General features: G+C 44.8%; 2 protein-coding genes and 2 pseudogenes across 3 annotated transcripts; 2 read left to right on the top strand and 2 right to left on the bottom strand.

Annotated features, from left to right (window-relative positions):
- Nucleotides 1-10,247: 10,247 nt before the first annotated feature.
- PKDREJ (polycystin family receptor for egg jelly) lies at nucleotides 10,248-18,524 on the bottom strand. Its single transcript, XM_088537377.1, has 2 exons — nucleotides 18,464-18,524; nucleotides 10,248-18,118 (listed from the first exon to the last, which is right to left on the bottom strand). The coding sequence occupies exons 1-2, from the start codon at nucleotides 18,522-18,524 to the stop codon at nucleotides 10,248-10,250; spliced, it is 7,932 nt and encodes a 2,643-aa protein (XP_088393503.1).
- Nucleotides 17,104-39,155, top strand: TTC38 (tetratricopeptide repeat domain 38). Of its 2 annotated transcripts, none has more exons than XM_088537370.1 (14): nucleotides 17,104-17,209; nucleotides 20,823-20,900; nucleotides 21,526-21,607; nucleotides 21,796-21,967; nucleotides 23,002-23,175; nucleotides 24,237-24,312; nucleotides 25,587-25,706; nucleotides 28,182-28,241; nucleotides 32,568-32,606; nucleotides 33,329-33,410; nucleotides 34,280-34,445; nucleotides 37,455-37,614; nucleotides 37,890-37,963; nucleotides 38,783-39,155. In XM_088537370.1, the coding sequence occupies exons 4-14, from the start codon at nucleotides 21,798-21,800 to the stop codon at nucleotides 38,874-38,876; spliced, it is 1,215 nt and encodes a 404-aa protein (XP_088393496.1). In that variant the 5' UTR covers nucleotides 17,104-17,209; nucleotides 20,823-20,900; nucleotides 21,526-21,607; nucleotides 21,796-21,797; the 3' UTR covers nucleotides 38,877-39,155. The 2 variants fall into 2 exon arrangements, with proteins under 2 accessions (XP_088393496.1, XP_088393495.1); XM_088537369.1 differs by lacking the exon at nucleotides 17,104-17,209 and adding an exon at nucleotides 18,607-18,673.
- Nucleotides 39,156-43,507: 4,352 nt separating this feature from the next.
- On the bottom strand, nucleotides 43,508-44,394 carry LOC104566603 (endoplasmic reticulum lectin 1 pseudogene; annotated as a pseudogene).
- Nucleotides 44,393-68,959, top strand: LOC148591545 (uncharacterized; annotated as a pseudogene).
- Nucleotides 68,960-71,081: the final 2,122 nt, after the last annotated feature.

Consider the following 71,081-nt stretch of genomic DNA (forward strand, 5'->3'; position numbering starts at 1 on the left):
TGTGTGTATGGATGATCAACTCAAACATGATGCCCAAAATTCACACAGATCCATGAATGAAATGTGACTGAAAATGCAGTTTGCAAATTGTGCATCTTTGTTCACCTGTGACATTCTCTTGAATGGTTGCATTTTCCCTGCAGTTGGCTAGAAAATTCAAAATTTTAGCTAAACATCCTCAGACTTTCTATGGCATAGAGATTTCCATGAAAATGATGGCTTTGCAGTAGAGCTGGAATTAGGCTATCAGGAATGTGAAACATTAGGAATCACTGGAAACGCTGAACTAGTCTAGATTTGGTTGTGGTGCTCACAGATGAGCTGACACACAGCTCTTTGCTGCTAAAGAACTGTGGTCATCTCCCTCTTCTAGCCTTCCAGCCATACTTGTTCTCTACGGGGCTGATTCAGTTCAACAAGGCTGTGCCCCTACTAATGTTTTTGTTCAGGACATGAGTGTGCTTTGGGACCTAACCATCCAACTGTCCCCACCTACTACACTTTAGTTTACATCATGGAGTATCCTTAAAGCACGATGGACCAAACCGGGCCTTTTTCAACGAAACTAAACTGAAAGATGTACTTCAGTGGCACACATAGCACCCTCCAACCTGAACACCCAGCTAACAGGCATTTGTCCACAGGACCAGATTAAAAGCAGTCTGAAACACCCCCTGAAACACAGACAGAGTGGAATATCAGGTACTCAGCACCAGAGACTACAATCTACGATTTCAGTCACACCTCATCACACTACTTACCACTTACTGTCAAAAATAAGAGAGCTACCTTACTTTTGTTGTTTCTTCCACTGTGTCCCCCGCACCTCTTTGTAAATTAAGCTGGCTTGTGGAGCACCCTAACAACTGCTCATGGTAGCCCAAGGTAAGGGGCAAAACTTCACAGCCAGGAGAAGGGAAGGGCTGAGACGAGGGACTTGTATTTCCCTCTTTCAGTGACAGTAAGCTGCTATTTCTGCTCACCCTAGGTGGTGAAACTGAATCCTTAGAGACATATGCTGCTAAGGTGAATTAGGGGCAAGGTGAAGCAGAGCTGTGACTACTTGTTATCTTCAACAGAGAGCCCCAAGATCTTCAGAGGTTACAGAGGTTTCATAATGGACCTTTAGCTCATAAAGCCTCAGCCTATTAAATCCTTAAACTTAACTTTGCAAATAGTCTCTCTTAGCCTGTCAAACAAATTCCTTCACTCCCCACCCACCCCCTTTCCACTGCCATTCCTGGCATTTCAGTAGTACAGGGAGCTCTCCAAATCTAACCTTTATGTGTCCGTGTACTGGATTAATAAATACATCCAACCCTTGAATACCTTACGACACTTATTTTTTTGGAAAGTGATGTAAACCTTGGATATTATATATTTTGTTTATATCATAGGGATGCTAACAGACTTTAACTAAAGTGCTCTCAGATTTTTCAGTTAGAACGTTAGGCATGTATATGCTGTTTATTTTTCCTTGTACATTAAAATTTGGATGCTTCAAACTAGCTGTAGACTCAAAGGAGAAGTCTGTTTTCTGAACCTTAAATTTTAGCATTAACAGAGAAATTTCCCAAACGTATTCAAAGTTGCTTTTTCTGTAGGCAGCCGGTAGCCATATCAGGACATCCACCAGTCTGAACGAGACTCAGTTCAGAGCAGTGCGATTTTTAGTGATTTTTTTTCTTTTAAGGGAAAATAATCAAGCCTGCAGAGGTAGAGTATGGAGGATCACTTTAATACAGAAGGCTGCCATGGTGATCTTTTCTTTTAAATAAACCAAAAAAAAATTAAGAACAACAACAACAACAAAGGAGTATTTATAGCAGCGGGAATCATAGACTTTGGAATGAACATGTCCTGATTCCAAGTCAAGAGAACAGCCCTGGGTTCAGAACTGAAGTACGTTAGATATAGAAACACCTGCTCTCCTATAGACGGCTGGCATGTAGAACAGAATCTGTTCAGTGACTACCACTGGGAAGGAATGACATCTATGTACAAACAGATTTTTGGCCATGCCAGTTGAAAAGCATATGATCCTGCCTGCAAGGCACAGATGAATTTATGATGCTTTCCATTTTACTCCAAGCTACAGGTCACTGGCATCAGCTGCACCAAGTTTTAGTTCATGGGAATAGCATTTGTCCTGAGAGCTTGTCTGCATAGCAGCAATTGGGAAAAATAAGGTTGCTAACTCAAGCTGTGAATTTAATGCACATATAGACTTCTGTGTGAATGCTCCATTTCAGAAAGAATTTTTCCTATATAACAACAACAATAGAAAGGCCATTTTCTTACCCGCCTCCTCCCCTGCTAAACCCCAAAATAGTAGATTTAGCATTTTTAAAAATTTATGTCCATGTGCTAAACCACAAAGTAGATGCATATTAACAAAGCTTTTAGTACTTACACTCTTTTGCAATTAAAAAAAACCCACCACCACCACCAACAAAAAACTTTTATGTCAGACAACTGATGTGCAGAAGCAGTTTGGGGCTAAAAGTGCAGTCAAGACAAGTATTCTGGTTTATCAGTAAATACACTCATTTGTTTGGCCCTATACCCAACCTTAGCAAAATGTTCAATATTATGACTCTGACAAGCTATTTGCCTCTCTTCCAAGCAAACATATGGAGAATGAATGAGAACTAGTTTCTCTCTAGCATACCAGCTATGCGATGACTGCTGTCTTGAGAAAGAAAAAAAGGCTACAAGGCTAATTCCTTTACATTCAAGACAGGCAACTTTGTGACCTCAAGTGCCTCAACCCATCACCAGTGCTGTCACTGGGTTTTCCCTCTTTTCTTTGGGTATTTTTGAAGTACCATGCCCCAGAAACATGTCAAATGTTGGCTAACTTGGATGCGATGAAGAAGTCTTTAAGAACAGCCTGTTTAGAACTAAATTCTGCCAAAGCATTTGGTATTTTGGCTGTAAGCCGCAAGGTACTTAAACACATACTTACTTTGAGCACATGTATAGCACTTCTGAAAAGAGCACAGCTACCCACACATGTTTGATAACAAATCAAACCCTGAACTGGCATGCTCAGCAGAAACCTGCCAAGTCAAGCCCAGAACACTGCAAGACATGTGTGAGGTTGGCCCATGTGGCATGCTGAAAGGTAAAGCACACGAATTTGAATACAGTACTATGTAAATAATTGTAGTAAAAGGAAGGTGCAACTTAGATAGCAGTGGTATAACAGTGCTTCTCCATGCTGCGCTTGATATATGATATGGAAGGGGGGAAATGGCTCTCAGTGCAGTTCTCTAGGGACTCCTAAAAACTTCAGGGCAGTTCTGCTTGGAGCACTCTGCTAACAGGCCTGAAGGGCATGCCAGAAATAATAAATCACCATTAAATTGCCAGGGTCAGTGACAAAGTAGTGGCACAGATAAGTAATCTGATTTTCTTTGCTTCAAACCTTATTAGCACAGGTCTTCACAATGCGAAGTTTAAGCCCCTGTTAATTCTCTACAGGAGACTCATGTATTTCCGAGTCACTGATAAACTAGAAAAACTATGCAAGAAACTGCTTACAAACACAGACTTTGATTTTAAAGGGTGGCAGATAAACCCAGCATTGACACACCTTTAATCCTATCAAATTAAAGCCTTGCTCTTCCTGCCAAATTTTTCCAGTACTATCCAGTGATGATGACAACCTATTAAAATATTCTCAGCTTGATCCTCTGTGGGACATACTGCTCTCAACTAGACTGCTCGGAGCCACTGAATTCACAGCCTGCTAAATGCCAAGTAATTCTGCAGTGTTTGGTGTGACATAAGATTAAATAGACTTCAACACCAGTAATTCTGCAATGTTTGGTGTGGCATAAGACAAATATACTTCAGCATCAAGAATGCACTCACCACCTTTAGAAAACTGATCTGTCACCTAATTGCTCCGGTAATAGATGAAACAGCAGGGCCTTCTTACTTGCTAGTTAATCCCTAGGTGTACAACTCTCTCCCTCCAGTGCCTTCATGCTATTGCCCTGAAGGTATGTTTAGGTCACTTGTTAGCTGCCTCCCTGCTCTTCCTTTGAGCCGACTTACCTTGGGTTCAGGGTTACTAATTATCCCAGGAATGCAAGTTCACTAAGTGTGGCCACTTCGAACTTGATGCCCATTGCGTATCGCAAAGATCGCTTGCCTGCACTGAACCTTACACTTGCTACAGCAATTTCTCCCTTCAGGCCAAGGGGGTATTGCTGGTATTTCTGTGCTCTGCCTGCTCTGAAGGAACTGAGATCCCTGCAGTGCACAGCTTCTCTCCAGGTAGGGTTCATGTAGCAGGCCTAAGACCTGGTTTTTCACTGCTGCCTGCACGGGATCTAGGACTCCCTACAGCATTAGGATATCCACTCTCCTAGGGGCTAAGAGGTGTAAGTGAGCATTTTATTTTTCTGAATGGTCATAGGGACCATTTGAATAGGGAGGTGTCAGAGGAGGGGAATAATATATATGAGCAAAACAAAACCTTTCCTTGGGTAAAAAAAGGCTTTATGAACAAGCAAGATGCATCCTAGCAAAGCAGTTCTTCCTAAAATATGTGATTTTTAAGAGCTGAGAAATCAACACAATGCTTGTACAAAAAAAACCCCAAAATCTAGCCCAAGTACTCCCTACTTAGCTACAGCAGCCAGCCAGCTCTGAATTAGACAGTATTTAGTATAGAAGAATCTCAGATTAGGTGAGAATTTAACAGCTTCACGCAGGAATGCTGCAGCAAGGTATGGATTAACTGGCATATACCACTGCCCCCCAGTGGACACATCAGAGCCATGACTGGCTGTATTTCTGCTCATAGCAGCTAAGGAATCTTGTTTCAGCAGCTGAGCTCAAGCTGGTGAGGACTGGCTCAGTTATAAAAACGTAACTAAGTGGATCACCACAGTGAGAATGAATCGCAGGACAAAACAGAATCAAATTGCCAACTGTACATAGCACAAGCCATACCTACATCTGGCTCAAGAGGCATGGTGAATGGTGGACTTCCTCACTGCATGACGGGACAAGCATGATTCCCAAGCAATACTAACAGAGGTGGGAGAACTATAGTACCATTAGTTTCTCCTCTCTCTAAATAAATAAATAACCTACCCACAGCCATACCTGTTTTTCCACTCAACTCTTGTCCTTCCTTTCTTCAATTCCAAAAGATTTTCCTGATCAGAGTACCAAGCTTATGATATCATCACCCATAATCCCATTCTAACATTTTGTATGTAAAATGGCTCAGAAATTAAAGGGGAGGCAAATTTGTCCCTCCTGTCACAGCACAGTTAAAGGGTTGCAGTGCATAGAAGGCAACATAGGAGATGCAAATGTTGAGATTTTATGAGATTATAACTATTCCTTGCTTAAACAGGGTATAGCAGCCCTGAGGTTTGATTTTGTTAAATCTCCCTTCTGATCTGATCATGCTATGGCCATAAGTCACCTCCTGTCCTGGACTGATTTTGGCTCCCCTTCAAACTGTAGCTCCCTATTATAGCTTTGTTAGATTAATATCCATAAGTGGGTAAAGAACACTATTAATACATAAGGGAGGATAGTTCCCTTTAGGTTGTCCTTTAAGAAAAAAATAGGGAGAGCTTCACACGTACCAGTTGAAAGTATCAGCATGGTTAAGCACAATCTAAACTTAGTGCAACACTTTCCAACATAGTCTAAAATTAGGAACAGCAAGATTTGGTGGAAATACACAAGGAGAGCATAACACAGTGTATTGGGAAATAAGACACTGCAAGTTAACATAATCCTGTAAGCAGTAAATATAGCTTCAGTGATTTATCTCCCTCGGGTAAGCAAATTTGTACCTGTAAGGAAATACTCAGCACCCTGACTTGGGGCTGTGTGGTACGATGGCCTTGCTGTGAGAGTCAGTGCTCACCCTCCTCTAGGACCAGCAAGAAGCCTAGGATTAACATACCAGGGAAAGTCAATGCTTTACAAGTGACTGATGCTCTCAGCTTGTTATGATTACACTCAAGATGAGGACATAGTAGAGTAGTGCAAAACCTTTAAAAGAGGAAACACAAAACTACTTGGGGTACAGGCTAAAGAGTGTCAGATTCAAAAGGATCAAGAACACAAAGTCCTGTATCTACTATGTACATAACCCTCCCATGCACATAGCCCCACTCACCTTCTTACAGGCACAGTTGCTTTCCCCTGCAAGGCATTTGGTTCACCCAGTTTTTTGCCTCAGCTATTGTGAACAGCAAGCTCTAAGGAAAAACGGAAGAGATGGATACTCTCAGTGTGTCTGAGGAAGCAAGAAGCCCCCTCCCAAACAGCTGTTAGAAAGTTCTCTTTTCCAGGGCACTTGGTGTTTTTGGCACACCAGCTTACAAATGGGTCTCTTCCCTCCACCCCTGCCCACCCCTCAGCTTCAAGGTTTTTTTTTTGCAGTTGATATTAATTCTCCAGGCATGGACTAGCGCCTTTCAGACTTCGCAAGTTATGCATAAAGAAAATCCTTGTTATCTAACCATAGAACAGTACTAATAATATGAATTCAACCATGCATCAAAGGCGTGAATTTTTGGCATGTTTTCAAATTAGTCTGTTCCTCTCAGAAAGACTTGGCTCCCCAATCATTATTTGAATTATTAAGCCTAAAAAATGTGCAGGAACTAAAGCTGAATTTGCTCCTTTCAACACTCTCATCAAATATTTTCCAGACACCCTAGCAACAACTGTTTCCATAGCTTCCTGTATGAGACAGGGCAATTATACTCGTTCTCAAACAGGCGGGGGTATCTTCTACCAGAGGCCACTGCACTTTTGGGCATGCTCTGTAGTCTGCACAGCCTGCTCTGCAGAATATGTGTGTTTATGTCCTCTTTCTCTGTAAGTTTTTGGACACATTTCATCACAGGTAAAAAAATAAAAAATAAAAAGATAAAATAAAAAAAAAAGGAATGCAGGATTTTTCATGTGACGTATTTCATCACAGGGAGAGATGATCAGATCTGAGAAGTCACTATAACCACACAGGTGAACGCTGGTACCAGCCATATGCCAGGGGTGCAGACGTGCAAAATCTTTGCAGCTCTGGCTGAACCTCCCAGGAGGTTCAACATCCAGTGAGAATTAGTAACATCCTCAAAAAATCACAGATACTTAAGTAACTTGCATTTGGCTTCAATTCTCTGTTAATCAAGGACGGACTGGTCTAAAATTACACTAAGGTCCATGCAAAGAGCATGGACTACAGAGTGGAGTTAAGTAGGTAGCAGAGCTGATAGGGTCTTCATAGAAATTTTATACCACACATGTTTATGATAAGAGTTGGTAGAAATTCTAGATACAGCTACAGACGGATAAAACTTAAGAACTTGGTGATGTGCTATGTTAGAGGTTTAAATGTATGTTTCCTTTTTGTACATATGCAGGCATCTAAGTGTGATTAATTGGTAATACATTAATTTAGCTTATGACAGGAAAACTATGACAAATTAAGACAACAGATGGGGAGCACGCAGTCTCCCAGAAAGTCACATAGACGGGGGAGACCGCGAGGAAGACGGCGTATTTGTGTGCCTGCAGGCCAGCGAAAACGGCAGCGGAAAGATCACACAGACGTGCCGTTTGTTTGGCAGGAACCGAGAAACACAACACTAAAAAGCGGCTCTTCCTCGCTTTATCCTCACCCCAAAAAATAAAGGCCAAACGTCAGAACTCCCCAGGACCCGAGGCCGCTCCCGGGATTTGCCGGGGCCCCCCGAGCTCCGCCCCTGCGCGGCCGCTGCGCGACGTTCCCGCAGGCCCCGCGCTCCCCGGCGGGCCGGGCCGGGCCGGGCCGCACCGCGAGGAGGGCGGCCCCGCTGCCCGCGTCACTCACGGCCTAGCGGCCCGCGCACTGCGGAGAGCCCCGCCAGGAAGCGGCGGCGGCGACGCCCGGAACCGCGGCCCAATTCCCGCCTTCCCGCCGCGCAGGCGGGGCCGCTGCGAGCTCCCCTTAAAGGGCCCGCGCGTCTCCCGGCAGCGGCGGGTTAGGAGTTAGGATTAGGTGTTACGGGTTGGGGGTTAGAGCTTAAGTCTGAGGTCTAGGGGTCTCTGCTGCTGCGAAATCTCGCGTTGCTCTGCATGAAACGCAGGCGTTTCGGTGGCCGGAGCGCGCACTCGTTACATTTTTACACGAGCCGTGACACATGGTTTCTCTATTTGTTTGGTAGTGATTTGCTTGCTGCGGAACGGAGTTGCTGGGTAGAAGTCAGTGTGCGAAAGGGTCACCTTAAAAGCAGTCTGCACTGAAGTTAGCCGCAGAAGTATAACCTTTTTTTTTTTTTTAATTGACAAACAAAACTAGATTTAGTTCAATTAGTATCACTTTTCAGGATATGAATGATTGGATTTTATGAGGAAGTATAAACCACCCATATAGATGCAATTCATCACTGAGTATAAACAAAATCTGTTCTGTAATGAGGCACTGCTAAGAAATCAGTCATTTTATTTTATTTTATTTTATTTAAACCTGGGATACTTTAGTTATCTATTAGCAGCAATGGGCCCACTTCTACACAAGTGCAAAATTTGGACTGATGGAGGTAGAAAACCTCCCAGTCTAGAATGGGCCAGAAGGAAAAACAGAAGTTTATATTGCCATCATTGCTCTGAATTACATCTCACAGGTTGTCATACTCGGCTTTTGAGAGTCAAATGAATAGTCTGGCAAAGAGTGCGGGAAATATCCTGAGGGACTATGTCTAGAGAGACCTTGTTAGATGTGGAAGAGAAAGAGGGGCAAGCTGGAAAGGCTGGTGCTGCAGACAGGGTCTGACTCACACTGCCTGGATAAGACAGCCCTGGTTTCTAGAAATCTGTGATGAAGCACGCTGTCGTAGCACCAAAAGTTTCCGCCACCTTTCTGATGAAATGCAGACCAAGATAGTATGGACAAATCTACATGTGGCTTGGCATCTCTGGGGTATGTGACAGCACTAAAAAGACATTGTGCTGGTGTGCCACTTAGCAATAGCTTTGCACTTTGTCTTCCTCAGGAAAAGAGCAGCAGGACAAGAAATCGGGTTTTGCACTTCTTTCTCCTGTGCTGGTTGATCCTAGTTGGAGAGTTCACTCCTTCACTAGGTAAGGGTGTGTTGCTGTGTGGTCTCCTTTTATGCTTTTTTCCTTTTCCTTGAGTCTCTGTATTTCCCCTCTGGGACCAGGGGCTTCCTTGGAGAAGGAGGCTGTGCACATTTATTTTGGAATAAATGTGTGGGCAGACCAAGGTAGAAGACAAGAATGGTACTGGGGAAGATGAGGCGGTTGCACTGCAGATGTGGCTGCTCCGAATGGCAGCAGTTAAGCTACTGCAGTTGGTTCATGAGCTGCTAGGTAAGAGAGGATGTTACAGTGTTACCGGATTCAAACATTTGTTCGCGTTCGGGGATACTCAAGTAATGGCCTTTTGTGCTTTTCAGGGTAAAACCCATCCCTCCATTAACGTGCCCTTAGAGCTTTCTTCAGCAACTGTTGATAAGCTGTCATCAAACCATGTCATGAACCATTTGCATTTCTTCTACAGTGATTCTGAATATGATACGGAAATGGAATTGTGCTGGAAAACTGAAATACAGCTAGGGAGAAAGGCCATCTCTGCAGAAATGGATACTTGGAATACTCCAGAGAGAGTAACATACCACCCAGTATCCAGAGAAAGTTGTAAAATGCAGCATTTTACAGAAAGACTATTTTATACTATTTATACTAGTGTCTAACAATGACTTGCAAAAGTTAAAACTATATGCAGGGTAATCTGCATACAAATGTAAATGCAGTGTTAAGAACTCCTATTTTCACCGTGCCAGGTCAAGGCACAATAAATCATCCTCTTGTCTTTTATGCCTTATGCTTGAGGAGCAAAGGCTTCATCAGCATTTTGAGAGCACTCACCTTTTTTAGTTCTCTCTCTGTGTAGATTAGCATAGATCCGCTCATACCCTCTTTGCCAGAGGCAAGATTACCCCTCATAGTCTTATTCTCTAGTCATTGTCTATGTAGAAAGAGGTATCAGCTCCCACAATAGGAAAGTACCACTGAGGTGGATACAAGACCAAAATTCAGGAGAAAACCAGAACATAGTGGCTGAGTGTTAGGAGTTCCTTAAAACTTGCTAACAAATTTAGGCAAGAACGACTAATTAAGTTAAACATGGAGGAGCATTTATTTGAAAAGTACATAGCACAGAGTAAAATTAGTGCTAAATACAATATCCTGCTTGCTCATATTACAAGATAAACCATTTTTTTCCCATTTATTTTTCTGTTCTTGATCCCCAAATGTCGGTGATGTCTCCTCTGTGGTTGCCCATAGAGTATACTGTGAAGAAGATCTGGGTCACCAGTTTTGGGTGTTTTATGAATCAAAAGGTACCATAAATTTCTGAGCTTTTTTATCAGAAAAGTAACTGCTTCTGCTTCATCGCATGGTTCTTCATATACAGGTTGTTTCATCTCTTCATAAGCTGATATAATAACAGCTTGGAATAAATTGATCAAGACACAAATCATCACCAACATGAAAGAGGCTAAGAAAAGACCACCCAGCAACCTGTTGGATGAAAATTCAGTGTCTCTGAAAGCTGAGACACAGTAAGAGAAAACAGTCTGAGCTGAGTGAATCATATTATTGTAATTCCATTCATGCTGTCCAAATACAAGGTAGCCAAAAGACATAAACACAAAGAAATACACAACAACCACAAAGGCCATGGAGGAGATTCCAGGAAGAGCTGCCAAGATCGATCTTTGTGCTAGGCGCACATCAAAAAAGAATCGTGAATACCTTAGCGTTTTCAAAACTGTAAGGAATGCTAAAAATCCCATAGTAATCCTTAAAATCTCATCTAAATGAGAAACTGCATGAAAATGAATAAAGTCATTTGGATGAAGTAAGTAAAATTTCACAATATCTGCTCCCATCTTAAACTTTATGACCTTTAAAACAACAAAAAGCAATAATGTCGATTTTAAACCTAAGTTGATTAGATTGGATATATTATTAATATAATCTTTCTTTTCTTGGCGTATGATATGAAGTTCATCTGCAATGTAAATGAATAGAAAGACAAGGACAATTACAAACACAACCATTTGAGCTGTAGTTTGCTGATGAAAAATAGGGAGAGCAAAAGAATGTACAGACAAGCTAGAATTTACTGTCCCAAAATAAGAAACTTCAAATATGACTGAGATGCAGCAAAATAGATCTACATCTGGATTAAATGTCGTTAGTTCAATGATCACAGCCCATGTCTTTTCATCGAGCCAATTACTCTTTTTTAAAATATCCAGCCTTGTTGTTGAATTTCGCCTGCCTTCTGCAGGGAAAAAGTAAAAGGGATATCCTGCTGGTCCATAAATATGCAAATCTCCAAAGGTGTAATACACCCATGGAGTCTTGTTTGGCTGGTAAGTAAATCCAGTATAACTGCTGGCATCCTTGGAAACATATTCCTTGGCAGTCCTTACCCAAGTGCCAGCATAGTCACCTTTCTCTTGGGTGTCACTGCCATAGTTGTGAAGACAGTGGCTTTTACTGATCACATATTTATTTACAAAACTGCCTGGACGGAAACATTTTTTCTCTGTATCTTTAGCCCGTACTTGCCTCATCCGAGGCAAACCAATGGTTTTGGAGCAGCTGTCAGAAAGAAAGGTTGGCTGAATGTCATTATGGAGCAAAGGCAAGAAGACACCATTCACCCACGTGAAAATATGTTCTAACTTATCTACACCAGAAAGTCTGTCAGAGAACTGATCATGAATAAATTGATTGTAGTAAAAACTATTGGTGTTCTCAGTGGAATAGGCAAGATTTAATATAAGTGTTAAAAATACAAGGTGACAGATGATATCCTTTAGAAAAACAAGAGCTTTCTTTTTAGTTTTTGCCTTTTTCAAAATTATTGCAATCTCTTCAGCTTCTAAAGGTTTATACTGCTTGCTGCCTCTGATTTTAACAAGTTTACAGTGCATTTCTCTCATCTCATCTGCAGTCTCCATTGCTTTATCCAACTTAATTTCTGAATAATTTTCCTGAGTTAACCATGTAATACTTTCACAGTATTTTGGAAGGATTGTACTCAGAGCTGACAAAAATATGATTTTTACGGTTTGGAGAAGGAACACATCCTCAAAAAAGGAGATTGCAGACGCTAAAAGCCACTCTAATGAGGTCTGATACCCATAAGACAAGCCATATAATACAATGAAAAATGATGATAGTCCTGTTACAGCTATAATTAATGCCCAGGAGAAATAGGCACACCACCAGCACAAAACTGTGTGTGATCTCTTGCGAAAGGTTGTGGAGGTATTGCTTAGTGTTTTCTTCTCAATCTGAAAGTTGTCCCCTTCTAATGCAGTATTATTATTAAAATTGGAATTTGATGCTTGTCTTTTTTGCCTAGCCTTAGCCTTTGTTCCTGTCTCCTCCTCTGCTACAATTACATTTGCATCCCGTTCAGAAATTGTGCAGTTACTCCATGTTTGAGGAGTTTCTTTGTTTTTTCTCTGTCTGTAATTCTGGGGACACAGTGAATTGCTAGCACCAGGCAAGTTCTCTGAGAGACTGGCATTCCTGGGCTGTGCTGAAGTTTCTGAAAGGCACCGTTTTAATAAGTGTTCCTTCCAGTTCTCAAGATTTTGAGAGGTGATGGATGGAATTTTCTTTGGGTGGTTCTGAGTTACAGCCCAGGAAGAAGGTTCCTTCGGGGAATACCGAAATAAGGCAATTATAAGCATTTGTAGAGGTATGGTAATCAAAGCACTTTCAACTCCTACTGCTATTGATCTCAAATATCTCAAGTGTAATGGGGATTCTTCACTTTTGTCAGCATTGAAGAACATAATGTTAACAAGCAGGTTTAATAGTAATATAGCTAAACAGCATGATAACCTTTGGAGCCTACCGAATGTGCCAGAGATGGTATGAGTAAAAATTGAGAACCATAGGTGACCATCTATTAGGTTTTCAGCAAGATTAATCAAAAAATAGTCAATTCTGGAGAGACGTGCTTTTGCATTCATGACAAAGAATGTCCTTTCGATTAAGTGGTCATCCTTGTGGAGAGCAAGCCACTTGCGGCAAATAAATAACCAGGTCTTCCTAGTGTACAGATTTTCAACTTTTGCTCTGCTTAAGAACCAGCTTGGAGAAGGCCCTTGGTTATTGTGCCAGACCCTCAAAGCAGAAATATCTCCTAAGTCTTTCTTTGTAGTTAACAAAAACGTATCTGTGCTTCCCTGATGGAAAGATGGAAAATGTGGATGTTGTAAGCAATGGACATCACTTGTGCCATCCTGGCCAACGAGTTGAAGAAAAACATCTGCACTGGTTCCAGCTCCCAAGCGACTGCCTGTGTATAACGTGACCACAAAGCACACTTTATCAAAAGGGTCATTGTCTGGCAGAACGATAATCTTGTCCTTGGTGACCCTGTCAGCCTTGTCTTTTTTCATGGCCCAAAGGGCCAAAACAAGGTAGGCTAGAAAAATTACCACAACCGTTAAAAGGGTCACAGGATTTTGAGGTATGTCTGCTATCAAAGATTTTTCCAGATCCACAGTGTTGGGAGTAACTATTACCTTGGCTGCCAGGAACCTGATGTTGAAAGTGGATATGTTTGACACCGCGTGTTTTACAAGTCTTTTGTGTCTCCACTTCATATTGCAGATGCAATGCACCCTTTGCCAACTGGTATATGAGCCAAGCCGGCAGGTGCTTTCTTTCCAGTGACTGCCAACACCATCCAGAAATAAGCACTGATCACTAAAAATGGATATGCTCACCAGTCTTGTGTTTTGATACCTTACGACATAGCGTGACAGCAAGATGATAGAGATATTATATTTACCAGTATTATCAGTACCACTTTCTTGGGCTGCAGCTCTCAACAGTGACTTTGGGAGACAGATAATGTAAGAAGCCTTAACGTTACAGTCAGTATGAGAGGTCTTAGTTTTGCTTGCAACAGTTGGCTTGTTGTGAAATGCAGAAAATGAGGCTATAGGAGAGGCATGAGTGACATTAGCACTTGCAAATACTAACACCTTGAAAGTTACTTTGAGTTTTGTAACAATCTGGATATACACCTCCCTTGTATTTCTCTCCACTTCAACTCTAAATCCTCCAGTTGTGTAACGCTGAGTTTTATCAGGCCCTATTGCTAACCGAAAAGTCGAAGATTTTGTATCTTTCCTAGCAATAATAATATCTGCCCCTTCTGGCATGATCCCTCCTAGCTCCCCATTAGCCTTGGCCTCTGTCATTTTGAACCCCAATACCGTTGTTGCAATTTCTGATGTAAAACCTAACCAAGGGAAAGGGTTCTCATCAAATTCATAAAGAGAAGTGGAAATCACAGCATCACTGGCCAGTTCAGAATAATTCTCTTTTTTCAGCTTTGGATAAAAGCAGTTCTGGCATTTTCTTATGGTAGGGAAAGCATCTGTAGCATTCCAATATTCCTTTTTGTTCAGAGTGATATTCCATTTTTTTGTTTCCATTACAGTTTCTATTTCTCCAGGGACTTTGCCCTCCAAAACTATGTCGGTTAAATTTTCCATGATAAAGAAAACTTGTTTAATTCCATCAACATTGACATTCTTCTGATGTAAAAGAGAAGCTCTCAGGATGTTGGATAAGCACCTTAGTATTCCACTGGTTTGAATTTCTGTTTGTTCAGACCAATGGCTCTCATTCCTTAGTATTTTCAGCACTTCAGTTACTTCTATCAGTTTTTGAATGGCAAGCTCTTGCAATTTAATATTTATTTCATCAGTTTCCTCTGTGACTTGAAAAATAGAAGCAACTACTTGATTCATCTCTATTATGCTATTCATTGAGATATTCATGGCTGCTTTAATAAGGTTTTCTCGAAATTGAACCTTAGATATTTGGAGAGTTGGTGCAGCTTTAATATAGTTCAAAACTGAGGCTGCAATATAAGTCAAATAGCCAGCATTAAAATAGTCTCCAGTTTGGAGATAAGATGTCATTGGTGCACTCAAACCACTTACTGAGGTAAGTAGCTCATGAAACACAAGAGCTACTGGTCGACTTTCAACTGGGTTCTGCACTTTTACGTATAAACTCACTTGTTTAAATGCCCCAAGAGAATTATAGACTTGAACATAGATTCCCAAAGTATACTTCTGAGAGGGTACTCCAACTGGGAGAAAAGAAGGAGGAGTTTCAGGCAAATAACCATAATACAGAATTGTACCAAATGTATTTTCCTCTAAAGAACTTATTTTGGTAGTTTTTGGTACCTCAGAAGCCACTATTACTTTATAGATCAAAGGTAAATTGATATCAGAAAATCCAGTGCATCGAACCACAAATTTTGTCACAAATGCAGTACCCCGGTGTGGCGTGATGGTACACTTCCCGGTACTTGGAGGAGAATTTAATTTAAATGAGTATCTGTAGATTGATGACCTACCGTCCCAAGTAGTTACTGTTAAGAGCAGAACATAGGATTGATACACAGTATTCAGAAAACTCAGAGCATGTATAGAAAGGTAAGGCCCAGATCTCCCTGTTGAGGTTCTGGACAACCAGTCAAATCTAATTTCTGTGGAATTTTTTTCTGCAGGAAAAAGGGACCAGTGATAGACTGTTTGGCTGCCTCTTCCACAGTTTAGGCATTTTCCAGATAACGTAAGTCTTTCTGTTGGGATTACAGTTTTACCACAGTTTTCAAGGCAAACCACACTCAGAACAGGTGGGGATCCAGACTTCACATGAACAGTTTGGTCAGCATAACTCTGTCTTGTATCTTTCTGTATCACTAGACGAAAGTAATTTATAGTGTTTCCGTGGATGGTTTCTGGTGCCACTGTCTGAACTGGACCTGAAGATGTTAACCATTTCAAATTTCTCTGAGCTGGATGACACTTCTTTCCTGCACTCAATTTCATGTTTGCATAGTCTGATAGCTTTCTAGTGCAGTACCAAGTAAAACTGATTCCCTTTAGTCCTTCTACTGAATCAGGGTCAGAGGATGAGGAGCCATCTAGAGTCCACCTGTCAGAAAAACCCACTGTCCGGAAAGTGCCTCCTGCAATATTTGCAATTAGATCAGTTCTGTCAATCTGAATATAAATGCTATCTGAGCCATTGAGATCTATTTTATTCCAATATGCCCTTATATTGATAGAGAAATGAAAAAGATAGAGCCCATAATCTAAAGCAGAACCTGGAACAGATATGCGTATGGTATCTACCCCCTGCATCATAGATGAGTCTATAGGTCTTGACCAGTCTGGGATAGCTTCTGTATCCTCAACAGGATAAATTCGCCACAAAGGCCTAATCATTAAACTGTCTTTGCAGCCTACCAGCACTCTGGTGAACAGGTAAAAACTTGCCCCCTTTTTATGACGTAAGAGAGAAATATGAACACTAGGTCTCTGAATCCAAACCTTTTCTAATCTACAGTGCTTTTCCTGACAAGCCACCAATGGACCTATGGTTTTTGAGGCATAATTACTCACTCTTACTCGTAAAAGAGCAGGTGTCAGTCCATTCCTCGTGCAGTTCACTTTTGCCACAAACCCTGCATACTTTTCTGGATCAAAAGGCAAAACAGAGCGACGGACAAACCGTGCGGCATTACTTACATGATCGTTGTATATATAACTGTTATTCTGAATAAGATGGGCTCTTTTTGTTCCAAATAACTGCAGATTGAAGGTCCACTCACATTGTAGCATGGGATGCTGTACAGGAATAAACCACACTAAATAAATAAAGTTCTCCAGAAATGAAGGACTGCTGTTGAAAATGTGGACTTCAATATCTCTGTCTACCAAAGATCTATTTTGATTGATATAAAGGTAAATATTGAATTTATACCAATGAAATTTCACAAACTCAATGGAGAATAAGTAGGAAAGCTCCTGGTGCTGGTAGAAAAGGTAGCGTGTGTTAGAGCCATCTGTAGAACTGATGTTTTCTTCAGTTGTATAAAGAGTTCCATGGCTATATCTGAAAATGTAAGTGCCTCTCCTGGTTTTGCCGGGGTGAAGGTTGACATAGGTTGGAGTTTCTCCAGTTGCAGTTATGCCCAGTGTCCCATTGACTAGATGTAATTCTCCTGTCAAGTTTTTGAAATTCTTTCCATCAACATGAAAGTAGAGGCTCGCCACCAGCATCTCACCAAGCTGTGGAAGCGCAGGTACAGCACAGAAGTTGCTCTGGAAAGTAAAAGAATTGTAGGAACTGAACCAACCTCCTATACCCTGTGTGTCCAGCAGCCTGTAGGCCACTGTCCTAAGTGCAAGAGGCTGAAGACTCCAGGAGAGGCTAAGGGGCTGGTGAGGAATGCTGAGGAGCTTGGAACTGATACTGAGAACATGCTGCAAGTTAGGCTCGATGTTGAGAGAGAGCTTGAGGCTAATGTGCGGCATCTGCTCAATGCTGACTGAAGCTAAATGGAGCCCATGGTGCCTGTAGCGTACAGTCAAACGGTAGTTGTAATATGTTGCACAGACCTGTTGCACCTCAGCTCCTGGGTAAGCATAGAGTGGTAGTGTCTCTTCATACTCATTGCTGGGAACGAGAAGGGCAGATGGGTTGCTTCCGTGGCTGCTAAAACGGTATTGCCACTTTGCGCTCTTGAGGCGTGCACACCAGCCCAGCTCTACCGGCTCCCCTGGGTGGATCAGGTGAACGTGTGGCCAAAGTACAAACAGCCGCATGTCCTGCCTGGACAACTCAATGCTTAAGTTGTGATGAAGGCATGCAGGAGCAGCGCATGAAGCTGATAAGCAGTGCATTGTAATGAAGCTGGAAGCTGTGGCTGGTGGCCTGCTTCCAGGCAGGAGGGCTGTCTGCAGCACAAGTTCCCCTGACCAATGAGATGTATTCTTCACCCAGGATGAGTTCAGGTACCATGAACAATGTGGTGGGGGCTGTGGCTGCAGCTTTGCTCTGGGGGCTGGCTGGTAACGCAGATTCATAGTTTTACTCCATAAGCAGGTGATCCAGTGCTCCTTGTTCTGTCGTTGTGAGACGTGTCCATGAGGGCCCAAGCAAGTGACCAGCAGGGGTGGTGGCTGCAGAAGGGGAGAAGCATCTGCCAAGGCTGGAGGGCAGCCGCCAGGAAGCCAGAGGAGCAGAAGGGCCAGCACTGGCGCCGCCACCGCTTGGCCGAGGGAGAGCCGTGGCCCGAGAGCCATTGGTGCTGCTGCTGCACGAAGCAGGCGCGCTGGGCTCCAGAGGTGCCCTCAGGGCCGCTTGCCCTGCGCTGGGCACCTTGGGTCCCGAGGGCATCAAGGAACCAGGTGGCCCCTGGCGACGACACCCAACAATGGGGCTTCCCATCCCCTCTGAGGCGTGGGGGGGGGCCGCCCGGCTCCTTCTATTGCCCCCCGCTCTGGAACAAACCTCCCCCTGAAACCTGCTTGCCCAAAGCTGCAGCTCTGCCCACATCCCAAACGCTGCAACCGAGGCGGGAATTGGGCAGCGCAAAGGAAAAGGGCCACAGCCATCGGGGGTGCGGGCCAGCGGCGCCTGACAGGAGGGAGGCAGGAGGCGGCCCCAGCGGTGGCTCCTCCTCCGCGGTCGGGAGGCGTCCGGCCCACTCGTGGGTCGACGGAGCTGGGAAAGCAGGGTAATGGCGCCGCTGCGGGATTGCAAGGTGAGGGCCGCTGTGGGGCGGGTGTGGGCGTCCCAGTAAGTTTATTTTTCCTCCCTGCCTGTCCTCCTCCCGCTAAGCGGGTCCTCACAGGGAGGCCGATGCGAGCCGAGGCTGCTGTGGCCATGTGCTGCGAGTGCCGAGGAGCCCCTGCCCGCTGCCCTCCGCAGAACGGGCGCTGGCGCGAGGGCGGCCCGTGTTGTGTGGCGGCTGCGAGCGGCCCTCACGCGGGTGGCCCCTGCCAGCCCCTCACCGGCCTCTCCCAGGCCGGGTGCCTTTGGGGCGAGCTCTGCGCTGCCTCCTGCTCTGGGTCCAGCTCTGCCTGCGCTCGCTGCTTGCTCCGCAGAGGCTCCTGGGCTCTGGTGCTCTGCTCCTTGTCAGCGCTCACTTTGCAGCCATGGTGCCTGCTGCAGCATCTTCTCCCCTTCCCACTCTGCTCTTTATGTGCTTGGGTACATGTACACGTATCTTCTTCTTGCCACTTCTTCCCTCCAAGCTGTGGCTAGCTCAAACCGTGGTATTTTCCAAATTTAACACTGCCCAAGAGGGTCCGTGTGAGTCTGAGTTAGTTGGCAAGAGCTGCGGCTTGCTGCAGGAGCCTCCTCTGCAGTGACTCAAAGTTTGCTGTCATGTTACCAGTTAAACAGACGTAAAAAAAAAAAAAAAGTGCTGGCAAACAAATCTAGCAAACAACCTAGAGAAATCAATTTGTTGGAAAAAGTTCTACTAATGATGGCCTTTCTCAGGATATACTAGGAACGTGCCAGCATGACACCTGCTGATGTACAAGGCCTGTTATACAAGGTAAGAAAAAGATAGATTGGCAGGTTTAAAGAAGTTCTGGAGACCTTTGGGGAGTATCAGAGGTGGTGGAGCTCCTGAGCTCTGGAAAACACCCTTGAGTGGTAGCAGGTGTGCAAAGAGCAACCTGGAAGAAGCAGAGGGTCCTGAGAGCCAGCAGGGGCTCCACAAGGGACACGGCTCTGAGTTAATAATCAGCAGACCCTGTTACTAAACTCTTGTCTTAAAGCAGGGCAAAAGCTCCAGGCTTTGGCCTTGGCCAGCAGCTGGATAAAGTGTCTGGGCAGTGTCTCTCCTCTGCAGGCGTCTCAAGAAATACAGCTTGTCAATGCTTGAGATACCTGCAGTGTAAAGGCAGTGATGGGCTCAGTGTGGGCCCACTGTATGGTGAGTGACGAGCTGGCATACACAGCAACTGGGTTAGAAGTGTATTAGTTAGCAAGTTTTGAAGGGAAGCACTGGCCATTGTGAAAGGAGAGTCCTTCTGTATGTGCTGCCACCTGTGTAAGAAAATGTGCAGGCTTTTAGTGCTGAAATGGCTTAGGCAGTCCTATGAGTAAGTTAAACATTAGGGAATAGTCTTTGGATTTTTCCATTGTTTCCTGAGATACTGCGGAGAGCACTCTTAAAGGCTTCCTGGAACTCCTTTGTCACAGCTAATTGCACTGTTGGGTAAAGAGTCCATCTAGCAGCCGCCACATTGTCCATGTTGCACCCACATCGTCAAATCTCTGCTTTTAATCTTGGAGCACTTTGAGAACAGCAGAGCGTGTGACATCTCAGCCAGTGTTTTGTAACTTCTTAAGAAGGTGGGTCAGCCTAATGCTATATTGCATTTTAGCTTGATGGGATGTGCATGTTCTTCCTTTACATAAGGACTGTGCACAGGTCCGTGGAGCAGTTAGTAGCTGGCTTAAATGCAGGCGCTTAGGGGGTTTATCTGTCAGATTATGGGGCCTGTGTGCTACCTGTGGTCTTGATTTCATCAGAAGCAAGGCACGCTTTTCTTTTGCTGTGTCACTACTTGCGAAGAGGTGACTAGCCCAACATTGCGTTGGATTGCATTCAGGATGGTTCTGGGCTTGCAAGGTTCATAACATGGGGAAATCTTCTACCTTCTGAAGTGTGTCTCCTCTTCCACCACTGCTAACTCTATTTAATTGATTCTCCTGTATGATTGTTACTCCATAAGGGTTTTAGATGGCTCTTCACATTTTCCTCCCAGCTTTTTCTTTCTCCTTTTTTTAACCATAGTTGAAGCACACCTAAAGGTATGATCACTTTTTAAGTTTTGTTGGCTTAATCTGGGTAATCAATGTGTGAAATGAGACATTTTGTATTTTTTGCACAGGCCTGGCAGGATGCTGGACTTATCCTTTCCACCACTAGCAACGAAGCCTGTAAACTATTTGATGCTGCCTTGACCCAGGTAGGACAGAAAAAAAATGAGAGATTGTGAATTGAAGAGCGTTGTGTATGAACAGCTGCATACATTCTTTAAATTTCTTATCAACCAAAAGATTAGAAACAAGCTATTTTTACTGGAGGTTCTTCAGGAAAGAAGGCTTCAGCAAGGCCTGTGCATGCATGCGTGCACAGGTGTCCCTTGTTCTTCCCAGCAATATGTGAGTCTTTTAAGCAATTTCATCAAAATGTAACCAGAAGCTTGTGGACTCCCAGATGTGACCTTCATGCAAGGCTTGTGCAAGGCTGCTAATGCCTGCCATTAGTAGAGAGCAATAAATAAATAATCTTCTTTCAGAGAGCTATGCTGAATACTCCAGCTGCAGGACAAACCTCCAGCCAGTCAGCTGTTTGTACTCAACACTGGAAAATCTACCACCAGACCTAAACTACATAAACCCCTAGATTGTTAGTTCTTCCACTTGCTGGCATGCCTTAAAGAAGCCAGCATCTCCATCATCCTACTAAGCTAACTCTTACCTGAAAATAAAGTTTCTCTTTTCATCTTTTGGCTTGCTTACTTTTGAGTTTGACTTGCTTGTGCCATCAAGCATCATCTGCTTTCTAGCAATTGTCTTTCTCTGTTACAGTATGCAACCTGGACCAATAATGAGACTCTAGGAGGTATTGAGGGCTGTCTCTCCAAGTTAAAAGCAGCAGATCCAAGTTTTAGTAAGTGTAACCTTTACTTCTTCAGCTGGATTCTACTGGATAATGTCTTAAAGCCTCGAATTACTTTCACCTATAAGGCAGTTCCTTTTTTAAACAAACAAACGAACAAGCAGACAAAACCCCCTTTCAGGAACTTATGTAGAGATAAATTCTCTACATTGCAACGTCTAATATGCTGGTTTCTGTAGCAATGGGACATGTCATCGCTAATGGATTGGAGCTGATTGGCACTGGAAGTTCAGTGCGGCTCAACAAAGAGCTGGACAGTGCAATGAGAACAATGATGACACTGGCAAAATCACAGGCACTGACTGAGCGGGAGAAGCTCCATGTATCTGCACTGGATATGTTTGCCAAGGGGTGAGTGACTGGCCATCTGGGGAAAGGGACGGGAGTTGGTTTGATTAGTGTGAATCTTTTTGCTGTCGCTGCGTACAAAGTCGGCATGTATGGCATGTGCTGTTGTGCTGGCACCTTTCGTGCTGTTGGAAAGTGTGGAGATTGTAGGAAGCACGGGTGGCAGTGCTGGGCGGTCGTGGTACGGCCTGAGATTATTGGGACGTAGCAAAGGGTCAAGATGACCTCTAGACAGTTGCTCTTGACTTCCTGTCAACTGTATGTACCATGGCTGGTGCCAGCAGCATCCCCGGGCAAGCAAATGGTGTGTTGCTGCCACGTCATGGGATCAGACATTCCTTTTTTTAAAATTTGTCATATGTCCATGAATGGAATAAGTTGTTTACAATTAAGAAACCAGTATAATACCACACAGACAAGACACCACAGATGCAGAGTCATAGACTCTGTTTCACTCTGTTGTCACCCTGTGGCAAAAGTTTGGTTTCCTGTGTAAAATGGGGAGCTAGCAGAGTGTCAGAAGCACAGTAGGCATCACTGTCTTGTTCACTAACATAGAGGTAGGTACTCTGTGGACACTAAGGCACACATTTCACTTTCATTGTTTGTCAAGTAAACAGGTGAGCACAGATTTATGAACTAAGGTAAGATATGAGGGACATGATGGAGGCCTTGTTCCTGTTGGCTTGACTGCACCTGGAGGGTGAAGAGAGTTGCTGTTTTCATGCCTGTGCAATTAGATGAAGCATGGCAGGTCTCTACGATATAACCCTAAAGTTGACCCATGAAGGAAGACCCTTCGGTTTATGACTTATGTCTGTGTGTGGCATGTAAGAAAAGGATTTTGTTTACATGGTTTCCTTCAAGGGACTTTGTGAAGTCCATGTCATGACAAACCTTAAAGAAACTAGGGAATTCCTTCAAGACAAAGTCTTCTGAAATTGTGTTTTGTATTTATCCAAGTAGCCTGAGGTGTTTAGTGACACTAGTGGTAGGTATGCGTGTCTTTCAGTGTTCACATTGTTCCCTGTTTCTAGCCATCTTCCAAAAGCTTGTGACCTATGGGAAGAGATTCTGCAGAGCCACCCCACGGACCTGCTAGCCCTCAAATTTTCCCAGGATACTTATTTCTACCTTGGATATCAAATACAGATGCGAGATTCTGTTGCCCGGGTGTATCCTTTCTGGACACCTGATGTTCCTCTCAGCAGGTAGGTCATGTGTTCTTTTCAAGATTGCCTTATATATGCTATATACATGTGCTATGTGTTTTTTTTTTTTTTGAGTTACATGGAAATAGCAGTATGTGTTTGGCAGCGACCTGTAGACCAAGAGGTGCTACTTTTATTCCTGAATTGAAACATATTTGGCCAAATATGAGCCTTTCTTTATTTCAGTCCTAGAAATTAATCATGCCCAGTGTACCACACGCAGAGCATTATTTCCATTAATTCAGGTGTTTAAAAAAAATGCAACAGATACTTTGAGAACAATGGACCTATACAATGATATTTTGCCATCTTGGAATGGGCAAATACAACAGAAGTTAAACATTCCTTAAAATTTACTGCAGGAGTTATGTGCATAAGGATTTACAGTATCCCCATTTTCCATTTAGCTTGAGCCTTTATTGCTTGGGGAGGGTGCTGTGTGAATCGACAATGACAATAAGCAGTTACAAAGAGCCACTTCCGATAAAAATGTTCGCCTGTAGTCTTGTGAGCACTCTCGAAAGTGCAGAAGGCTACAGTCATGCATCTGTGTGGCCTTTGCAACCATCAGCTAACTTTCAAAGTAGCACTGTTTAACTTTTGACCACCAATTCTTCACTTTGCTGTGACTCAGAGACAAGCAGATTTTTCTGTGCAGCCCTTTTAACTCTGGTCTATCCAAAGATCAAAATATCAACTCGCAAGAACCTGATGGTGTGCATGATGTCACTGCATGCACTGACCCGTGATTCACTTGGAGACACTTTTCTCCTTCTGTTGATAAAATTCTACAAAATGTTTTAAAGTTGGAAATTGATGAAGTGGTTTGGACTACATGTAGGAAAAGAGAACTTCAAACTAGCTATTCCAATTTGGTATTGCCAAAGTTATTTTTCTTGAAATGATGTGTTCGCAATTCCTCACGACACTCTGCCAGCTCAAGAAGGTTGGTTTGTTGGCTGTTATTTATTTTTTTCCTATTTTTTTTCTTTCATTTCTGTTTTAAGCCTAATTCTAAATGAATAAAATGGTGCTTTTGTTTCCTCCTTCCTTTTGTTTAGCTATGTGAAGGGCTACTATGCATTTGGACTGATGGAGACCAACTTTTTTGACCGTGCTGAAGAGCTTGCCTGTGAGGTAAAGTGGTTGCTCTTGGTATTGAAAGGATTTAGAGTTGTTAAAATACAGTGTGCATGGAGATCTTTATTTGAGAAATATGGTTAAAACACACTCCACTCAAAATGAACTAAATAAGAATAAGGAAGCGCTTTAAAAGTCCTTGATATATTTGTCATGCTGTTCTTTGGGTTATCTTGAAGGTCACTGACAGTCTTTTAGAGCTGAGAGTAGAAAATCGGTCACTTCCACAACTTCAGTCACTTTTATTATTTCAGACAGCAAGGCAAAAGAGAGTACCTAAGAGAGGAAATGGTGTCAGTTTACTAGGTAACATGCATTTTTGCATGTTAGAGACTAAGCCCATCCGTTCTTAGTTCTTGAGAAATAGTTTGGCAAGTGGATGAGAAACCCCCTGATTTCGGGGGGGATATGAGGGCGCCTACATCCCTTTTAACAAAGGGCTTTTGGAACTCCATCATCCTAGTCACTGCCCAAATGGAAACAGCTGAACTCCTCGGTAGGACGTTTTAGACAGCTAGGACTAGCAGCATCTTCAAGAGGATGCTGAAGCACTTCAGCCGCTCTGATTTGAGGCAATCTGCTCTTGACCCTCCATCCTTGGACCCCATCCATGGGGTTTTGCCTTGTTTTGTTTTTCCCTGACCCTTTTCTAATTGCTTGCCCCTTGATTATTGAACAAGTAAGTCCAGAATGTGTCTGGGTTCAAAAATCATCTGCCTGTTCTCTTTTCACGAAGATAGTCTGACACTGTAAAATGACGGACGTTTAAGACCTCAAATTTGTTGGAGGAGGAAAAAAGAAGTTGCTCATTGCTCAGAAGCGACTGTGTTCTTCCAGGAAGAACTGCAGCGAACATTGCTGCCGTTTGTTTGTTGGTTGGATTGTTTTAAACCAAATTATTTTGAACCAAGCTATTTGCTTGCCCTTTGTTGAGAAGGAGGATGTCTTTGCTTATGCGTGCTTATGCGTGTCTTTGCTTATGGTAGTTTTTTCATGTCTGTGAAGCAAAATGGCATTTAATAATCATCATTAAAGCCTGCATTTGAAAACTGTTTTGCAGCTGTCCATCTCTGTGCATTTGAAGCCAGGAAGTGAAGTCAGGGCAATAACTTTTTCTCTCTTTTCTGTTTCAATCAGTCTTCCAGGCCATGGTTAGCTGGAACAGGACAGTGGTATGCTTAATATACGCAACTGAGAAATAGCCTCAAGTTTCTACATCAGCAGTACTAAACAGGAGCTTCACCATGTTTTCCCTTTCTTTTCTCTATTAGGCCTTGGCTGTGAATAAGACAGATGCCTGGTCTGTTCATACTATAGCTCACATAATTGAAATGAAAGCGGAGGTGGAGAAGGGATTATCATTTATGGCAGAAACGGAAACCAACTGGCAGGTACACGTTTGTAGAATTTCCTTGTGACTTTAGAGGTCTTCTTTTTCTCCTATATCCAAATTCTGCGTCTTCTTGTTTGTTTCCTTTCTATCAACAGAGGTGTTACAAGCAACGCAAATTTTACAAATGAGAGGAAACCATGACTTCAGGTGGTGTTTCCATCCACACACTTTTGGAAGCAAGAGGCAGAAAAAAAGGCATTTTAAGAGGGTTATGTATTTTGCATGAATTTCCGCCATGCTTTCTAGGAATGTTACAGTTACCTAAATACTAAAGAAGTTAGAGCCACCCAGAGCCACCCAAAGCCTGTCCTTTCACACTCTCTACCCTTTCGGCTCGCTGACTGCACAGATAAGTTCTGACAGAGGGCGGTTTCTACTCCTGCAGAGGGCAGTTCCCCCTCACCCAAAGAGCAGGGCTGGATAACGAGGCTACAGTGACTTCTTTCTGTGTGTTTGCTTTCTAAGTTAGAGTATTCGGGTCTCAAGCTTGGCAGTGCAGGCACTTAAGTTTCAGACTCTCACTTGAGTTTCTGAGCTGCCATGTCTCGGAAGAAGTTTTGCCTGCGGCATCCCAGTTTTAGTAAAACAGTGATCCCAGGTCTGACAGCTTAGGTGGCACCTTCAAAATGACACTAACTGTTTTCACAATGAGTCCCTGACTCCTGCATGCCTTATGAGCTCCATTTCTTAAACCAGTTGCATATCCTTGCAATATATGCCCTTTATCCAAATCAAGCAAAGTGCAAGATCCGTAAGCAGAGCTTTGTAGCACATCTTCAAGTCTGACCCAGTATAATTAAGATTTATGACAGCTGACATTGTTGTACCTTCTGTGCAGTATATTTTATTTTGGCCTTTACGAAGGCAGGAGGATCAAATGGCAGCACATGCAAAGAATCCTGGAGCTCCAAGGGCATTAACGAAGTTGCTTGAGTTTGGCCCGTTGGTTTGGAATTGTTACTTCTTTGTCTTTAATGACTCAAATCATCTGTCCGCACTGCCACAGCATTCCTTCTATTGCTTTTAATTTGTTTTTCTCCTTTCCAGGATAATGATATTGATATTGGAGAGGTTTACTTTCCAAGGTGCCTTGATTTTTTGTGCTCACTGCAAAAAGAGCAGATGCCATTCATTTCATTACTGTGTTTCAGCAAAAATCAAAAGAATTTGCCAAGAATGTTGCCAAAGGGACCTGCGTACAAGAGCTGTTTATTATAAATGTTTCTTTTTTTCCCCAACCCTATTGCTGTGAGTTCTCATACCGAGCGCTCCTCTCTTGTCCTTGCCCTCACTACTTTTCACATAAATAACTAACGCACCCTGCCTTATTGTATTTATTTTAACCCCCCACTGGCTCCCTTTCCCATGGCTAATTCATCTCATACAGGACTCAAAATCAGCAGCAAATACTGGCCTCGTTTTATCCATGAGGAGGGAACCTCGTCATCTTGTTTTTATGACATTGGCACTAGTGTTTGGTGGTAAGCCGGATATCATCAGATGTGCACCAAGCACTTAACTACTGCAGTTGCTCAGGTTTGCTTTGTGTCTTAAGCAGTGTGGTAATCCTTACTTGTCTGATATTTTCTGAATGCTGCGAAATTCTGAGAATCACTGGGAACCTTTTTGCTTCTCAAAAGTGGCTGTTCAGTGGTCACCAATAAAACCAACCTGCGCTTTCTACTTGGGAGAAGATTAATTTTGAACTACAGTGCTAGGAAAGAATGAGAGAAGAGGGAAGAACCTCCCTCATATTTTAATTTTCACCAATGGCTTATGGAAGTATGCTCCTGTCTGTCTTGTCTTTGTGCACTCACAAAATGACATTTTCTTGAGGTGAGCTAGGGAAGAGTGTTGAACCAGTTGGAGAGAACAGTGCTGAGTTAGGCCAGTCCGCAAGGTATTTATGTTATTTTCATGTTGAACTGGATGAACTGCTGATGTGTTTGGTGTCTAATGTAGCTTCTGGACTCAGCAGTGAGAGTTGCATTTAAGAAGTGATTCCTCCCTCCCTCATATGGGTATGTGGAGAGTTGGACTGAATGGCCCTCATACAAGTGGTATCTTTCTCCACCAGCTCCCTGGGCAACTTTAGACTACACCTCTATATTTCAGAGACTATAGATGTATATTTCAGTGGAGACTGACCTTGCTGTCCTTACAGATAGGTCTCTTCTCTCGCTCTCCCCCGAAAAAGAAATGACCCAAAAGGATGAAATAATCTGATGCATCCAAATGCAGTCCCTCTCTGGAAAACGATGTGGGGAAAGTATTGTTTTTGAGATATCTCTTTAAATAGCCACAAAAAGCCAATGTATCATGGGAGAAGTTATCGTGGGCACCTGGTGTAAAATTTTGTCCCTTCTCTCTCATGAAGTATTTGCTTTTATTGACTGGAAAAAAAAAGGCTGACTGACTGGATAGATTTTAAAGAGAAATTATCTTGTAAATAATTATTTTTTTTTCCTCTCAGAACAGTGATATGCTTGCTTGTCATAATTACTGGCACTGGGCTCTGTATTTTATCGAAAAGGTAGGAGATGTCTTCATCTATTTGTTTTTCGGAATCTGAATAGATAATTCACTATTTAAAAGGCAGCTGTAGAGGGCAGAGGACTTCTAGCTATTTGAAGGGATATTTTGATAAAATAACACAATGCCATTTTTGTAGGATAGTCTGTGGTTATTCTGAGAAGTTCTGGTTACCTTGGAGAAAGTTTGAGTATTTTTATTAGTGTTGAGAGAAGATGAGTGAATCATAGAATCATAGAATCATAGAATGCTTAGGGTTGGAAGGGACCTCTAGAGATCATCTAGTCCAACCCCCCTGCATACGCAGGGACACCTAAAGCACGTGGCACAGGACTGCATCCAAGCGGGTTTTGAAGATCTCCAGAGAAGGAGACTCCACAACCTCTCTGGGCAGCCTGTTCCAGTGCTCTGTCACCCTCACTGTTAAGAAATTTTTCCTTAAGTTCCTATGGAATTTTTGATGTTTCAGTTTCCGGCCATTTCCTCTAGTCCTATCAGTGGCCACCACTGAAAAGAGACCATCCCCGTCCTCTGCACTCCCTCCCTTGAGGTATTTATATACACTGATTAGATCCCCTCTCAGCCTTCTCTTCTCCAGGCTGAACAGGCCCAGCTCCCTCAGCCTCTCCTCATAGGGCAGATGTTCCAGGCCCCTGATCATCCTTGTAGCCCTGCGCTGGACTCTCTCCAGCAGCTCCACATCCCTCTTGTAGTGTGGAGCCCAGAACTGGACACAGTACTCCAGATGCGGCCTCACCAGGGCTGAGTAGAGGGGCAGGATCACCTCCCTCGACCTGCTAGAGATGCTCTTCTTAATGCAGCCCAGGATCCCATTGGCCTTCTTGGCCACGAGGGCACACTGCTGCCTCATGGTCAACTTGTCGTCCACCATGACACCCAGGTCTTTCTCTGCAGAGCTGCTCTCCACAAGCTCGGTCCCCAGCCTGTACTGGTGTCTGGGGTTATTCCTCCCCAGGTGCAGGACCTTGCACTTGGCCTTGTTGAATTGCATGAGGTTTTTCACCGCCCAGTTGTCCAGTCTGTCCAGGTCCCTCTGGATGGTAGCGCAGCCCTCTGGGGTATCGGCTACTCCTCCCAGTTTGGTATCATCAGCAAACTTGCTGAGGGAGCACTCTGTGCCTTCATCCAGGTCATTGATGAATAAATTGAACAGGACTGGACCAAGGACTGACCCCTGGGGGACCCCACTAGCCACAGGCCTCCAACTAGACTCTGCACCGCTGATCACCACTCTCTGGGCCCTGCCATCCAGCCAGTTCCTAATCCATCTCACTGTCCACTCATCTATCCCACACTTCCGGAGCTTGCCCAGGAGGATGTTGTGAGGGACGGTGTCAAAAGCCTTGGTGAAGTCGAGATAGACGACATCCACCGCTCTCCCCTCGTCTATCCAGCCGGTCATTTCATCATAGAAGGCTATCAGGTTAGTCAGGCAAGATTTTCCCTTGGTGAATCCATGCTGACTACTCTTGAGCACCTTCTTGTCCTCCATGTGCCTGGAGACAACAGCCAGTATGAGCCGTTCCATCACTTTTCCGGGGACGGAGGTGAGGCTGACTGGCCTGTAGTTGCCTGGGTCCTCCTTCTTGCCTTTTTTGAAGACTGGCGTGACATTGGCCTTCTTCCAGTCTTCCGGCACCTCCCCCGTTCTCCAGGATCTTTCAAAGATGATGGAGAGCGGCTTAGCTATGGCATCTGCCAGCTCCCGCAGCACTCTGGGGTGCATCCCATCAGGGCCCATGGATTTGTGGGTATCGAGGTTCCTTAGGTGCTCTCTGACCCAGTCTTCCTCTACCCAGGGCAAGTCTTCCTCTCCACCAGCTTCTTCTCTTGCCTCTAGGGCCTGGGGCTCTAAAGGGCTGCCCTTGGTAAACACCGAAGCAAAGAAGGCATTGAGCAACTCTGCTTTTTCTGTGTTATTTGTAACCAAGGTGCCCATCCCGTCCTCCAGCGGACCCACGTTTTCCCTGATCTTCCTTTTGCTGTTAATGTATTTGAAGAATTTTTTTTTGTTATTTTTAACGTCCCTTGCCAGCTTGCCTTCCAGACGTGCCTTAGCTTTCCTTGTCGCATCTCTGCACTCCCTGACTACGTTCCTGCATTTCTCCCAGGGGGCCTGTCCTTTTTTCCACATTCTGTATACCGCTGCCTTCTGCTTGAGCATTGCCACAAGCTCCCGGCTCATCCACGCAGGTCGCCTGCCCCCTCTGCCTCCCTTCCTACACACAGGGATGCACTGTTGCTGGACGTGGAGAAAGTGCCGCTTGAAAACTAACCAGCTCTCTTGGGCCCCCCTGCCTTCTAGAGCACTAGCCCATGGGATTCTACCGAGGAGGTCTCTGAAGAGGCTAAAGTTGGCCCTCCTGAAGTCCATCGTCGCAAGGCTACTTACAGCCCTTCCTCCTCCTCGTTGAATCCTGAACTCCACCAACTCATGGTCACTGCAGCCGAGGCTACCCCCCACCTTCACATCTCCTACAAGTCCCTCCCTATTTGATAGCACGAGGTCCAGTAGCCCACCTCTCCTCGTCGGCTCCTCCACAACCTGCGTCAAAAAGTTATCGTCGACGCTCTGCAGGAACATCCAGGACTGCTTATGCCTGGCTGTGTTGTCCTCCCAGTTGATGTCGGGGTAGTTGAAGTCCCCCATGAGAACCAGGGCCTGTGACCGTGAGGCAACATCCAGCTGCCTATAGAAGGCCTCATCAACCTCCTCGTCTTGGTCAGGTGGCCGGTAGCAGACACCCACCACAGTGTCTCCCACATTAGCCTGCCCTCTAATCCTTACCCACAAGCTCTCAACTCGCTCATCCTCGACTCCCAGGTTGAGCTCCATGCATTCCAGTTGCTCTCTCACATAAAGAGCAACTCCACCACCTCGCCTTCCCAGCCTGTCCTTCCTAAAGAGCACATAGCCTTCCATGGCAGCGCTCCAGTCGTGCGAGCTATCCCACCACGTCTCTGTGATTCCGATGAGATCATGACGCTGGGACCGCACACAGATCTCCAGTTCATCCTGCTTATTCCCCATGCTTCGCGCATTGGTATACAGGCATTTCAGGGAAGCAACAGAGGCCACAGGTTTCCCAGGAGGGGTGAAAGAGGACACTCCGGGATCATTTCCTATCCTCACTTCCCCACTACCATACTCCCGCTGGGAGAGATTGCAACACATTTGAAGGTCAAATATTGTCATTACTTGCACTTGATGCAATTATTGGATAGGAAGAGGAAATCAATTCTTCCATCCTTAGACCAAAATGAAGCCATATTCTCTTAAAATTCCATCCTAATAGGCTGTCTCAAAGATTGTAAGGAAGAGGCAGTTGAACTAATCTGTTAAATCGAGTAGCTTGTGTGAGGGTGACAGAGCCCTGGAACAGGCTGCCCAGAGAGGTTGTAGAGTCTCCGTCTCTGGAGATCTTCCAAACCTGCCCGGATGCCACCCTGTGCCACGTGCTCTAGGTGTCCCTGCTGGAGCAGGGGGGTTGGACTAGATGATCCCTCGAGGTCCCTTCCAACCTCAACCATTCTGTGATTCGGTGATGCTGTGATTCTGTGATTAGTTCTTGTTTTTTGAGATTTTGAATTTCTTGAAGCACTTTATAGGAATGGTTACAATATACCCTACCTATGTGATTGCAAATGCAGAAATTCTCTGGATTTCCTAATGCTTAGCATTTAGGCCGACAAACAGGACATTGGCAAGGAGACAGTGTCATTTGCATGGAAAATACTGTGTAGTGTGCCTGTGTTCTGTAAGGGGAACAGAGGAGGAACGCAGTTGCAAGGATTAGTCTAATGGCTTGTTTATTTTGCCACCTTATGTCTATATATGTTTTTTGCGGCCTGCTTAAAATTATTTTCCTTCCTCCGTCATTGCAGAGCCTGTAGGATGCACTAGTTTGTGCAAAGATCACAGAAAGGGCCATGAGAGCCAGAGGCAGTATCTTGTCTTTCTCCCTCATGCATAGTTTAAAGTAATATTGTTACCCATCATAAAATTAAAACCTAATCTTACGGACTATTTGCCAGCCAAGCCGTGGTTTATCTTAGTTCTTCCGCTTAATACCTCTAGGTTTCTCTGACTTGCTTAGTTAAGTCCTGAGGCAACTGTGAAATAGGACTATGATATCCATTGCTTGTATGTATATTTTTGACTCTGCCAATCAGTTTTGGTTAGTGTGTACATTATTTATATACTGTGTGTATTGGTAATATTAGTATTGAGAATATTGGTAATATACTGTGTGTATTGGTAGTATTAGCCGCTCAGTCCTTTTTTTTTTAATTTTTGCTTTCCTAGGGTGAATATGAGGCTGCTCTGACAATTTATGACAATCATGTGAGTCGAGGGCTTTTTTCTTTACTGGGAAGAGACACACTAAAGGGCATGATATCTGCTTTCTCCTGTCTGTAGGAGATGGAAGATATTTGGAGAGGGCCATGCATCTTCCATTTACTTTTGTTGTTACAACATTATGGGGAAAAATTCTGAACGGGCAAAATGCCCAGAAGACACAGCATTGTATAGTTTATACGTGATTCTTATGTCTGTGCTTTAAGGAGATGCAGAGGCAGCGCTGGTAGTTTGCTAGCCTGTTGATATCTCCTATTTAGGCTGTGTTGATCCTGGAAAAAAATTTGAAGATATGATGTAAAATCTATTTTCTGTGAAGTGACATTACCTGCACAAAAGGTACATATCAGATGGTATAGTATATCTGTGACAAGACTGTCAAAGTGGTGTAGGTATTGAGACCTGCTGTGCAGACTGCAGCTCTTATCCCTGGCAAAATGAGATAATAGATATGACTCTCTCTTACAAAGAACAGAATAAGCTGGTGACTGTGATACTTACTGGATTTAATTTCAGGAGGGGCAAAACAACACAAAAAAGCCCCCAGATGTGCTGTCTTTTCAAACTGTGGTATTTGGGAATGGTGCAATTAGGGTTATTGCAAAGCAGATATTTCTTTGTGAATAAGAAGATAAAATAAGTTTGATTACCTGCTTACGTTCCCACTAGCCATTGGCAGGGTGGCTTACAAATGCCTGTGATTGCAGATTGCTCCCCGGTGTCTGTCAAGTGGCAGCATGCTGGATATTGTAGATAACTCTTCTATGCTGTACCGACTTCACTTGGAAGGTAAGGTTCCAGTCAAGGGAAACTTATTTTATCCTTGCACGTTGGGGATATTTTCAGATATTTTCAGAGAAGCTTGGTCAGTGTAACACAGAGACTCTTAAAATTCTCCTCTTGAGAAAAGGCATCATTTGGAGCTAATAATAATGTGCCTAACTTTTCTTCCTCCCACGAGATATGTTTGTTTTGTTTTTTGTTTTGTTTTGTTTTTCCTCCTCTGCCAGTACAGTATTGCATCAGTATTTCCTTCGGCACAAGCAACCCTGGGTTACAGGCTTCTCTGGCAGATTTCACTCCCATTGTTACTGGAGTTGTGAGCGGAAGGCTCAAATTGATAAGGCCCTAAAAAGCTGTAGAGTTTCCCTTGTAGGAATTTTCACATCAGCAAGAACGCTTATTTCATAGCTAGATACTGGTTGAAATAAATAATACCTATATAGAAAGTAAATGAGTATCGAGAGTGCACAGGGCCAGCAGCTTCCTCACTAACTTTTTGACATTGCACATTAAAGTTTTGGGGATGAGGAGAGAGAAGGGAGAATGAAATTATTTCTACAATCTTCTGCTAAAATACTAGTAATGAGTTTGTGTTCTTCTTACCAGTCTGTCGAATTTGTTTGCTATTGATTGCTATCTCATAGTAATGCCAGGACCTCATGTAACGCAATCTAGAGTGTTGCTGAAGAATTGCTGACAGTCAGCAAACTATTGGCCCAAATATGGCAGTCTGTAGCTGTGCATTAATCTATTATTTATGCCATATACCATGGACTGGTTTCTTAAGATGATGAGCAATGCTCTTTGTCCTGGGATAAAATGAAACTATATTGCACATGGCATTTCTACTGGAAAAGCATTTTTTTTCTTCATAGGTGTAAAACTTGGAAAGAGGTGGGACAATGTTCTCAAGATTACAAAGAAGCATGCTAAAGATCACGTCCTCCTGTTTAATGATGCACACATCTTGATGTCCTTCCTTGGAGCCAAAGACCACCAAACTACTGCTGAACTTTTAACAACTCTCCAGGAACTTGCCAAGTAAGAGGGGGAATTAAGATACTGTGTTGAAGAATCTTTGTTCTTATGACTACAGAGTGATAGTGTATGCCTTAATGTCTACAGGGGGTTCTAGTCTTGTTGTATAGAAATCTCCTGCATTTGTGGTCATGAACACTATCTGAGCCTTTGCTGTGTTTTTTCTTTCAGTGGGTTGATTCTAAGCTGTGTTACAGAGAAAGGAAGAAAATGTTGCACCTGTATAGAACTAAGGACACTCTATGTCTTGCTAGCTGTTTGTGGTGGTTGTTTTTGCTGAGATGTAAAAGGCTGTTCTTTAGTCGGAGTGCCTTAATTAGTAATGATATTCTAATAACTCCTATTTTGCATTCAAACACAAGAGTATTCAAGTATTTCAACTAAATACACAGTTTCTGTCATGTTTCCTTATAAATGAAATAAAAATGAATTACTTAGCTAAATTCTTTAGCCAACTTATAAATATATAATGGCGATATTGAGTCAGGGGATACAAAATTGAGAAGTAGGCTTGGTAGGGAAGGGAACTCATGACTTATTGCCAAAGAACACCTCCATTTCTCCTGCCCCATCCTGCAATCTCACCACCACCTTTCCTTCACAGCTTTCTGGCTGTAAATTTATTGAATTTTGGCTTTCCTTTATGCGTTTAAGCCCATAAAGGCTGGTGCTACTTTTCAGCTTGCCAGCTAATAATCGAAGTCACTCGTAGCTTCTTTCCCTCCTCTGCTCTGCTGTTTCCACATGATAAGACTGAAGGAGAACCTGAGCTTGACTGGTGTTATAGTCAGTGACAATCCAAACGGCATGGAAGTTGTGAGAATGCTTATCAAAATAAAATACTTGCCAGATCAAACCTGAGTATAGATTTGATTTGCTTAAAGTAAGAAATAATAAATGTCTTTCATAGCCTCACCACATGTGTCCGCAAGCTCAGGGAATATTTACAGAAAAGATGGTACTTCAGCCCAGAGCTGCCTTTTGTATATCTGCTCAGCCTTCTCCAAGTAAAGACAGCAGTACACTTTAGTTTGAAGTGGTTTAAAGCATGATAAGGCTTCTGTTTTTTTTTTTTTTTTCCCTTTTCTTGAGGAAAGAGACTATGATCAGACTAGGCCTTTTGAAAAGCTGCCTAATCAGGCTGAGTTAGGAATCTGTATGTTAAAAGCTCGAATAAGTCTAGTAAAAGACTGTATAGAGTAAAATATGAGCTATTGCTTATACATCAGGGTGTGTAGTTAAAAACATCTAAGCTGTGTTTGATATTTCATAAAGGGCAGAGGTAGAACTATTTCTTCTGCAAACTCACAGTCCTGCCTGGATTTTGGTGGCTGTTTTACCCCTGGCATTTGCCATGCGAGGTGGAATTGGAAGAACCAATCTATTCTGTGGCGCTCTCTGGTGGTTGAGATTGTGTGCTTGTTTTCAAGACTAGAAATGCTCCTTTGGTTTTAATTCCTAGGTCGGTGTAGTCCTTCCTGAATCACTATCTCAGAGAATTGCAAGAGAAAGTCGAGTCAGCCTTCCATGGATGTGCATTTTCTGGGAGTTGAAACGTATGCTTAAAGGAAGAATTCCTTCACTTTTAAGTGTCTGTCAGCAGTGTTTTAAAATGCACATGTATTGGGCAGCTTACAGCGTTCCAGAAGGCTCTATTTAGTGAGGATCAATAAATACAGAGGCAGGAGTCTGTGTGGTGCATCACACAGCCAAATTGGTGGAGGGTAGATCTCTAAAGAGTTTGATTTTTTTTTTTAAATACTGCTATGAGCTTTCTCAGAAAGGTGATGCGAATAGAAAGCATGCACTTGAATGTGCACCATTTTTTTTTGGAGTCAACTTCACTCTGTGTTATTTGGTGAGGTGCTGTGTAGCCTGCTTAAGGAGCATGAGTTGCTGTTATGAGCACTCGAAAGAGAAGCCTGAGACTAAGGTTAGTCCTCTGACTCCTTAGTGCTAAATGCTAGCTGGAAAAAGTGCCAAAAGAAATGAGAAATGTGCTCATTTGATACCTGCCATAGACCACTGCGCAGTGTGTTCTCAGAGATAGCTCTGTAGCCTGGGAGAGCAAGCCCTCCTCTGCCTCCAGTGCTGCTCCACCGCCTTTGGAAGCAAAGTGGCATTTTGGAGGCCTTGACACTGTCAGCTCCTGTTGCAGCTGTGAAAAGACACACTTTCCCATTGGCTGTGCAGGTAGTGCCTATGGACTAAAGAGCTGAAATTTGGTTACTTGGGTATTTTTTGTGTGTTTGTTTTGTTTGTGTTAGTGTTTTTAAAAAGGAGAAAGAGGGATCGCTTGTGTTGACATTGTCTTCTCCAGGCTTGTTGCGTTTTTGCTCCTCCGAGATGGGTGAGGATACAAACATTAAAAAGCAGAGGAAAAAAGAAAACAATAATTTAAGCCCTAGGTGAAATTACTTGGCTGTTTGTGGACCTCCGAGCACTCTGCCTGAGAGTAGTCATGTCTGGAAATGGAGCAGATTTGGAGAGCTGTAATTCATTGCACAGTTTAAAGCCGGAGTACAAGACTGACGTGTGTATGTGTGAGCAGAGATGTTTTGCGAGGTTCCTGCTCAGAGTTTTCTGCAAGAACTTGGCAGCCACTTTGAAGACAGATGCAGGCAGAGAACTAGCAAGAAGATGCTCTGGTGAGAAGCCTAGGATAGCAACCTGTGCAGAATTGCTGGCTAGAGAGAAGAACCTGTAGGCAGAGGCTAGACAGAAAGGGTTTCCACTTGTTGTAGCCCAAAGAGCATATTGTGAAGGCAGGAGGCCTTGGCCCTGTGCCTTTAGCAGTACAGAGAGAATGGGTGAGACTTCCTGATTGCTCACAAAAAGGATAAAATCACCCCAGAAAATTAGTTATGTCAGCAAAGTACTTGAAACCTCATCCGCTGTAGGCTAAAAGCGGTCCTCTCTGCAGACAGGGGCAGACTGGCACTGAAAGTACAGTTATTTATTTATTAATTTATTTATATTTAACTGGAGTTTAATCACATTCTTGTTCTGCAGAACCCATGGTGAAGAACACGAGCTTTCCCTGGCTCCAAGTTTGGGGCTGCCACTGTGCCAGGCTCTGGTGGAGTTTGAAAATGGAAATTGTGACAAAGCTGTAGATCTGCTGTACCCAATCCGTTACCAGCTAATCCAAATAGGAGGCAGTAATGCTCAGGTAAAGAGATCAGTGAAAGGCTTTTTAGCACAACTTAATCCTCCTCCGGTAGCCTGTGCTGTTAATAGCAATCATTTCTTGGAAAGGGAAAAATGAAGTGTGGTTGTGATCGCATTCTGTTTGCAAACATTGCTAGTAGTGTTAACAATTTAAGTTGTGGATGAGTTTCCTCTGGAGTCTTAAAAACTTGCAGAACAAGCCATTGTAATCAACAGTATTGACTTATTTTTATTATCATTATGTATTAACTTTCTTTCCCCTCCTTTTTTATCCAGAGAGATGTTTTCAGCCAGTTACTGATCCATGCTGCTTTAAATTGTAAATCACAAGCCAAGCAAAACCTTGCTAAGTGAGTATTCTTCCTGTGAAATACTTCTGCAAAATGGCATCGGTTTTAATTGCAAGAAGTGGCCAGTATACCTAGGCACTAAATTAAAGCAGAAATTATATGCACTCTTCCAATTTTTAACGTAACCAGGCTAAAAAGTATGGGAGCTCCCAGTATCTCAGAAACTGGACAAATGCTCTGTGTTTGTTCCACAGCACTTGATCTTTTTCAGTGGTTCTGGCTTCATTGTGCCTGTTGATCAATTTAACTAATGGATTGCTCAACTTGTGTGAACTGCTGAAAATGATGATAATGTGTCTGCCGTATTGGGAAATAGGTTCCTGAGTCAGGTGAGCTTGCACCAGGACAAATGAGAAGAGTTGCTCAGTGACCCATAATGAATTCTGAGAAAACGTGTCCTCTAAGTCTGCCTGTGTGCTTTAATGATTGGATGCTTAGGGCAACATGAGGCCTTGCTTGGTCTCTTGCTAAGGTCTCTGTGTAAAGATCAGGTGAAGGAACCAAAGTAAGTCTTTGGTGCTCTTTGTGCCCCAAGGGCTTGTCTTGAGTCTCAGTGCTGAAAAGGAAGCTCTTCTGCCTTTACTTAAGGCAAAGGCCAATGGCTTTTTCCTCCTGCTTCTCCTTCCTGCTGCTGCACTGCTCCCTTTCCTAAGCACGACCCATCCTGTCTCAGGTAAAGAAACTCTGCACCTCTAGCGGAGGTGCCAGGTGCTCTTCCCCTCCTCTTACAGTGAAAGAGCTGGGGATCTTCTGGAAAAAACGATGATGTGCTCATGACTGTCCTCTCTTTTCTCTCCTACCTTGTGTCTCTTTTCTCAGGTGCCTCCTGAGAGAACGTGATCTGATGAGAGCAAATTCACCAATGACGGAGCGACTCATCAGGAAGGCAGCAGCTGTTCATTCAGTGGCCTAGATCTTCCCAATATTCTTTAGTGAAGTGGCAGTGAGCTTTCCAATCAACATTTGGGTGTGGGGACAGGCTACCCCATAAAGCACACTGGAGCATTTTGGTAGGTAACAGCGTCCCAGGAGTTGGAGACCTCACAGTGATTTTATTTTGATTTTTGTTTTAATAGAATAAGAGCAGTTGGTCTTTGAGGAGGTTGTAATTTAGCTTCTTTCACAAGGGAATAAGCTCCTCAGCTGAGAATACACAGCTCTTGGAAGCATCCTGACTTAGTGCTTTTCCTGGTAATTTTTCTTGCAAGCTTCCTTGTCACCTGATGATGAGGCTGCGTGTAGGAAATGGAGTAAGAGTGGCCAGAAATATTACTGTCACAATGCCTGCAATTCAGTTGGGTATTGGCCCACTTTGCTATATTGTTAATTAATGTACTAAATAATGAGTATACTCTTGGGGATGTCCAAATAGGGTTTTTAAACATGGCTACAAGGATGTAAGGGGCCAAAGACAATACAAGCATGAACCAAGGCTTCCTTGCCATGCCTCCAGCCTGCTTGGCTGGGGTGTTCTCCTTAGGCAGTGGTATTTCTGAACGCTGGCTTGCACTTGGGGCTCTGTGTGTTTCCCAGCTTCCGGAGAGCTGGGCCTTTCTCTGATCGCAACAGCAGAAAATCACCCCATGGTATCAAAGGGTACTCACAGCCCATCTCAGAGCCTGCACCTTAGGGTACTTCAGTCCTTCCCTGTAGCCTCTTGAGTCCTCCAGGCAGAGGTTGTTCCCTCTTCTTCAGGTGCACCACTGCTTTGTGTACATTTCTGGATGCGGTCATGCTTTGGCCCAGGGTGTGCTACAGTTCCAGGGGTCTTTTAACTCTTGATTTTTAATCAGTGCATTTATAATGATGATTTTGCACAAAGAACTGTTTACTCACGATTGTAACAAGTTTCCTAGGGAATCAAAGCCAGAGATGACGATCTCTGGCTGTTTGTGCAGTGTGCAGATATCTAAGTGATCCATTGCAAAACAAATGAACCAATGCCATATAGAGAACTTTTGAGAGTCTGTGATTCAAAGCTTGGCCTGCTTTACATCAATAAATTCAGATATGCTTAATTTAGCACCAGGCTGTGACTTCTTTTCTTGTACTGGCAAGTGTGTGACACGTGTGACTGGCAAGTCCTTAAAAAACTTGAGCAAGTTTTGTTAAAGATGATGTTAAGCAATAGGTTAACAAACTTAATGGACTTTTGTTCCAGGAATGTGACTTGAATTTTTTACATTCAGCTTGTAATCTACAATGTGTTGTAGATGAGACCTTCTGGTTTCCTTTTCATTCTTGTTTTTACTTTACCCTCAGTATGCTGAATGGTGAAATGTGAAATGGCAGAAAACATGAATGTGGCTTAGGGAAACATCCTACAGCATTTGTTCCCCTTGAGAAAAATGCACAGTCACATTCATTTTCATTGAAAAGTCTGGCCCATCTGGCCCTGTGACAGAGCTTTTCCATGCCTCTGGCCATTAGCTGCAGCCCCATACCTCTTTTCCCTTCCTGGAAGTGGATGTAGGAGGACAGGACTTGGAGATTCCCTCCCTTTCACGATGATGGAACAAATATGAGCCACTGAAACACTTTCCAGAGGGATGGATTCTGGATCCTACTTATCCTATGGACAGTGTTTCTTCTTCTCAGTGTGTCTTCTACAACATCTTCGTTTCACCTCACCTGTGGAAGGACCCTGAAAGTATAGGAGTCAGTTAAATGCTTATCATGTCCAAGGAAGAGGCAAGACCTGTAACAATTTAGATTGCAGTAGGAAAGTAATCTTAAGAAAACCTGCACCATTAAGATAAAGAACAAAAGCTGATGGAATTTGCATTTGTCCCCAGACATTTCAGGGAGTTTTGTCTGTTCCAAAGGAAACACACAGCATCGGTACAGCCACCCAGCATCATGGTCCTTTAGCTTTTCCAGGTTAGAACTGGAAAACTCACACTTCACTAAAAGCTTCAGGAACTGCAGAGCTGCTTAATTAAACATGCCTACTCCTTAGCTAGATGAAACAAAGCCTACACTTGCCAATACTTTTCCCACTGTTTACAAGCTATCAAAAAGTTGACATTTCCTCCAAAGGAAAGTCAGTGCAATAGAGAAATAGAGAATAGAGAAACATGAATGGTGTTCTCTTGCTTCCTTCTGTCGTGCATGAATTTGGCAATTTTATTTCCAAAGTCAAAGAATCACAGAATGGTTGAGGTTGGAAGGGACCTCTAGGGATCATCTAGTCCAACCCCCCTGCTCAAGCAGGGTCACCTAGAGCATGTAGCACAGGGTGGTATCCAGACGCGTTTGGAAGATCTCCAGAGAAGGAGACTCCACAACCTCTCTGGGCAGCCTGTTCCAGGGCTCTGTGACCCTCACAGGAAAGCAGTTCTTCCGCAAATGGAGGTGGAACTTCCTGTGTTTCAACTTACATCTGTTACCCCTCATCCTGTCACCGGCCACCACGGAGAAGAGCCTGGCCCCATCCTCCCTACAATCACCCCTCAGGTACTTGAACATGTTAATCAAATGTCCTCTCAGCCTTCTCTTCTCCAGACTAAACAGGTGCAGCTCACTTAGTCTTTCCTCATATGACAGATGCTCCAGTCCCTTAATCATCTTTGTGTGTCTCCGCTGGACCCTCTCTAGAAGCTCCACGTCCCTCTTGTAGTGGGGAGCCCAGGACTGCACACCGTACTCCAGGTGCGGCCTCACCAGAGCTGAGCAGAGGGGCAGGTTCCCCTCCCTCAACCTGCTGGCAACACTCCTCCTCATGCAGGCCAGGATCCCATTGGCCTTTTTGGCCATGAGGGCACACTGCTGACTCACGGTTAACTTGTTGTCAAGCAGGGCTCCCAAATCCCTCTCTGCAGAGCTGTTTCCAACAGGTCAACCCCTAATCTGTACTGGTGCCTGGGGTTATTCCGCTCAGGTTCAGGATCCTGCACTTGTCCTTGTTGAACCTCATGAGGTTCCTCTCTGCCCACTCTCCATCCTGTATAGTCTCTCTGAATGGCAGCACAGTCCTCGGATGTGTCGGCCACTCCACCCAGTTTGGTGTCATCTGCAAACTTGCTGAGGGTGCGCTCTGTGCCCTCACCCAAGTCCTTGGTGAACAAGTTGAAGAGCACTGGGCCCAGTACTGACCCCTGAGGACACCACTGGCCACAGGCCTCCATTTATCACCACCTTCTGGGCTCTGCCATCCAGCCAGTCCTCAATCCACTTCACTGTCCACTCGTCCAGTCCACACTTCCTGAACTTCCCTAGGAGGATATTATGGGTGACTGTGTCGAAAGCTTTGCTGAAGTCAAGGTAGACAACACCCACAGCTTTGCCATCGTCCCTCTGGCCAGTCACTTCATCGTAGAAGGCTATCAGGTTTGTCAGACATGACTTCCCCTTGGTGGATCCATGCTGACTACTCCTGAACAACTTCTTTTCCTTGACTTAACTCATACCTCCTCCCTCTTGCCCTTTTTGAAGACTGCAGTGACACCGGCTTTCTTCCAGTCCTCTGGCACCTCCCCTGCTCTCCATGACCTGTCAAAGATGATGGAGAGCAGCTGAGCAATGACCCCTGCCAGTTCCCTCAGCATTCTTGAGTGCATCCCATCTGGGCGCATAGATTTATGGGTGTCCAGTTTTCATAAAGCGGACACCCCTAGTCATCTGTGGACACCCAAGTAATCCATGCCCTTAATTTTCTAGAATGACAGTTTACCTTCCATAAACCAGATTGAAAATGCAAAATGCGGGCAGAGAGATGCTACTTGGTAAGACTTCTCACTTCATTGCTGCTTAAGCCCAGTGGGATACGTTATGACTTCAGGTCAAAATCCCAACACCCTCTGTCTCAAAGAAGTAGTCCAGGAAGGAAAGCTAGGATCCTCCTAGGTGTTACTGTGAAACCTACAGCTTTGCCTGTTTGTCATAAACTCTACTATTCCCATCTCAAAATGAGTTTAGAGACAATAAAATCGGACTTGACAGCTGCAGACAAACGAATGCCACACTGCTGTGGGCTCAGACCTCAGCCTGGGTGAGGAGCACCTCTTCTTGCCCAGGGCAACTTGTGCTGCAGACTGCGGGAGTATTGAGGAGCCGAGTCTCTGTGATGGTGAGCCAAAGACCTTTATTTAGGGTAAAACACAACTCACACAGTTTCCGATTTCAGAGCAGCCCCTGCCCTGCCTGGGCAGCATGCGGAGCTCAGCAACCAACTAGCCAATCAGGCAGGTGATCACACGCCAACCACACGTGAGGCCGCCCAATAAGCTGCCTGGTCACCCGCTGGCCGCGTGGCCACAACTCCTGCCTCTCCTGCTCAGCTCCCCATCTACTGAGGAGACACTGCCCGTCACTGGCCCCAGGCTGAATGCAACATATCCCCCTTTTATGTTTTTTGCCATCATGGTTCCGGTGAAGAAGAAAGGGAGGAGGAGGCTGCTTCTAGTGCCGGTCAGATCCATCACGCAGGAATCCACTGTGGGCCTTATCTGTGGACACACAAGCATACCCTCGCCCCCATGTTATGAGTGGTACTGCTTTTCCCGCCAGCCTATCCCCGTGTCCCACACCTCCACCATGGCTTTACTAAGTTGGGTTGGTTCTTTTCCGCCACAATGCCACAGCATTGGCGGGGCCTCGTTCGCTTTCCTTATCCTCGTGGTAACACATTTGCCATAGCAGAATTTGTACTTCCACCAACTCCCCCATGGAAGCAGTAGGAACCACTAAGAAACTCCTTTGTAAGTTGATCATCAGTCAGTTTGGAGATATGGGTTGTTCCTACGGTCCATAGTTGGTGGTTTCCAACAGCAACTGGTTTATGGATGAAAGATTTCTTTTCTTTTGTTGAATGCATTTCTTCCTCCTCAATTCTTCTAAAAGGCATCTTCATCAATTCTTGCTGTTTCTCCAGCTGTTCCAGGTTATGGGATTTAAGTGGTAATCCTGGTAGAGGCTGGCAAAAGATGTCATTCACAGGGGAAGCTCTGAATCTATATTTAGGATGGCTGCATAACAGAGGTGTCAGTATAACCACTTCATATTCACAGGTTGTGATTTCGACTACAGAGAGGATCTTGTGCTTAGCTTCTGGATGGCAAGTGTACATCACTGTGCTTGATCCGGGTAGGTTTTGTCTGAAGCTACAAGGTGTGCCATTTCCCATTTCTACAGGATAGTATGGGGTAATTTACTCTTCTGTATTTTTTGTAGTTATCTCTTTTGCACTGTGTTTTGGATTTCTCTTTTCTTCTTGATCTGGTTCTGACGGTGAGTTCTTTATCATCATATTTCCAGGACAGTATTCTTGTTTATTTTCTGACCAGTTTCCTTCTCTTCTTAAAAAGGTGTTCCACTTTTTTTCTCTTCTTAAAATGGTGTTCCAACAATTCTCCTGGAGTAGGACCATTGCAGTCCTTCTCTTCTCCCTCACTGCCACTGGACACGAGCGCAAGGATATCCGCAGCGGTCATGACAATGTGGTTGCACAGAGCCCCACCTGTGGGCAGGCTGGGCTCAGTGCCAGGTCGCCCTGCAGGGGCACTGCGGCTCAGCCCGCCCGCCGCCCACAGCAGGATCCCGCTGAACAGCGTAGCCGCCCCCGGCCCTGGCCTGCGCTACCGCCACCCCGCCCTGGCGCTGAGGGTTGCCCCGAACCAAGTAAGCCCGTGGAGCCACTGCCACCGGCCCCCACCGCCGGCCACATCTGCCCTATCCCACAGTATCACCCCGACCTTATCCCACGTTGGTGGGCTGTACACTGCATGAGTATTTAGATGCGGTTCTTGCTCATGCGCCCATATCAAGCTCTGTTTCAAATCAGCCGCATCTCCCGCATTCTTCTGCTCCTGGGTCATAGAATCCCCCATCGTTCTCGACTGCTGACCTCCATCTTGCAGGAGGCACTTGTGTGCGCGCAGCTTCCCTTTAGCCTTTGTTCAGTCGAGCTACATCCCGGTGCGACAAGTGTGTCTGTCACCTCTCTCTGTCCCTGTCCAGGCACCATTTACTGCACCTTGTGAAGGAGCGGACTCAGTCCTTCTGTTCCTTCGTTAGGTATGAACTCATCGTTTCCAGCCACTTACCTCTTTCCTTTCAAGAAGCTTTTAGTGCATGCACAAAGGGCGCTTCCTTTCAGCATGATCCTTATGCTTCCTTTCAGTGCGAATCCCAGAGTTCAGCTGGGCGGTGCAACCGGAGAGACAGCTGCTCTTCGAGCCCCACATTTGGTGCCATTTGCGGGCGTACTGAGGAGCAGGGTCTCTGTGATGGTGAGCCAAAGACCTTTATTTAGGGTTAAACACAACTTATCCAGTTTCTGATCCTGGAGCAGCCCCTGCCCTGCCTGGGCAGCACGCGGAGCCCAGCAACCCAACCAGCCAATCAGGCAGGTGATCACGCACCGACCACGCGCGAGGCCGCCCAGTGAGCTGCCTGGTCACGCGCTGGCCACTTGGCTAAAACTCCTGCCTCCTGCTCAGCTCCCCAACTACTGAGGAGATGCTGCCGGTCACCGGCCCCAGGCTGACTGCAACAGCAGATGATCCTCCTTCCAGGAAGAAGGCCACCACCCACAGCCTCTAGCTTCTTTACTGTGCAGCGCTCATCAGCTTCCAAGCCTCCCCGGGTTGCCTTCATGACAGCTGGAGCATTGAGATGTCCAGACAGGACATGGGGCTGCCAGGACATGGGCCACTCATTCACCTGACCCACGCTGGGGAGCCAGTAGAGCTGGGCTGGTGTGAACACCTCGAGTGCAAAGTGGCCACACTGTATTAGCAGCCATGGAAGCAACCCCTCTGCCCTTCCCCTTCCCAGCAATGAGCATGAAGAGGCACTACACCCCAGGGGCCAAGGTGTAGCAGGCTTGTGTTGCCTACTACAACTCCCCTTGGATTGTACGCTGTAGGCACTATAGGCTTGATGTAGCTTGAGTCAGCTTGAGCAGATGCTGCACATCAGTCTCAGGCTCACCCTCATAGTTGAGCCTACCTTGCATCATGTTCTCAGTCTCAGTTCCACTCTCCTTAGTGTTCGTTACCAGCCCCTTAGCCTCCTCTGGGGTCTTGCACTCAGGTCACTGGCCTACAGGCTGCTGCATGCACAGTTAGAGGTTGTTGTTTCATTCCCTATAATTCTTTTACTTTGCAGAGCAACCTCTGTGCTGTACCTGCTCTTCCTCTGCTTGGTGAGATGCTGGTGTTGAGTCTCTGCTTTTGTGTTGATGCAAAGAACTTCAAAAGCTTGACTGGAGAACTACATCTAGTCAGTGGCACACTGGGCATAACTGCAGCTGGAGAGTGTTTGGGCTCTTTTTGGCACAGATTGGCCAAGGGAGCCATGCACCTGCAAAATGCTCTGGAAGCACAGAAGAATCCCCAAACACCCTGCCCCCAGCCATTTAATTTTCAACGTTAGGTTCTTTGCTTCCAAAACTATAGCTATTCCAAAAACTGTCCACCTGGAGAAAATGTTAACAGGAAACATACCTGAAAACCCTGTGACCCTTTTAGTTGAGGTATTCATTTTTCTAATGCACTTTGGCCCTCTGGACCACGAAAAAGGACGAGACAGATAGATACAATCCAAGAGAAGGTTATTGAACTGCCAGGCAGTGACCCTTTTGACAAAGGGTGTTTTCTGGTCATATTACACAGCAGCAGTCACTTGGGAGCTGGAACCATGGCTAATGCTTTTCTCCAACTCATTGGTCAGTATGGATTAAGTGATATCCATTGTTTACAGCACCGCCAGAACTTTCCATCTCTCCATTGGGGAAGCAGAGATACATTTCTGTTAAGTACTAAGCCGTAGGAGTTGAAAGTGGATTGGCGTGCCTCTACAAATGCTGATAACTGCCTTCTTTAAGTATTCCCAGAAGAAACCTTCTGCCTGGGCTGTGCCAAATAAAACTCCATCCATCACCTCTGAAGATCTGGAAAAGTGGAAGGAACAGTTACAAAAGTGGTACCTTTCCGAAACATGAGCACAATCCAGGAATACTAGTCAAAACAGGAGTCACTGTACAATTTCCAAAAGAGGTGCAAATGTAACGAAAGCAGAGGAGGAGATAGGAAGAAAGGCTAAGGGCTGGCAAAGAAGTTCCCATGGCAATAATAATAATAATTATAATGTTTCAGAAGGGGACAGCTTTCAAGGAGAACAGAAACCACAAGCATGAAACCACACCCAGTTTTTTGCTGATGGCCTGTCTCTTTCTCCTGGCTATTAATTATAGCTGTAACTGGGCTATTGTCAGTTCTCACTGTATTATATGGCTGTCTTATGGCTATCTGGCTTCACCAAGTGGCTGTTAGCATCCACAGTCTCCTTTGTTAAGAACACATTCCTTCTGCAAAGCCTCTAAGTCTTCTTTTCCGCAGCTCTGGGTAGTCTTTCCAAACTAGTGTGAAAACATGGCATGGTTAACTCGGTTAACTATTGTGAAATGAAGCGGGATAGAGCAATGGTGAATGCTGATGAGATGAGGGCGATGCACTGTAAGCTTGTCAAACTCGAAGGCAGGAAGCAGTATAAGCTTTTAGAAGCTGATGCAATTGCAGGCAGGTGGAGAATGGCACAAACTAAAAAGAAAGCTCTTGTTTTTCTAAAAGATATAATCATTGGCCCGGTAGTTTTCACACTTCCATTAAATCATGCCTATTCCATTGGGAACAGCTATAGTTTTTGCTACAACCGATGTATTCATGATCAGTTCTCTGCCAGAGTTTCCAGTGTAGATAAGGTAGATAAGGTAGCACATATTTACACATGGGTGAATGATGTCTTTTGCCTTTGCTCCATAATGACATTTGGCCAAACTTTCTTTCTGATAGCTACTCCAAAATCATTGGTTTGCCTCGGATGAGGCAAGTACGTACTAAAGATACAGAGAAAATATGTTTCTCTCCTCACAGCTTGGTAAATTCATATATGATCAGTAAAAGCCACTGTCTTCACAACTATGGCAGTGACACCCAAGAGAAAGGTGGCTATGCTGGCACTTGGATAAGGACTGCCAAGGAACATGTTTCCAAGGACCCATACCGCACAAAGAGCCATCTGCTGCCAGAAAAGCACACTGCCTTGGTGGCACTCATGCCTGCATTGTAGATGAGAGGTAGAACTTGAACCACAGCATCAAGAGCTAGTGAAGACTACAGGCTTATCAACTCCTGATTCCACTTGGTCTCTTAAACAAAGACAGAGGGGATTCACAGCACTTTTGCAACTGGTACTACCCATGTCTAACATGTACTTTACAGACTCTACACTAGACGGAAGGTTTATGAGAATAAAGGACTTACGCATTCACACACTGCAACAGCCGTGTCGTCAAAGCAGAGCTGCTCTGCTGCTGTTTTTTAAAAGAATTGTGTCTATCATTGTCACTTCTAGATATAGTTATCTTCCCTTTTTCTATCAAAAAGCACTCACTTGTTAAGAAGGGAGATGGTTTTCTTAGGTCAGCAAGCCAATTAATCCACAGGTGCAAAATACCAGACACAATGTGGAAAAAATGCTTTTCTAACTACATATGAAAAAAAAGGGGAGGGATACCTAACTGGGAGGAACTGATCTAGAGAGCACACTCACACAAAACCAGACACTGGCATTCCACACAGAAAACCTTAATCCAAGAGTCTTGAAGAGGGCAGTCAGAGCAAAGCAAAACGTGCAGCACAAAGCAGAAGAAGAGGAGCAGCTCTGGAGTTTACACCCCTAGGAAGTGGTACTCCTGTTGCTCATACTACTCCAACGTAACTCCATTCACAGCCCGCTGCAAACATTTTTCAATCCTAGTGACAATAAGGCTTTCTCTCTGCCATTCTTTGAGGCTACAGGCTGTGCTGAGGTCTGTGAAGTGTGTGACAGTGGAGGCAGTCAACTCTAGGGCATGGAGACATTCACTTTCCTCTAGCTTTCCAGGCCAAAGCTGATCCCTTGACAACCATGACAGGAGTGGTTTTGTTTGGCTTTCTTGTGGTCAATGCAGCCAGGGCTTCTTCTGAGCCCAAGTGCTTCAACATGATGGCTCTTCTAACAGTGGACTTTGGAGTCCTGAATTTGTGTCTTTGCATGTAGAGCGATGCTTAAACACACAGGTGAAGTCCACAAGTTTGTCACCTTTTTTCAGAAGCTCTTTGGAAGTTCTCTAGATCTCTAGCATGTGCATCCAAAACAAAGAAAGTAATTCTTGTCACATTTTACCAGCTAACCCCAGTGATGTCTTCACTGAAACAGCCTAGCATGCCTTCTCATTGGAATGGCAAAGGAAGGGAAAAAGATGCCTTATATCCCAAGTCAGGGAGTGCAGATTGATCCCAGTGGACAGGGCAGGTTGGATCTGCAAGAGAAGAATCCTATTGTCTCTTTCCAAAAAGACGAGACAGAGACAGAGTTGCTAATACTAATTCTAGTCCAGCTCTGAGCTTTGAAACTGGCAGCATCCGCTTTGATCAGCTCCTACCACCCCTGCCCAGAAATGCTTCCTGTAGGAGAAAGGGAGACTGCGACACCATATGGTCATCGACAAGACTCGTTTATTGAACATTCAGTGTGCACTCTTATACACAACTTAATTAGGTTCATGCATATTGCAAGGCTTGAGCTCAGGATAGGTTAGCTCTTATTTGCGTCAACTCTTTGCCTCCTTATCTGACTCTCCGCAAGATCTCCTTATCTCTTAGTCAGCAGTCCTTCCACCCTTTCAGCTAGGCCTGGCGCCCTTCTGCCCTTTCATCTAGGTCTGGCGCCCTTCTGCCCTTATCTGGCTTGCTCACAGCATGACCACTGGCCTTCAGGAATCCCACAATTCCCCCTTCTTGTTTTTGAGCAAGCCAGGATTCTTGATGGTTCACCCAAAATATGTCTTTGATCGCTTTGTCTACCGTCTGTCTCAGACACTTAATCAGGCAGGGAACGACCACCAAAATGCACAAGATTAGTGGAATCATCAAACCCGTTTTGCTCAGTGATTGTAGCCAGCCAAACCTTCTTTACAGCATTCTCAATCATATTTGATACACATTTCAATAAGCAAGGCACAACTAGTAGAATGCAACATAGAATCAACAACACCATCCCAACACTTAATACCTAACACCGGTGCATCGAGTTGATCTGCTGTTCCACAAAGCCAACAACTCTTGATTTGGTTATAATTAACAATCTGCCTAAAAAGCATAACATATCCATTAGCGCTAAAAGCAGCATTAACCCCTATAATAGCGTTAAAAGCAATACTACCTCCTAAAAGCTACAACATACAGCTAATAACAACAGTAACACTTCTTCCTCCCATGTTTTCCTTCTGCAGGCTCACACTTTCCACAGCTAGGGTACTGGTTGCTTGCCTGCTACATCTGATCTAGGCGCGTTTGCAACAACAGTAACACTTCTTCCTCCCATGTTTTCCTTCTGCAGGCTCACACTTTCCACAGCTAGGGTACTGGTTGCTTGCCTGCTACATCTGATCTAGGCGCGTTTGCTTCCAGCCAAGGTCTCACCCATTTCGCTGGCACCCATCTGGTTCCAATATCTATAAATCAAAAAATTTAAAAAATTCCCAATTCTCCCCCTTTTTTTTTGTTTTTGTTTTGTTTTGTTTTGTAGCCAGTATTTCAGCTTTTGGTTCTTCATTCTTCCGGTATCAAACCGGTTCCTGTTTGCCTTTGTTTTGTGCAGCTGCATCAACTTCTTTATCTCAAGGAAACTCTGTCCTTTGTCTTACTTAAGCCCTCCGTATCAGCTCTGCCTGGCTATGTCCTTTTTCCATTAACCAGGTTTGAACAATGCTCTCTACACTTCCCCCGTTTTCTTTTTGGGCTACTAAGCTTGTATTCCACTCTTGATTAACTATTCGCGTAAGCATGTTTTGCAAGCATTTAAAGATACATGGTACAAGAAGCAAAATTGCAATAAACACAATCCCTATGGTAATTAAGTGTTGCACAATTGATGTTAGCCATGGGCCCAAACCGAGACCTTTTATCCAGTTGTCAAGGCCGAATCCTGTATTGTGCTGTAAATGTGTAGTCAATTCATGCAATTGTTCCAATTGCTTATGTATGGAATTTGAATGATCAGAAAGGTTCATACAGCACATTCCCTCTAGTTCCTCGCAACCATGACCGTGTGCTAATAATAGGACTTAGTCAGTCCTCTCTGCTGATATATATTATACAATAAAAATCTAAAGACTACACATACAAACAGCAAAAACATAGTTTCTATCTAGTGGCACGACCTCACGTAGCTGTGCACTTCACTAGTGAGTTCCACTGTCTCAATTGCCAAAGCCCATCCTTGTCGCCAATTAGGTGCGAATGGGCTTGGGATTTGGCAATAATCACCCAAAACAATGTGGCTACTGCGAGCCTCTATTCAGGTGAAAGCACCTTTAATAAGCAATGTATGAATAACTACTCTTGAGGTAATACTTGTCGGCAGGATACTGAGACTGAACATCTTCTCGAGTTGCCAGATTAGAGGGTTGCTGACAGGCTCCTAACTCGGCGGGCGTCCCCGCGGAGACAACGTGGATCTCAGTATTAGGAGTCTCACCCCCCCTCTCTCTGCACTGTCTGTTTAAGCCCGGTGCATCCTGCCACGTAGGGCCAGTACGTGCCAGCAGGCAGTCCGGGGGGCGGACAAACTCCACCTTCAGTCACATAACCTTCCCTCCTGGGTGCGCAAATGCGCATACCAGTAAGTGGTCCTAGCTGTCAGTCTGAGGCTCCTGCCTTCCTCATCTTCCTCCCTCTCAGGTGTTTGACCTTCAAACTAGTTTAAAGGATGTTTGCAGTTCCCGGGCAGGCAAACATCTTCTTTCTCAAGATCCCATTATGACTTTACAGATCATACAATTTTCCTCCTTTCAACCATACCTCGTGTCAGCATCATTATACAAAGGACACAACACATAATACAGACGAACATAGCAAACAGAAATAATAGCCCTAATAACAGTTTCTGCCCTTACTTAAAGCATTACAATTCTTCAACCCCCACTTTAAAAGACAGATCAAATTCCCCTGCACCTCCCCCCTGGCTTTTGTCAAGCCCTCAGCAACGTCAGTCTCCTTGATCTCATTCGCCTTCTCTTCCCCGGCCCCCTTCTCTAATTTGTCAAGGCGATTCAACAAGTCCTGGACCCAGCCGGGCTGTTCCTCAGGCTCGACAGGGGGTCCGGAAGTGGGGGCGCAGATGGTGCAGGTGCTGCAGGTGCAGGTCGGGGGGTTTTGGCGATGGATCTCCAAACACCAGCGGTTGTCGGTGGCGTGGCGGTCCCGGTCCTGAAGTGCTTGCAAAGGCTGCCGTGACTCCGGCGGCCACTTTGCTTTTTGCTTTCACATCGGATTTGAATACTAGGTGGGGCTCGGCTTTGAACCCATTCTCTCTGCACCAGATCAAAAGCTTGCAGAGGGCCTGTTCATCAGTAGCTTGCTCCAGGGATTGCACAAGCCTATTCACCAAATTTCCGTAGGACTTCCACAATCCCTGCTTCACCATGGTCTTATCATCATCTAACATTGCATCCCATAGCTTATCACCCAGTTTTCGCCATTCTGATAATTCATGCACTGTATGTGGGACAATAAAGCAACTCTTCACGTACCTCCATGCTAACAATCCCGGTAATTCTTTCTTTAAGTCAATTCCCTGTACGTTACATTGTTGTAAGGTACGGGTAAATAATTCATACGCCACTTGCCTATCCATTCCTGACGTCAGCGCGCTGTTGCAGCTCTCCAGGCTCCGGTGGCGCGTATGGCCCGAAACCATCTATATGATCTTCGGGGGTGCCGTCCTTCCAGCGTTTGCTCGGCGGATTTGCACCGTCCTGGCTGCAGAGGACCCAACTCCTACTTTCTCCACCGTGGTGCGTCCTTCTCCCGATTTCTTTTCTGTCCGAGAGAGGATTGCCCTTCGTTGCATCACGTCGGGGTCACCATTTGTAGGAGAAAGGGAGACTGCGACACCATATGGTCATCGACAAGACTCGTTTATTGAACATTCAGTGTGCACTCTTATACACAACTTAATTAGGTTCATGCATATTGCAAGGCTTGAGCTCAGGATAGGTTAGCTCTTATTTGCGTCAACTCTTTGCCTCCTTATCTGACTCTCCGCAAGATCTCCTTATCTCTTAGTCAGCAGTCCTTCCACCCTTTCAGCTAGGCCTGGCGCCCTTCTGCCCTTTCATCTAGGTCTGGCGCCCTTCTGCCCTTATCTGGCTTGCTCACAGCATGACCACTGGCCTTCAGGAATCCCACAGCTTCCCCCGCTACCCAAAGAAACCAAAATATCCTCCGTGAGCCACAAAAAACTGGGGACTAGACTCCCTCTGTGAGCTGCTGCCTGCATACTGTCACTCCCTCTCTGGAATGAGCCAGAAGGAATAGCATCAGTTATGCCACTTAAGGCCAGGACAGACAGTAAGCCCTGCAGAAAGGCTTGTGGCTATACAGGTGTCCTTTATTTTAATTTTATTTTTAATAAAAAAGATAACTTTAAAAAGACATTGTGCTGGTGTCCCACTTACCAACCAAAGGGCTTTGCTCTTTGTTTTTCCCAGGGAAACAGCAGCAGGACAAGAAACGAGGTTTTGCACTTCTTTCTCCTGTCCTGGTGGATCCCTGTTGGAGAGTTCACTCCTTCACTAAGGGGTAAGGGTGTTTTGTCATGTGGTCTCCTTTTATGCTTTTTTCCTTTTCCTTGAGTCTCCGTATTTCCCCTATGGGACCAGGGGCTTCCTTGGAGAAGGAGGCTGTGCACATTTATTTTGGAATAAATGTGTGGGGCAGAACCAAGGTTAGGACAAGAATGGTACTGGGGAAGATGAGCGGTTGCACTGCAGACGTGGCTGCTCCAAATGGCAGCAGTTAAGCCATTGGGCTTGACTGACTGGCGGTTGGTTTCATGAGCTGCCAAGTAAGACGGGACGCTACAGTGATACCAGAATCAAACATTTGTTTGTGTTTGGGTATAGTCAAGCAATGGCCTTTTATGCCTTTTCAGGGTAAAACAAATGCCTCCATTAACCTGCCCTTGTAGCTTTCTTTGGCAAGCAGCATTCTATGGAAAGCCCATTTTATCCTATTTATACTATTTTAGAGTCTAACATTAATGAGCGCAAAAGTGAAATCTGTATCAGTTTCACACACATACAAATGTAAATGCAGTGTTAAGAACTCCTATTTTCACTGTGCCAGGTCAAAGCACAATAAATCATCCTCTTGTCTTTTATGCCTTATGCTTTGAGGAGCAAATATTTTATCAGCGTTTTCAGAGCACTCACTTGTTTTAGTCCTCTCTCAGTATAGATCAGCATAGATTTGCTCATACCCTCTTCACCAGAGGCAAGACTACCCCTCATAGTCTTATTCTCTAGTCATTGTCTGTGTAAGAGAGGTATCAGCTCCCACGACGGGAAAGTACCACTGACGTGGATACAAGGCCAAAATTCAGGAGAAAACCAGAACATAGTCCAAAGCAAGTGGCTGAGTGTTAAGAAGTCCTTAAAACTTATCATCCAATTTAGACAAGAACGACTAATTAAGTTAAACATGGAGGAGCATTTATTTGAAAAGTACATAGCACAGAGTAAAATTAGTGTTAATACAGTATCCCGCCTTGCTCATATAACAAGATAAACCACATTTTTGCCATTTATTATTCTGTGAGCCCCGAATGTCGGTGATGTCTCCCCTGAGCCTGAAATCGATGGGATGAAAAACGTAAAATTTCCCAATAGCTGCTCCCATCTTAAACCTTATGACCTTTAAAAAACCAAAAAGCAACAATACTGACTTCAAACCTATGCTGAGATACGAGAACCAATCTTTCTTTTCTCGCCATATGTTGTGAAGTTTATCTGTGATGTAAGTGAAGGGAAAGATTTTCAAAGCTTACAGTGCATCTCTCTCATTTCAACTTCAGTCTTCTTGGCTTTGTCGAGTGTAATTTCAGAATAATTTTCCTGAGTTGGCCATGCAATGCTTTGGCAATATTTTGGCAGGATTGTACTCAGGGCAGAGGAAAATAGGATTTTTAGGGGTTGGAAAAGTAAGGCATTCTTCAGAAAGGAGACTGCAGATGTAAAAAGCCACTGGCGTGAGGTCTCATACCCGTAAGACAGGCCATACAAGACAATGAAAAATGATGATAGCCCCATTACAGCTATAATGAATGTCCAGGAGAAGCAGACACACCTCCGGCAAAAAAACTAAGTGTGGTTGCTTGCGAAGGAGCAGGGGGACAGTGCTTTGCCGTTTCCTCTGCCTCTGAAAGTTGTCCCCTTCTAGTGCCTTGAAAGGGTCTTCCTGGCAATACTTAAATGAGGCAGTTATGAGCATCTGTAGAGGAATGATCATCAAAGCCCTTTCAGCTGCTAATGTTATCGATCTGCAAAAGCTTGTGGGTGCCTTCCCTTTTGTCAACATTGAAGAATATAAAGTTGAGAAGCAGCTCTAGTAGCAGTGTGGCCAAACAGCATGATAATCTTTGGAGCCTGCTGAAAGTGCCGGTGCCAGTATGAGCAAAAACTGAGAACCACAGGTGACCATCTCTCAGGTTTGCTGCAAGCTTAATCCAAAAATAGTCAATTCTGCTGAGATGTGCTTTTGGGTTCATGGCAAAGAATGTCCTTTCGAGTAAGTGGTCGTCCTTGTGGAGAACAAGCCACTTGCGGCAAATAAAGAACCAGGTCTTCTGAGCGTGCAGATTTTCCACTTTTGCTCTGCTTAAGAACCAGCTTGGAGAAGGCCCTTGGTTATTGTGCCAGACTCTCAAGGCACAAATATCTCCGATGTCTTTCTTTGTAGTTAACAAAAAAGTATCTGTGCTTCCTTGACTGAAAGAGGAAAAATGTGGTTGTCGTAAGCAATAGACATCACTCGTGCCATCCTGGCCAACGAGTTGAAGAAAAACATCTGCACTGGTTCCAGCTCCCAAGCGACTGCCTGTGTATAACGTGACCACAAAGCACACTTTATCAAAAGGGTCATTGTCTGGCTGAGCGATGATCTTGTCCTTGGTGACCCTGTCAGCCTTGTCTCTTTTCACTGCCCAGAGGGCCAAAGCAAGGTAGGCAATAAAAATTACCACAGCCGTTAAAAGGGTCACAGCATTTTGCGTTATGGGTGCTCTCAAAGCTTCTCCCATGTTCACCGTTTGGGGGTCACTATTACCTTGGCTGCCAGCAATGTGATGTTGAAAGTGCGTATTTTTGACAGTGCCTCTTTTACAAGTCTTTTGTGCCCCAGCAGCGCTCTCGCCATTTCTGGTGGATAACGTATTCGAGGGAAAAGGTTCTTGCCAAATTCATAAAGGGCAGTGGAAATCACAGCATTGGTGGCCAGTGCAGAAGTATTCCCCTTTTTCAGCTTTGGATAAAAAGAGTTCTTTCATTTTCTTATGGTAGAGAAAGCATTTGCAGCAATGCTATTTTCCTTTTTGGTGAGAGGGATGGTCCGTTTTTTGCCTTCCATTCCGTTTTTTGTTTCTGCAGAGATTTTGCCCGGGAAAAGCTTTCTAGCTTTCCTAGAGGTCAGGACTGAGGCTTTAGGGTCAGTCAAACTAAAACCAGCATTAAAACAGTCTCCAGTTTGGACGTAAGGTGTCATTGGTACACTAGAAGCACTTAGTGAGGCAAGTAGCTTGTGAAACACAAGAGCTACTGGTTGACTTTCAACTGGGTCCTGCTCTTTTACATATAAACTCACTTGTTTAAGTGCTCCAAGGGAATTATATACATAAATTTTCCACGGATGCTCTGGAGAGCATACTCCAACTGGGAGAAAAGGAGAAGGAGTTCCAGGCTCATAACTAAAATGCAGAATTGTAGCAAATGTATTTTCCTCTGAAGAATGACTTCCAGTACCTCTGGTACCTTTTGGTACTTCAAAAGCTACTGTTATTTTATAGGTCAAAGGCAAATGGACACCCAAAAATCCACTGCATTGAAGCACAAGTTTTGTCAGAAATGAGGGAGCCCAGCATGGTGTGATGGTACACTTTCCCATCTTTGCAGAGGAATGTAATTTAAATGAGTATCTGTAGATAGATGACTTAGCATCCCAAGTAGTTAGTGTTAAGAGCAGTACATGTGATCGATGCACAGTATTCATAAAAGTCAGAACATCAATAGAAAGATAAGCCCCAGAGCTCCCTCGTGAGGTTATTTTGACAAAGAAATGAAACACTTGCAGCCCGGAATCTAAAGCGGAGCTGGCAACAGTTATGCGTAAGGTATTTATACCATAGATCATAGCTGAGTTAATAGGCCTTGACCAGTGTGAGCTGCTCTTGTCACGGTGGTGGTTGACATAGGGCAGAGTTTCTCCAGCTGCAGTTAAGCCCACTGTCTTGAGGCGTGCATGACAGTCCAGCTCTACCGGCTGCCCCACGTGGATCAGGTAACCACGTGGCCCAAGTCCTGGCAGCTGCATAACTGCGCAGACATCTCCATGCTCAAGCTGTGATGAAGGCACGCAGGAGCAGCGCATGAAAGCTGATAAGGACTGCATTGTAGAGAAGCTGGAGGCTGTGGCTGGTGGCCTTCTTCCTGGCAGGAGGGTTGCCTGCAGCACAGACATCCCCGACCAGTGAGATGTGTTCTTCACGCAGGCAGGGTTCATGGAGCAGGAGCAATGTGGTGGGGCCTGTGGCTGCCGCTTTGCTCCGGGGGCTGGCTGGTAATGCCAATTCCTAGATTTACTCCGTAAGCAGGAGTTGCAGTGCTCCATGTCCAGTCTCTGCGAGACGTGTCCATGAGGGCTCAGGGAGCTGAGCAGCAGGGACGGGGATTGCAGGAGCAGAGAAGCATCCTGCAAGTCTAGAGGGTAGTAGCTGGGAAGCCAGAGGAGCAGAAGGGCGAGCACCGTCCCTGCCACCGCTTGGCCAAGGGAGAGCCGTGGCCCGAGAGCCATTGGTGCTGCTGCTGCACGAAGCAGGCGCGCTGGGCTCCAGAGGTGCCCTCAGGGCCGCTTGCCCTGCGCTGGGCACCTTGGGTCCCGAGGGCATCAAGGAAGCAGGTGGCCCCTGGTGACGACACCCAACAATGGGGCTTCCCATCCCCTCTGAGGCGTGGGGGGGGCCGCCCGGCTCCTTCTATTGCCCCCCGCTCTGGAACAAACCACCCCCTGACACCAGCTTGCCCAAAGCTGCAGCTCTGCCCACGTCCCAGGTGGCCCTGACCCTGGCTGGCCACTGGCGACCCCCAGGGACTCCCCCTTCATGAGGCGGGAGGTGTTGGGGATGCTGCGGAGGTGCTGTGGGGCCGCTCTTGGGCGGATGGAGCTGGCAAAGCAGGGTCATGGTGCCCCTGAGGGACTGCAGGCTGAGGGCCGCTGCCCGGCGGGCAGGGGCCTTTATCGTCCCATGCAGTTTGTTCTTCCTCCCTGCCTGTCCCCCTCGCGATAAGCAGCAGGTCCTCAAAGAGAGGCCGATGCGAGCCGAGGCTGCTGTGGCCATGTGCTGCGAGTGCCGCGGAGCCCCTTCCAAAGAGCTTCTGAAAAAAGGTGACAAACTTGTGGACTTCACCTGCCTTTTTAAGCATTGCTTTACATGCAAAGACACAAATTCAGGACTCCAAAGTCCACTGTTACAAGTGCCATCATGATGAAGCACTTGGTCTCAGAAGAAGCCCTGGCTGCATTGACCACAAGAAAGCCAAACAAGACCACTCCTGTCATGGTTGTCAAGGGATCAGCTTTGGCCTGGAAAGCTAGAGGAAAGTGAATGTCTCCATGCCCTAGAGTTGACTGCCTCCACTGTCACACACTTCACAGACCTCAGCACAGCCTGTAGCCTCAAAGAATGGCAGAGAGAAAGCCTTATTGTCACTAGGATTGAAAAAAGTTTGCAGCGGGATGTGAATGGAGTTACGCTGGAGTAGTATGAGCAACAGGAGTGCCACTTCCTAGGGGTGTAAACTCCAGAGCTGCTCCTCTTCTGCTTTGTGCTGCACGTTTTGCTTTGCTCTGACTCCCCTCTTCAAGACTCTTGGATTAAGGTTTTCTGTGTGGAATGCCAGTGTCTGGTTTTGTGTGAGTGTGCTCTGTACCTCTGTTTCTTCCAGGTAGCTAAAACCCTTTTTTATTTTCTTTTTTGTCGTATTTAGTTATAAAAGCATTCTTTCCAGATTGTGTCTGGTACCTTGCACCTGCTGATTTCTTTGACTCATAAGAGTTTGGGTGTGAATCTGGCAGCCATGCCTTTCTTAAACTGCATAATTCCATGATAGGAAGGACAGTACCTCTGTCCCTTTTAGATCTCTCTGTTCCATGTACTTTGTGCTTCCCTCATTTTCTCTGCACAGTTCTGTCTGAATTGGAGTTGAGTCCATTTGTTTAGGTGTTTCCAGAACCACTGATCTGAGGGATTTAATTAAACACAATGGTAATTTGATGCCCAGGTCCAGGATACCCCTAGTAGTTGTGGGGATATGTGAAACAGAAGTATCAGCTTGTTTCCATGATCCCAGTTTGCTTGCTGACCTGTGTTGCGGTTTGATGGGAGGGCAAATGTGGTAAGAGATGAATCCCCTTGCATTCCAGGCAATACTCAAAGGTTAGAGGGACAGGAAGCAGGTGGACTCATCTCTTAATAGGGATACCAAGTACTGCTTTAGCTATACGCCCAACTCTGGCTGTGTCGGATTCACGAACAGTGTGTCGACCCTAGGTTTGACCGCCTTTCTAGGAGAGAATTGATTTCCCAAGTAGTGTGATCAATTATAAGCTCGGTTCTGGCAGTATCGGATTCACCAACAGCCTGCTGACTGTCAGTCTGATTGCCTTCAAAACAAGTGGTCAGGTTCATGAATAGCACATTTTACTCAAATACAACATTTGGAAAACAGGTTTCGGATGTCAGTATAGGAAATTCTCTACTACAGTGTGGGGTTCTTAGCTAGTGCCTAGTGTACAAATGCGGGTGTATTGAGGAGCAGTGTCTCAAGGCATTGAGCCAGAAGACATTTATTAGAGCATTGGCATACATACTTACAGCAAATCACTCGATCACTCGGATATAGTACTTTATTTGTCTACAAGCATGGGAAGCACAGCCATAGCCTAAAGGATCACATCAGCTTCTAGACGCAGACGTACAGTTGCTCTTTTGTTCTTTGTTTGCTGACAGAGCTTGCTGACAGAGCACCCGCACTGCTGTCCTTGAAGTTACTTACATACTAACAAGGCAACCCATTCTATTGTTCCCGAAGCAAGTCTCCACATACATACAAATGCGCAATCATCACTCGCCCCGAAGACAGGAGAGGGCTCTCAACCTTAAGGAGTCTCCTCAGGCAGTGTCCTGACCTAAGGGGAGGAAAGGGGTTCAGCCTGTCGACTGATCCAGAAGTTACGAAGGAATCTTCCCTCTCTCCTCTTCCTTCTTTCTTCTTCCTTAGTTCCTCTTTCTCCATACTTACCGTCCCATTCTTCCCTCCTAGTTCTTATCCCATTCTTCCTTCCCAGTTCTTACTATATTATCCCTCCTAACTTCACCTTCTATATATTTTCTCTTACATTTAGGTGGAGCTGGAGTGACTCTAGTCATACTTACCTCTGTTATTCACTGATTTTAAAAAGTCTCCTGAGTTAAAAGAAAATCTAGAGAGCATGCTCAGTGAGGAACAGTCATTCCTTGGAAGTGAGTAACATCTAAAATGGGCTTGTGTATTGGTATTATAATGAGATTAGGAGGAGGAGAAGTTTGAGCAGTCTATTGGAAGGGGCTGATCTGCCACCATTGTTGGCGCAGCATCAGACATCACACGATGTGGCTTATCAGCTGCATGGTACAACCAGATTGCACCTCTGCAAGAAGTACAACAGAGTTGGCTGCAGTGTCTTCGCTCTCCATTCTCTTATCGTCTGCATGGCACTATCATATTACCTCCTTCACAGGGAAGCCAACAAACCTGGGCCATGGTGTCTCTGTTCTGCTCCACTCTTTGTTTACTCTTATTAGTATGTGCTAGGAGGGCAGATTGTGTTGCCAAGGGAATCGTGGAGAAGTAGGTTCCACACATTCTGGAAGTAGTAATTGTCTCTCACTTCAGCAGGCCTCTGTAAAGCCATAACTTCTGTGAGGCCCTGGTTTTTCTCTAATTTCCCCTTTCTCAGGCAATTCTCTCTCAACCTAAGAAAACCATCTCTGACCTTATCAACTGAGTGCTTTTTGATAGGAAAGGGAAAGATAACTCTGTAACTATAAGTGGCAATGCTAGACACAATCCATTCAAAAAAGAGCCTGGCAAATAATCCTGGCAAAGGTTGCTGCACTGGAAGTGAAACACTTCAAAAGGAGCATCAATTAGATAATCTTTCTTTTTTAAAAACAGCAGCTCTGCTTTGGTAGTATAGTTCATTTGGAGTATTGTGGTGTGTTACTCTGCAAATCCTTTATTCTCGTAGACTCATAGAGTCTGTAAAGTACACGTTACACATAGATAGCACCAGTTGCAAAAGTGCTGTGAATCTCTTCCATCTTTGTTTAACAGATCAAGTGGAATCAGGGGATCGTAAGCCTGCAGTTGTCACTAGCTCTTGATGCTGTGTTCCAAGTTCTACCTTTCATCCAGGACACAGACATGAGTGCCACCAAGGCAGTGTGCTTCTCTGTCAGCAGATGGGTCTTTGTGTGGCTGCTGTTTTCCTGAAGCCCCACAGGCATGCCAATGCTTGCTGTGCTGTAGTGAGAGCGGGAGCTGAGGTATCAAGAGTCTAGCTTTGCACTCCATAAATGGCAGGCATATTTGGATCCACCCAACCAATCATACTGCTCCCGAGATGCATGTTAAGAAGACATCACCATTTGACCTCACATAGTGTGTAGCTGAAGTCGCCATGTGGTGTTCCCCTTTATTAGCAGGGGATGCATCTCGGAGGGCAGAAGAATGAACCCACACAGTTTGGCTGCAAGAGGACTGGCTTTGTTGCTTGTGAACCATCATATTAAAATATAATTCATGAACCTGTCCTACAGGATCAGGCCTTTTACCCTGTAGCTGACCCTCCATTTCACCCAGAACTGTGAGAGTTCCTCAGCAGAAGATGCAACATAGAAGTATATTTTGTAGTCTGAATAGGAGCTTTACACATGTCATTAAGAGTTGTAATGCTTAAATATATTATAGCTATAATTTTCACCCTAAAGGTGATGAAGAAGTTGATCTCTGGTATCCTAAGCTGCACAGATAATGAAATCCTGACTCAATCAGATGCAAGTATTGCAAATTGGCTTTGAATAGTATTCTTGCATGGGAAATAATGTGGGAAGTATTCTTCCACTTTGTAAAAGCTATTTAATAAATCCAAAGAAGAAATTCTTCTGTGTGCAGCTGACTTTATTCTTCTAATTCTTTTTCTCCTTATAAGACTTTCCTGTGAAAGGCCTCTTCTTCATTCAAGTATTTAATCAACAAACTGGACGTGCTGTCTGGAAAAAGATATCGTTGTTTACACACATGCCTGTAATGTCTGGGGTTTGGTTTGTTTGATATCTGGATGTTCCTAAACATGAAAGTTCTGAATAGAAATTCTGTGGTGAAATGCTTTGACTCTTGTCAAGAATTCTGTGGTAGTGCATAGGCTGAGTATGAGGAGCCCTGCAAGTTGGGTCAAAGACCTCTGGAGAAAGGAAGGAAAACTCCATTTTCCAAATGTAGCTTTCCAAATTAATCCCTTCTACTATCTTTTCTCACTATTCTCTAGGAAGTTACTTTGCCAGAGACGCTTCTTATTCCCATGAATACTGTCAACCTGCCGTGAAACCAGCCGTAATGTTTGTGGCTCGTGTATTGGTTGGAGATTTTGTTGAAGGCAATGCAAGCTATGTTCGTCCCCCAAGCAAATCTGCTAGTATGCTTCGGTTTTACGACAGCTGTGTGGACAACAAGTTAAATCCCTCCATTTTTGTTGTCTTTGAAAAAAAAACAGATTTACCCAGAATATCTCATAGAGTATAAGGAGGCAGAAATGTATTGTGTCTTAGAGAAGGATGAGAGCAGGCTGTATCCCTCATCTTCTTCTCCCTTTTACTCAGTGACTTTTTTTTCTGTACCCCTCTTCTGAATGTTTTACTGAAGAACTTCCATACTGAGGAGGGCTGGAAAAGAGAGGTGGTCTTTAAGAATCTCATCACCTTGTCTTCTCCTCTTCCTTACCAAAATTGAAGAAACATTTGCCTAAGCAGAGTAGAACGATCAGAATCAAGGTTAATTTTGTGACTTTGGTGGGAAAATAATGGTAAACAGTTCTTTTGGAAATAGGTGAAGAGGATTGATTTCTCTTTACTAACAGGTTCAGGTAAGAGCAAAATCAACAGTATGGTAGTTTTCAAGCAAACTCCCTGTTTTTTTGTACTTCTCCAACATGCTCCTGTAGTGTTTTGCAATGTTGAGGGCTTTGTGAAGTCTTCAAGGTTCTTTTCCATACAGAATATGGCTGTTCTTGATGCTCTCTTCTGTCACAATTCTAAGCAAGTTGAAGTACTTAAAAATGATGTGACTTTGCTTTCAAAATGCCATCTATTAATGCCATACTAATTTCATGTTTAACGTAGTAAAACAAAACTAAACTTCTTTTAAGCTCATAATGAATGCTCTCCAGTGGAGAAGTTTAAGTGGTCCTGTGGCAGCTACTGCTCTTCAGATTAGGGAATTGTTGGATCAAATTCTTTTTGCAAATCTGCAAACAGTTATGGTACTAACTTGCTCTGGACCTAGAGAGTGCAGACAGGTGAGCAGAACCCAAACTGTGGAAATCACAGTCTAGGAATCAGCTTGTCCTCAGATATAGTGTTTTGTCAGCAACTAATGGCCAGAAGCACGTAAAAATTCTGTCACAATATAGGCCAGCCTTTAAAATGAATGTGCCTGTACATTTTCCCTGGGTTGCTCTTTCACAAAAACGAGTAGCCTCCCAGCTAATTCTTCTCTTCAACACAAGTCAGTAAATCAAATGTACTACCCAAAGATCAGAAATTACAAAGAGGGTGGGGAAGTGTAGAAAACTAGGCAAATGCATTGCAATAACTCTTTTAGAAGTAAATGCAAATACTCATTGCTAGTAACAGAAGGAGGAAACAATTTTATTCTAATTAAAGTCTCTCGCTGTGCCTGTAGAGTTCCTCGATCACTTTGAGATATGCAGTTTATTTTCAAATAAAATGTATTTTCAGCCACTTTTTTGCTTCTTTGTGTGCATTTAACCTCCTGCAAACTTCTACCTTTTTTTCTGGGTTAATGACCTGAAAAGGGAAGAAGACTTGCAAAAAATTACTGTGATGGCAGGAGGATGGAACATGCACAGGAATCCACTCTTGTGTCCGTTAGCACCTAAGCCCTGCTAAGAGGACTGCCTCACAAGAGAAGTGCAAGGCATGCCAGAGGCACACAGCTGTCTGGACAAGAATGTAACAGCTGCAGACTTTGGTCTCAGGTGTCTTTTAGTCACTCTGGTTCAGAGGGACTGACTGTCATAATCCCTAGTGGCTCCACAAACACTCACTTTTGAAGGAAAGTGGGCTACGGTTAGGAGACTGTATTTTCAAAGAACCTTCCTGACTGACTTCCCCAGGGACTTGGATTTCAAAGGGCTTTCTTCTGGCAATCATGGTCAAAAAGATTTTGGTACCATACACTTTTTAAAAAGGCCCTTGTAAACGGCAACATTCTTTAAAGCTCTTTAAAAAAAAAGGGACCACCTGGCCACCAAAGCATGGTGAAGGAGAGCCATCCATGCAATACTGCCTTTGTGCACAATCCTATAAAATCCTCTGCATGCACTTCCAGGTGACTTTCCTCTCCCTAGAAAGTCTTCTAAACTGAGGGCTGAAAGGTGCACCTCACATAGGTAAGAGAAGGGTCATGGAGGGGGCCAGCAGCACTCTGAGCTAAATACCTGCCAGAAGGAGTAAACTCCTTGCCGAGTCTGAAAATATTGGTGTTGCTTTTGAATTTCTGGACATGACTTTCTCGCTTCTCCTATAAACCTGTAAACGCACAAGTTCTGTGAACCCACAGCAGTGGTACCGTCAAGGGGCAAGACAGATAAACCTGAAGAGCTTTGAAAAGGTGAGTTACCTACAATTCTGGAGCAAATATTCCAGTGAAATGAATTTATGCAAGTATTGCCCAGCAGACCATGTATCTTTTGATCTCCATTCTCCCTTTCAGCCAGATTCCAGAGGTAAATCTCTTATGAGATGTTCCTTGGGGAACGGGGTGGTTGGATGGGGACATAAAAGAAGGGCCGGCAGCCTCTCCTCACTCAAGCGCTTTTGTTTCACTAGGATAACACAAACCACATTGAACAGAAGGAGTAGCTCCAATATTCTAAGTCAAAATAAGAATGGGAAAGCAAAAGCAAAGCAGGAAACCGGAAGGTCTCATCTGCAGCAAATGGTGTAGTACCAGTGGAGTGTAAAAGCCTGAAGTCATCAGAGTCTGTTAAGTAGGCAAATCTACAGGTTAACAACACATTTCAAAAACTTCTCAGTACAAGCGAAAAAGTCAAAGACAAGTGCTGACTTAAGCAGATCTGAATGTACTGATGTAAAGCCGAACTAGATTTCAATCCCAGTGTCTTAAGGGTCCCTGCATGTCATTGTTTCATTTGCATCCATTTTTGCACTGGATCACTTAGCTCCATTCACACTGGTGACAGATAGTTAATGGTGAAGAAGTTCTTCACTTACGCATACGTTTCCTCTCTCAGAAAAAGCAGATTCATGCAACACTGCCATGGCTTCCTCTTGCAATTCTCTGAAATAGTGATTCAAGAAGGACTACACTGATGCTGGAATTCAAAGCAAGGGTCTATTTCTGGTCTTATATATGAAGATAAAATATCAACCACCAGAGAGCGCCACAGAATAGACTGGATTTTCCATTTCCGTAAACACTAAGTAAACACTAGGGAAAAGACAGTCATCAGAAACCAAGGAGGCCTGCTATTTGTGGAAGGAAGAGTTTTACCTCTGCCCTTAATGACAGGCAAATCAGCTTAGAATTTTCTTTAAAGTAATGCATATCCATGATGGATATTACTAACGTTTTATGGTATTCTAGCTTTATTCTACCTACAGATCAGATCATATCTATATATTGGTCAGTGCAATATTGGGCTAGTCTCTCTGCTACAGATATACCTCTTCGCGAGCAGTGACACAGCAAAAGAAACCTGTGCTTTGCTCCTGATGAAATCAAGACCACAAGGAGCACACAGCCCCCATAATCTGCCAGATAAATCCACCAAGCGCCTGCATTTAAGCCAGCTACTAACTGCTCCATGGACCTATGTACAGTCCTTTTGTAAAGGAAGAACACACACACCCCATCAAGCTCTAATGCTATTTTAGACTGAGATGTCACAAACGCACATGCTCTACTGTTCTCAAACTGCTCCAAGATTAAAAGCAGAGATTTCAGCATGTGGTTGCTAGATGTGCTCTTAAGCCAACAGTGCATTTAGCTGCTCCATAGGAGGTGGAAATTTTTACTATCTGTAAGGTCATAAAATCTCCTGTGGGAAGCAGAATCCAGACCTTGATTCTGGAGTACAACAGTCCAGAATTATATTTGTGACAACCTTTGTTACCTAGAATGTGAATTAAGTTGTTTGGAAGGATGCGAAGAGTGTGGCACCCCTATCTAATTTCTGTTCTGATGACAGAACAAGGAAACCCTATTGAGAACGTAACTGAAAATTTACAGCAAATAGGGGACTTACCGGAATTGAGGTTAGACCAACCTAAACCCAACTTGCCAAATAGACAAAAAAGAATGGAAAATGCCACAGGGCCGGACTTGGGGAGCGGCCTCGATTATTTTGGCTGCTGTTACAGAAGGGCATTGATAGACAGGAAATTGATGGGAAACCAACAGAAGTATTACGCTAACGGGCACGCCAACATCATGTCCGTACGGTCCAGGCGACCAAGCAATGCTCAGGAATAATGTCTGAGGCATTCCAATTTAACATCACTCGCTGAGACGATCCACTGTTTGTTACACGTACCATTTATTGGTCGGAACAAAATACACAAATGGTCTGTGCTTTGGTGGACACCGGAGTGGAGGTCACAACAGTGCACGGGAACCCAGAAAAGCACAGGGGGGAAGAAATCTCTCTTTGAGGTTGGGGTGACCAGCCCGTCAAGGGAAAGCTTGAAACGTACTTCCATCAAGCTATGGACTGGACTCTTGAAGCTGTTGGGGTGCTGCGACCAGGGAAAGTCTAGATGATCCAATCAATCAGCGTGCTCAACGATAGAGGGTTGACCAAAGAGTGGACACCCCTTACCCTGATGAGAGGGATACCCTGTGTGAATTGTGCGGTAACCACCTCAACTGTAGCATAAAAATTTGGAGAGAACTCTAGTATCTTCCCTGCTAGGGAAGGGTTGTTATTAAACCGTAGATGAATACTTGAATGGGACGCCAGGGCGGGGGGATCCGCTGGCTACGCTGAGATGTTTGCATACATATTGTCCCTAATGCGGAGGTTTTGCGATTCATGTAGCTCACTCCACAAAGCGCCAGCCAACACCTGATTCGGACTGGAAGAGGGTCCCTATGGATCACCTTAGATGGAGTTGAGACAGGATGGGCCAAGAATCGAAATAATCCCCGAGACGGCGAAAACAAGATTTCTGGAAAACTAAGGCAACCCCCTCACACCCCATCCTCACCCCACCCCCCCATCCCTCCTCCTCCTCTCCCCCCTGCTCCCCGCGAGTGGATCAGATGTTCTGGGGGAGAAGGAGGATTGGGAGCCGTATTCTGACTTGTATCCTTGGAGAGAGAGACTAGGGACATAGTTCAGTATAGGAAAAAGAATGAAGCGACAGCCAAGCTCCAGTTTGAGGGGCAGGGAATGGCTGGCAACCCCATGTAGAAATCATCAGGTGTGCTGCAAGCACTGGGAATTGGACAAAATAACGTGTCCCTCGCTCTTAGTTGCACCCAGGCCCAGATGTGGGTGCACAGTGTCATTGCAGGTATATTGAGAGATGGAGACAACAGAATCTTCCCCACTGAGATCTGAAAAATCGTGTGGGATATGGCCACGGAGGAACAACAACAGCTTCAAACATGGTGGAGACCTGTGACCTTCACCCAGCGTGAAGGTCCTCAGCGCAGTCATCGCCTACATACCGATCGTAGCGGATGTCACCATTGAGAAGGTTTACCCCATCGCAGCTCTGGGAATTAACATCATCAAATCTGTGCTCTACCCTCCCCACCACCACCCACCCCACTGCTGCCCACTGAATATGGGCAAGGGTGTCTGATAAAAAATGGCAATCAGGAGATCTAGAAGCCTCTACTTTAGAACGGGGGCTGAGGTTTGTATGCAAAGATGATGCCCTTAAGGCGAGCAATGTTTCCTTTGATACCAAAGAGGGCGTATCCCATTTTGGGATCAATCCGCAGAGTAAATAATAAAACCGCATTAGCTTATGTAGGGAAGTGAGTTTAATGACTCTAATACGTGTGCTTGCAATGTAGTTATTATTAGAGGCTATAATTTTGGGTATAAGCCACCCATGTTTACTAGTCAGTTGCTAATTAGAAACTATACCGTATATCATAGCAGGAACCCAACCCCAATAGGTATGGATTTATTACTTGTAAAAAAGTGTTAGAACTTGCAAATTTACAACAGCTGTTAGAAAATGCTAAGGTAGAAGCTAAAAAGATCCTAATCATTGTGCATCATGATGGCAACAGGATAAAGCAGGTCATGGAATGGATTAAGACAGTGGGAGCGCATCGCTGATGCAGAAATTTTCTTTGGCTGTCACCCAGAGCGACTGGTGTGTTCAATGCACTGCTTCATCCTGTCACAGTTACACTACTACTGCGAATCTGTGTGTGTTGCCATAATAGCAGCTTGCTGCTGGATGAGGCAAGTGAGACACTACCTTGGTAACCAGCTGAAAAGCCTAAGCACCTCCTACCATAGTCAAGGACAAGGCTGGGTTGGCCTCTGTGTTTGTCACCAAGAAGAACCTTGAGTTCCACTGTTGGCTGTAACCCATTAGGCATTGAGCGGTGGGGACACATGCCATGCCAGACCTTGATGTGAGTGATGGCCATCTCTCTCTCTGAGGGCCATCTAGGAAGCGAGTGTAGGCCAAGCGACCTGCTGCTGGCATGAGTAACAGGTAGCGTAATCAACTTGTGACTTGTGAGACAGAACTCGCCTGTAAATTCCTTATGCTATCTCGCACGTAGGCCGGCCAGACTGTTTACGCCACCCTGCACGGTAGGGCGACTTCCCATTTTACAGCCCTATGTGTCCATGGTTTTAAAAAAAAAAAAAGAGAGAGACAGAGAGACAGAGAGATGCAGGAACACCATTGCTTGAAGGCATTGGCTTCAGGGATCACTGCCGCGCCAGCGTTGACCAACTACGCAAACTGGGATGGTGGCTGGCAAAATCTAGGAATGCTACCACAACAGCTTTGCCATCATTGTTGGTAGATGTGGACTCGGATTGGCATGCAACCTCATTGTGACAGTTATGCTTCTGCTTATGCATGGCCACAGGTGTGAGGAGGCAGGGGGCATGTGCTGCATGACTCGAAGTGGCCACTCCATGTCTGTACATGCCCAGATCTGGACCTTACAGGATTTGACTCATCAATTGAGAGTTGATGATGATTGGAATCCATTCGGACAGTGGACGTGGGCTTGGCCATGGCTACAGAAACTGTTATTAGGGCTATTATTTCTATGCACGATATTCATCTGTATTATGTGCTGTATCTCTTGTGTAATGATGCTGACACAAGGTATGGTTGAAACTGCTATGAAAACATTATCTGTTCAGGTCCTTCACTACAATAGATTGACCTCCACAGACCATGGGGTCACATGTATAGGAGGTGGGAATTTTTATGATTATTTATGACCTCTACAGGTCATGGGGTGGCATGTATAAGAGGTGGAAAGTTTTATGATCTGTAAGGTCATAAAAATCTCCTATGGGAAGCAGAATCCAGACCTTGAGAAAGAAGATGCTTATCTGCCTAGGCTGAACGATAAGGAGCATGGAGGTGGCTGCTCAGCCAAATTCACAGCTGACAGCAACTCTCTAATCTGCCACCTCGAGAGGACGTTCAGTTTCAGTATCCTGCCGGCAGGTATTATCTCGTGAAAAATTATCCATACTTTGCTTCTTTTATGTGTTTTCACCCAAATAAATGCTTGATGTAGTCAGTCACCTTGTTTTGCATGATTATTGCTGAATCCTGAGCCCATCCGACAGCTGTACCAGGCAGTCTTTAAGAGTGCTCTTAGAAGAATCTCAGGAAACAAAGGAAAAATCCAAAGACTAGTCCCTAATGTTTAACGTACTCATAGGCCTGTCTAGAACTCATAGCTGTTTCAGCACTAAATGCCTATAGATTTTCTTACGCAGGTAGCCGCACACCCAGAAGGACACACCTTTCACAAGGTCCAGTGCTTCCCTTCAAAACTTGCTGACAAACACTCTTTTAACCCAGCTGCTGCGCATTCCAGCTCATCACTTGCCATACGGTGTGCCTACATTGAGCCCACCACTGCCTTTATACTGCAGGTGTCTCAAGCACTGCCAAGCTATATTTCCAGAGAGACGCCTGCAGAGGAGAGAGACACTGCCCAGACCCTTTATCCAGCTGCTGGCCAAGGCAGCTTTCAGCTTTCCCCTGCTTTCAGACAAGAGTTTTAGCAACAGTTTCTGGTGGTTATTTACCCAGAGCCATGTGCCTTGTGGGGCCCCTCCTGCTCTGAGGACTCCCTGCTTCTTCCAGGCTGCTTTTGCACACCTGCTATCGCACCCACCCGGGTGAGGGCCCGCTCGCAGCCGCCACACAACACGGGCACTTCCTGAGGCGGCCGCCCTCGCGCCAGCGCCCGTTCTGCGGACGGCATAGGGCAGGGACTCCACAGCACTCACACCACATGGCCACAGCTGCCTCGGTTCGCATCGGCCTCCCTTTGCGGGCCCGCTTACTGGGAGGAGGACAGACAGGGAGGAAAAACAAACTGCACGGGGCACTAAAGGCCCCTCCCCGCTGTGCAGCGGCCCTCACCCTGCAGTCCCTCGGAGGCACCATGACCCTCCTTTCCCAGCTCCATTGATCCAAGACT

This window comes from Tinamus guttatus, unplaced genomic scaffold (genome assembly GCF_059628265.1).
Source record: "Tinamus guttatus ecotype Peru unplaced genomic scaffold, ASM5962826v1 Tinamus_guttatus_pri_ptg000749l, whole genome shotgun sequence".
Taxonomy (NCBI): Eukaryota; Metazoa; Chordata; class Aves; order Tinamiformes; family Tinamidae; genus Tinamus; species Tinamus guttatus.

Excerpts from the sequence above, each read along its gene's own strand:
- TTC38 (XM_088537369.1), top strand. The coding sequence starts at position 18,650 with ATGGCGCCGCTGCGGGATTGCAAG. Across the intron at positions 21,968-23,001 it reads CTGGATATGTTTGCCAAGGG|CCATCTTCCAAAAGCTTGTG; the intron begins GTGAGTGACTGG and ends CCCTGTTTCTAG. Across the intron at positions 37,964-38,782 it reads GCCAAGCAAAACCTTGCTAA|GTGCCTCCTGAGAGAACGTG; the intron begins GTGAGTATTCTT and ends CTCTTTTCTCAG.
- PKDREJ (XM_088537377.1), bottom strand. The coding sequence starts at position 18,524 with ATGGCTGTGGCCCTTTTCCTTTGCGCTGCCCAATTCCCGCCTCGGTTG. Across the intron at positions 18,119-18,463 it reads TCGGTTGCAGCGTTTGGGAT|CCTTGGCAGATGCTTCTCCC; the intron begins GTGGGCAGAGCT and ends GCTGCCCTCCAG.